The sequence below is a fragment of the Nicotiana tomentosiformis genome, chromosome 8 (genome assembly GCF_000390325.3).
Source record: "Nicotiana tomentosiformis chromosome 8, ASM39032v3, whole genome shotgun sequence".
Taxonomy (NCBI): Eukaryota; Viridiplantae; Streptophyta; class Magnoliopsida; order Solanales; family Solanaceae; genus Nicotiana; species Nicotiana tomentosiformis.
This window is the reverse complement of record NC_090819.1, coordinates 13,940,473-14,012,561: the sequence shown is the minus strand read 5'-3', so window position 1 is coordinate 14,012,561 and position 72,089 is coordinate 13,940,473. Positions and strand designations below refer to the sequence as shown.

General features: G+C 39.1%; 2 protein-coding genes and 1 long non-coding RNA gene across 3 annotated transcripts; 2 read left to right on the top strand and 1 right to left on the bottom strand.

Moving 5' to 3' along the window:
- Window positions 1-9,300: 9,300 nt before the first annotated feature.
- On the bottom strand, window positions 9,301-11,708 carry LOC138896785 (uncharacterized). Its single transcript, XR_011410209.1, has 2 exons — window positions 11,379-11,708; window positions 9,301-10,587 (listed from the first exon to the last, which is right to left on the bottom strand). It is a non-coding gene; the product is annotated as an uncharacterized lncRNA (long non-coding RNA).
- Window positions 11,709-31,535: 19,827 nt separating this feature from the next.
- LOC104100016 (GDSL esterase/lipase At5g45960-like) lies at window positions 31,536-35,565 on the top strand. Its single transcript, XM_009607171.4, has 5 exons — window positions 31,536-31,875; window positions 32,451-32,581; window positions 33,076-33,309; window positions 34,344-34,602; window positions 35,241-35,565. The coding sequence occupies exons 1-5, from the start codon at window positions 31,575-31,577 to the stop codon at window positions 35,432-35,434; spliced, it is 1,119 nt and encodes a 372-aa protein (XP_009605466.1). The 5' UTR covers window positions 31,536-31,574; the 3' UTR covers window positions 35,435-35,565.
- Window positions 35,566-71,221: 35,656 nt separating this feature from the next.
- LOC138897088 (uncharacterized) lies at window positions 71,222-71,713 on the top strand. Its single transcript, XM_070183043.1, has one exon. The coding sequence runs from the start codon at window positions 71,222-71,224 to the stop codon at window positions 71,711-71,713; it is 492 nt and encodes a 163-aa protein (XP_070039144.1).
- The last annotated feature ends 376 nt before the right edge of the window (window positions 71,714-72,089 follow it).

The following is a 72,089-nucleotide window of genomic DNA, read 5'->3' as shown; positions in this document are numbered from 1 at the left end:
CTGAAGTAGGCCTGTCAAAATTTATAGCCGATCTGTGGCCGCACTCACTTATATGCGGACCGTAGAGTTGCTTCAAGGTCCAGGTAAAGAGTGCGGTCCGCACTCGCCTTAGGTTTGGGGCGACTTGGTCAACCTATAAATAAAACCTCAAGGCACTATTCACAACTTTACCACTCTGAGTTCTTGAACCCTAAGCAAACACAGCGCACGATCAATTAGTCCACAATCTTCCTTCATTTCATCAGTGTAGATTCATACCTGCATCTTTCATAACTTGTATGTTTATCACATCTTTAGATTTTGCAATTTCTTTTAGTTTTTGTTCTTTTGTGGTAGAGTTATTATTAGACCTAAAATATCAATTGTTAGTCATGGGTGCTTAAAATCATGTGGGTAGTTTCATATATGTTCATTAGGGACTGGGTAGACCATTAATCATGTTAATTTGTGCATGTCATGTCTAAATTGTGAAAAATTGCATGAACCCTAACCTTACTGTCGTAAATGCTCAAATTGTGCAGCAGCACACAAATTTGTGCGGTCCGCAGACCACTTGAATAGGACAAATATTATTCTTGAAAAGTGCGGACCGCAGTCAAAATTGTGCGGCCGCATAAAAATTTAACTTCAGAGAGTCAGTATCTCAGGATTGGTCTTGTGCGGCTGCATTCAAAATTGTGCGGTCCGTACATCAGGATGTGCAGCCGCACTCAGAATTATACGGTCTGGACTTCAGGGGGTGCGACCACACTTCAAAATTATGCGGTTCGCACTAGACAGCCTGCGGTCGCACTCAGAATTGTGCGGTCCACAGTGTCTCCTATGATGACTGTTGTGCTACAATTGTTCTGCAAATGTTTGAATTGTTTTGAACTCAACTGACCTATATACCTTGTATTGCAGACAATGGTTAGATCACGTGGTGGAGGCGATATATCAAAAGGGAGAGGTGAATCCTCCCGAGGCAGAGGAAAAGGCACTCGCCCTCTGCAAGTACAATCGAAGCCTATTGCTAAAAAGCCGACCACCGGGAGAGGAAGGGCCATAGATCCCTCAGAATCCAGTTCTTATGCCCCATCCAGGGAAGCCTCCGAGGGTCATTCAATGGAGGTCCAACCTGAGGCCCAGACCCAACTATCCCAACCCACTGGGCATTATCAATTGCGCGACGAAGCTACATCTAGTTCTTCTGGGGGTTCTGATGCAAGAAGCCAGGGTTTCGAGCCCTCCTCTACACCTACTCCTCCGGCACCAGTAGCTATTGATGTCGATGATGATAATGTCCCGGATGATGGTAGAGGGGGGGGGGCACTCAAATGGGCAGACTTGAGAGATCGAAGAGAAAGGAAATATGGGAGGATAGGTTCTTGAGCTTGACAAACTTCAATAGGTTTCGGGAATTGTGGCCCTAGAGGTCGCTCACACTTGAGCGACAATTCTTAATGAAGGATTTGGATATTAATAATCCAAATTTCCTGAGACAGTTTCACGAGCGCAAGGGGTGGAAGTGGTTCAGCCACAGTGTCATCGATGCAAATGAGCACTTGGTCAGGGAATTCTATGCCAATATGGCTCACATCAAGAAGGGGACAAAAGTGACAAAGGTGAGAAATTTGAAAGTCCGCTTCGACGCTTGCTCTTTGAACACTTATGTGGGATTCGAAGAAGTGGAGGCAGTCCAGTACCTAGAGAAGTTGGCTCTGGGTGATGCAGCTCGCCCTTGACTAGCTGAGATTTTGGCTGCCCGAGGACCATCGCCACCATGGATTACAGCAGGAGTTCCTATCCTCCGGGCCACCCTCAATTTTGAATCTAAAGGGTGGAAAACCTTTGTGTGTAGCCGGATTGATCCGAGTTTGAATAAGAACAACCTCTCACTTCCCCGCGCAGTTCTGGTGGCTTATATTATGGTGGGATACCCGATCAATGTGGGTGCCATCATGTCAACCAAAATCATATTGGCGGTCCGAAAAAGTGAAAAGTCCTACCCTTATCCAAACACCCTCACAGAGTATTTCAATGATGCCAAGGTGGAGCCGAGGCCATATGACACAAAAGTAAAGGCCAAGAAGCCTTTTTCATGGTACCACTTGCAGGGTGCTGACAACCTAAAGTTCAAGGGTAAGGTCGCTACCACCGTTGGCCAGACTGATGAGCCATCAGTGGTGGGTTCTGAGGCTGCTGCGGAGCCATCTATAGCTCCCATGCCTTCCACAGCAGCCGGGCCTTCCACCGGGACAGCCGAAATGCCACCACATTCATCTTCTAGGCCATCAGTTGCAGTACCAGTGCTAGCCTCATCCACTTATCCTCTCGCTGCGCTGCGAGCCTCCCAAACTTTGGTGAGCCTCAACAACTGGAGGCAGACAGCCACTTATAAGCTATGTGACATATCCAGTATTGTTGCAGCACAGTCCTCTACCCCAGCAGCACCACAGGTCCCTCTTTCAGTGGAGGAAATATTGAAGAAGATTCTGGACAACCAGAAGACTACTATGGATACACTAGTGGCTCACGGGGGTGCTATTGAGGAGTTGACCAAGCAGGTGAAGAAGATTAGGAAATCCCAGGCTTCAAAGAAAGCAATGGAGAGTTTGAGAAAGGAGGTGATGAAAGCAGCAGCAGGTGATTTGCCGTTTGACCTACTGATGGAGACAGATCCATCAGTACGTGCTGGCCCAGCGGCACCATCAGTAGAGGTATCAGCTGGCTAGTCTGACGAGCCAGATCTCACTGCCCCCACTCCTGAGGAGATGCTTCAGATGCTCACCAACCCTGTTGTCCCGCAGCCCGGTGATGATGAGATACAGTTGGAGGAAACTGAGGGTGGTGATGTTGCCAGTCACCCTTAGACCACATAGGGAGTTTTCTTTACTCTCTATCCTCTTTTGTTTTGACTGTGCTAAGCATTGAGGACAATGCTTGTTCTTATTCTGGGGGGTGGTCTATTTTGGTTCATTTTGGATGACTATGATACATTTTGATGACATTTGATTACTTTTAGGCCTGTAATAACTTTAATACTCTTTTTCTTTTATTTTTTATTTTCTCCCTCATTATGTATATATTCATCCCTCATGTATATATTCTATTCCTCTCGGTTTGTATATTCATTTGCCTTACTTTCAGTAGTTTATTTCATAACTTTTTCATTTTGTTTTCTTAATAGTATAGCTTCTTAGTTACTTTATTAGCTTCTTTTTGATTTGTTAGCTTCTTTTTCTGTTTTAGTGAACAATAAGCCTTTAGTTTTCTTAATGCTACAGTTCTTTCCAAAGGTGGGTCTTGTATGAACTGGGTGACTCTTCCCAACAATGGATGGCGTGACAACCTTCTTAAGGGATCGAGTCAGTTTTTGATGATTAGGTAGAAACAAGTAGTATTAATGAATAAATAAGGGTCAAGAATGCTTCACTTGGTACCAACACACTTAACTATGCACTTATAATTAAAAATAAGTTTTTGTAAAGAAATAGCCCTAGTAGTGACCTTGTGACTCTTGTGTTGACTTAGACAATCATTGGGTGGTTTAGTTGAACCATTAGCAATTTTTAATCTTGAATGCGATTGTTGTGGGCCCTCGACTCTATTCTCTTTGACAATCTGGTTGTGTGAGAGGTGAGGTATTTTGTTACAAGTCCAAGTACCCGTGCGAGTGGTCTAGAACTTGCCCCGAATGTGTTTCTAGACGAAATTTTAAGTTAGCCTGGCTTGAGAAGTGATTGTAGGCTTTCCTTGACCCGTTTTGAAACCTTCCATGGCCCACCAATGACATCATCCTTAGTAAAACCTTTTGAGCCTAAAGCCTTTTTATTCAATAACCGCATTACAAGCCTTTACCCGTTTTATAGTGACTCTCTCTTGGCACCCGAACTTTCTTTAGCACTCATGTGATTCAGATGGCAAAAATATAATTTTGGGGGAGAGACGAGGAGTTTAAAGATGGTCTCAAGGCACAAAAAGAGAAAAAAAAAATGAAGAATAGGAAAGGCAAAGAAAAAAAAAGGAAGAACAAAATAAAAACACAAAAAGAAAGTGAATAATGTAAAAGGATTGAAAAGATGCAAAAGAAAACAAAAGTTCAGAGCATGGATATAACAAAGAAGGAAAGTATGAATAGAATGTCAAAGAAATAGTGATGTCAAGTCTCTCTAATCCCCCTAAGGGAAAAGAAAATGACTCAAAGAGTCGGCAGAGTAAGAGCCAAAAAGAGAATATGAAGTGCTAAAGGAAAGATGAACCAATTCCATTCTGATATTTCCCTCCTTAGTCCAAAAGCCTTCATTACATGCTGAAAAAGCCCTACGTGATTTCAAGCCGAGCGAGCTTACATTAGTGGTGATCTACATGAGGGGCAAGCATATGGTACTTAGAGCCGGGCTTGTGACATTCTTTTGAGAGTGATGAGTGAATCTGTCTCGAGTCATTGAATTGAATTTTTCATTCGTGAGTGAGATGAGATTCCGAAGAGTATAGGAGGAGGAGTTTGGGATCCACAGTGACCTACATGAAAGTGCGAGCTTTCTTGATGAACAAAGTCAACCTTTCATGCTCAAGTGTCATATTAGAGCCATTTGTGCTTTAACATTCAAATCATAAGCTTGATAATGATTCATGAGCGTGTGGGTAATTGTTGGTCCAATTGATTTGTGTTTGATTCAACTTAGGCCAGCTGAAATAGCCCTTTTTTCTAGTGGAGGTGGAAAATTGCCTTAATTGCTTGAGGACAAGCAAAAGCTTAAGTTTGGGGGAATTGATAAGTAGGGATTTTGACCGCTTATTTTCTCTCTTTTACTTACATTTTAGCTCAAAAATGCTTAAAGGTATTCCCGAGAACTAATAAAATGTACTTTCTTACAGGAATATTGGAAAACGAGCCAAAGAAGTGATGATCAACTCAAAAAGGAGTAAAATTGGACAAGAACAAAAATAAGGCAAAAAGGCTACAGTGCGGACCGCACAATATTGTGTGCGGCCGCAAACTCTGAAGATGCACTGATATAATTTCTTCACAGAGTGCGGAACGCACAATTATTGTGCGGCTGCAAAAGACTAGATTCAGAGACTTTGGTTTGGGATCTTAAAGATGTGCGGACTGCACTACTATTGTGCGGCCGCACTCATAAATGTGCAGTCCGCAGAATGAAGCTCAGATCCAGTCCAAGAGCAAGAGTGTGGCCATACTCAGAAATGTGTGGTCCGCACAATTAGAGGAAGTGCGACCGCATCTCACTTTTATGCGACCGCAGACAGCCAACTTGACCAGTCAATCTCAAAGTGCGGACCGCACGCATAATTGTGCGGCCACACAACCTTCGCAGGGGAAATTTTGTCAGATATTTTCAACTGGGTATAAATAGATCTTTTTGTTATTTTTAGGTTAAGTTGGGTGCACCTGAACACTTAGAGCCGTTTTTATTTACTGTATTGGGTAACGTTGTGCTAGTTTAGCATTTAAACATTAGATTTTCTTTCCTTAATCAATTATTATCCATTTTATCTTAGTTTCTTCTTTAATTTCTTCATTTTTCATGAGTAGCTAAACCCTTAGCTAGGGTTGTGACTCAATCCCAGTATGGGTACTTAATGGATGATTGATTTAGGGCTTATTTATGATTGGGTATATGATATTTAGCCTAGTTCTTGCTTGAATTTAAGAATTGATGGTTGCAAACGTTGATTCATGCCTAATTGACTTAGTTTTTACTTGAGAAAGTGAGACTAAGTCTAGGAAAACTTGGCTAACAAGAATTTGGGGTGAACTCAAGAAATTGATAGCCCTAATTAAAGGGCTGAATCTAGAGATAGTAAGAACCCGAGTTGAGCATTTATCACTTGTTTTGTGAGATACCCATTTGGACTTGAGAAAGCCAAATTGGGCAAAATCACTCAAACTACCGAGAGATATAGAGTGAGTAACTGAGTGTGATTGCTATATTGTAGCCAGATCAACCAAACATGCCCTAAAGCTCTAAATCCGTTAGGTAACCAACTAGGCGGAAGTCGCAACCCTAGATCTTTTATAACTTGAAAAATAACCAAAATCAAAAACACTGTCTCTTAGCTTTATAATTACAAGAATTAGCGTAAAAGTAGAAGTAGAAACAACAATTAAAAATGTGGAAGTGTAATCTTAGGCACATCATGCATTCACAATAGGTATATACCTAATCTCACATCAAGCTCCCTATGAAATCGACCCCAACTCGAGTTGGGTTTTTATTATTGCATCGACCGCCTCGCAACTTAAATTAGTGGTGTGAGTTTGGGCGACATCAGTCATGTTCGCGAAGTGAGGGGTCAGCAAAGCATCGCATTCGCGAGTGTTTGGACACGTTCGCTTAAAAGGGATTTTGGTCAGAAGCATTTTTGTGCTTCGCGGACGCGAGGATGCTTCCGTGTTCGCGAAGAAGGCACACCTGGACAGAATATAAGTTTCAAAAACGAGGGTTTTGAGTTCATAACACAAAATTGATTTGGGTGCTCGGTAGAAGGCGATTTTTGAAGAGATTTTCACGTGGGAGTTTGTGGTAAGTGATTCCTAACTAGTTTTGGTTAATTTCCATGATTTTGCCTTTGATTCCATCATTAAATTTGTGATTTGGGGTGAAAAATTAGGGAAAATGAAGAAGAGTTCTTAGGCTAGATTTTTGAGATTTTGAATGGGACTTTGATATCGGATTTGAATAAGTTTGGTATGGTTAGACTCGTGGTTGAATGAGCTTTCGGGTTTTGTGATTTTTGTCGGATTTCGAGACATGGGCCTAGGGGATGGCTTTGAGACGATTTTGGATTTTGATTAATAACTTCATAATTTTTAATGAAATTGATTCCTTTAGCTCGTGTGGATTTTATTACATTGTTTATGGCTAGATTCGAGGCATTTAGAGGCCGTTTCGCGAGGCAAGGGTGTGTTGGAGTAGAGATTTGCTCGTATTGAGGTAAGTAACAATTCTAACTTTGGCTCTAAGGGTACAAAACCCCGTATTGCGTGTCATGTATTTGGTTTTGAAGTGACGCACATGCTAGGTGACGGGCGTGAGGGCGTGCACTGTAGGAATTATGACTTGGTCAAATTCCGTGGAACTGTGTAGTTATATAATCTGTTGTTATCTGTACATTCTCCATGTATTAGAAAAATTTAACCACAAATCATGTTTAGACTATATGTTGGCATTGTAGGGACCCACAGGGGTCGTGTACATGTTAAATTATCTGCTAAATTATTATTTGTACTCGGTCAGAGTTCATTTGTATTTTACATCTCTGTCTCTATTGTTCATTTTTGATGCATCATATCATTGCTGTCTGGGCTGCTAATTATGAGTTCTGAGAGCCCGAGAGACTGGAGAGGTTGACGACTGAGTGAGGCCGAGGGCCTGATTGTGAGGTATTATACTATAGCATGTGAGTTATCCGTGCAGCACATGATTTGTCCGTGCGGATCTAGATATTATACTATAGCACGTGAGTTGTCCGTATAGCATGTGAGTTGTCCATGCAGCACGTGAGTTGTCCGTGCGGATCCAGATATTATACTGTAGCACGTGAGTTATCCGTGCATCATGTAAGTTGTCCGTGCAGCACGTGAGTTATCTGTACGGATCCAGTTATTATACTGTAGCACGTGAGTTGTCCGTGCATCACGTAAGTTGTCCGTGCAGCACGTGAGTTATCCATGCGGATCCAGATATTATACTGTAGCACGTGAGTTGTCCGTGCATCACATAAGTTGTCCGTGCAGCACGTAAGTTATCCGTGCAGATTATAGCTCTTGGGTTGATGGAGCCCCTTCGGAGTCTGCACACACCCCCAGTGAGCGCAGGTACCTATTGAGTGCGAGTATCGAGTGTTGAGTGCTGAGTGAATGGGAAGGTTGAGTGACTGTGGCCTTGAGAGGATGCATTTGATTTCATTATTATTGCATTAACTTCCATGTATCATTGTTTGAAATTTCTAAACGATATTACACTCTGTTTCACTTAAACTGGTCATGAAATAACTATTGACCTAATTTATAGAACTTGAGAGCATGCCTACTTCCTTATGTTGAAATCACTATAATCGAACTATAATTGTGAAGCTCGTCATTACGTTCAATTCGATATTTAGTGTTGTTACTTGCAAATTTGGTTGTACTCATACTACACCCTGCACTTCGTGTGCAGATCCAGGTGTTCACGAACACAGTGGGTGTTAATTTCCACGCACAGTTGATCTTCTGGAGATTTCGAGGTAGCTGCGGGCGTTTCGAAGACCTTGTTTCTCCTTTCCCTATCTTTCCACTTATTATATTTGGTTTCAGATTTTCATAGACAATATTTATCAGACTTGTGATGTATAGATGCTCATGTACTCAGTGACACCCCGATGTTGGAGATTTCCGCGTTGTATTTTGGATTTCTATCCTGTTTATGGGAAGTTGTTATCATTTAAACTATTTTAAATTTATTTTCTGTTAAGTGTTGGAGATATTTCATAAATGTCGGCTTGCCTAGTACCACGATAGGCGCCATCACGACAAGTTGGGATTTTGGGTCGTGACACAAACATATCTAAATTTGATAAAGCAATTCAAAGTTCCACTCAATATTCACTTTCTCTCAAAAGGAAATATACATCAATTTATATATTATTTTCTTGAAAAATATACTTATGTCATTAAAGTGTGGTCCATATTTTGACTACCTATAAATTTTAACCCATTTTGACCATCTAACAATTATGAATATTATGAAAATTCTAAAGGCCAATTTTTGTAAGTTAGTAACTCAATATTAGTCATTTTTAGAGTTTATATTGTTAATCATTAATTTATTTTTGTAGGAGTTATAGGCCAACCTCTTCATTCCTATATCTTTAAAAGACTAAAAGATTTTAAATTTCTAATTTGTTTTATTTAAAGACGTACCGTGATAAAAGTATTTTTATTTGTCTTCGGTATTAGAGTACAAAAATAGCAATTATTTTAACAAGATATCCCTATAAAACTTTGAGAATTTCCATAAGGTACGATTTATCCTTCATTGAGCTAGCTAAATAGAATCTATAAACATATTTTCAGAAAGTTACACTTTTTTATAGTTCAAATGTCACGATCCAAAACCCACTATAGGTCGTGATGGCGCCTAACGCCGCCGTCAGGTAAGCCAACAATGATCGGTCAACTTAATTACTCATTTTGATTACTTTAAAATCATATTTTCCATTAATTAACTAGTATAGAAGCTAGTACTCGTAGAAAACCCCATGATATTATTTTTTCAATTCCTGTATAAAAATATAAATCTCAAGGTGAAATGATAATAATTGCATGAACTACAATAAGGAACAATCAGTAGAAACTCCCAAAATTCGGTATCACAAGTACATGAGCATCTACTAAGGAGTACAATAATAATACAATAACCGTCTAGAATACAAGTTAGACGGGGAAAATAAATAACTCTGATGGAGACTCTGTATGCAGTGGATCGTAACAAGAAAATATAGCTCACCGAAAAGTCCCTGCAAAAGTCGCGCCTCTGCACCTAGAGGACTACCGGAAACATAAATATACCCCACAATAAGTGCAGCAAGTGTAGCATGAGTACGTAAATCAACGCGTACCCAGTAAGTATCTAGCCTAACCCCAGAGAAGTAGTGACGAGGGGTCAACATCGATACTTACTAGTGGTATAATAAGACAGATACAGTAGAAGTAACAGTTGTGAGGCAGAGTAAATAAACGAAATAAACAAGTATAAATACCATGTACAATCCTCCTCTCAACAATAAACCCAGGCTCTCAATTAGCAGTTACTTCCTAAACCGGAGTATATATATAAATACATAATGGGCCTCCCCAAATAGGTCGTCACAATTCAAATCAGGAAAAACTCACAGATACACAGGCTTCTTGTCAAATATTGCGTACGATTCCATATGAGTATTTTATAGAAATGCTGAGGCGTATGACCCGATTCCATCATACTGTGTGCACTGCCGAGGGTCGAACGACACGAACCATAGATGCATCTATTATACTGCCGAGGTGAACGACCCGCTCCCATGAGAGTGTGGTACATAATCCTGTCGAGGCGAACGGCCTGATCCCATTAGAATAAGAAACATTAACGAGTCCTTGACCCCACTCACGAATAAACGTGTGATTTATAAATTTTAAGGAAGATCTTTCGATGAAAACGCATAGCGCGGGAGAAATTTCGCAAGACGAGCACAATTAATCTGTGGCTAACCATGAAGCCCGTCAAATCTCTACAATAGCAAGTCTATCACTCTACGCAAGTCTAGTCTCAAGTCGTAATGCGAAATAAAGGAGTTAAACGAGCAAAGATAACCCTTATAGTACAATTATGGCATGGTGTGAACATAAGTCCACCTGGACAATAACATGAATTTGGCTCTGTACGGATTCTCGTCACCTCGTGCGTACGTAGCCCCCGCAACAAGTAGCACATATCAAATACATCACCTAGGGGTAGTTTCCCCTCACAGAGTTAGACAGGAGACTTACCTCGCTCCGAAATTCTATAACCGGCTCCAAAGCCTCTCTAACACCTCAAACTTATGCCCGTCGATCCAAAACTAGTCAATCAATATGCAAACCAATCAAAATATACTCTAATACCCATAATTAATAAATTTAGACAATTTTCAACTCCGCTCGAATAGTCAATAAAGTCACGTGCTAGGATTCCGAAATGTTTCGAAGATTAACTTTACCCATAACACTACGAACTCAAATATGTGATTTATTCTCAATTTTATGTCCAATTTCGTGGTCAAAATCCAAAAATACCAAATTCTAAATTTTCTACCAAAATATCAAATTTTTACTAATTTTCATATTTAAATCCATATATAAACCATGTATTAAACTTATAATAAAACTAAGACGGAGGACTACGAAAAATAATTGGAGTAAGCACAAAGATCACACATATCCACTTAAACGTCCATTTGAAACTAAGCTCAACAAAATACTATGTGGAATCAATAAAGATTAGCTTAAAAAAATAACTAAACAAAATCCAATAAAGCACATACACACTGATAATGAGCAATCAGAGACGAAGTGAGAGAAAAATCCCAAAACAATTTCATCTTCCCCTTTTTAATAATCAAAACTATCGTCCAATTTATGATCTTATTAAACTAATCAAACTCACGATGAGAAGGAATTTCAGCACATATCACTCTTACGAAATCCAAAAAAAAGAAAGAAAAAGTCAAAAATTATTATTATTTATATTCCACACAACAAGCACAAATTAAGCAAAAAAAAATAATCAAAACGTGATGAAACATAACAAATAAACCATTAATTTATGATATACGAAGTAAAAATTAAAGCAAGGTAGAAAAAAGGAAAGGACCTTTGTATTATATAATTTTGCCTTGAATGTGATTGCACTTTGAATTGGAACAAAGCACATGTTACTACGTAACGGATCTCAGCCTCAACCACTCGACATCAACTCAACCGACGAAATCGATCTCCATTACGTTGTTTTGATAGATTAATTTCAACCCAGCTGGATTTGAATAGAATATAGCCACTATTTATGTTCAAAAGGAATCTGAGGAAGAAGAGTGATTGTGAGATTTCAAGCTCTTTTTTTTTTTTTTTGCTGTTTTCGTATCTTCCATTTTTCTGTTTCTTCCTTACTTTCACGTCCTGCCCTGTTTATTGTTGCCTCCTAGTCCTTTTGTGGAAGAATCAGTCGCATTATTTTGCTTTTAGATCCTTTTACTCAAAAGTCAAATCTTAGTTAATTATTCTAACTTAAAACTTTTGAAATTAGAATTTTTTTTCCAAATCAACTCCGATTTTTTCGAAATTAAATTCCTACCACGCGCACAAATCATAATACCTGAAATGAAGTTACTCAAGGCCTCAAACCGGCGGATGACGCGCTAGAGCTCAAAACGACCGGTCGGATCGTTACATTAAATACACATTTAATACTATTTATGTAAATTTTTAAAAATTATTTATTCATGAAAAACACGCGCAAAGTGCGTACCCTAAGACTAATATAATATAATACAACAAAAACTTGATATTATGTTTTTTTGGATTGTATTATATTATATTATATCATATCGTATTGTTCTCTCAGTGACTTTAGTCTATCAAAGGAGTATGCATTTTGAGACAATTTAAATTCTTATGGGCACTTCGCCAAACTCTTAACTATATTATATTTCTTGCTACGGTGCAGATTGATCTCTCTCCTAGCTGGCTGAGGCTACGTTCATTATTTCCCATATAGTTTGACATGTAGAAATATCTTATAGTTGTCCATAGTCACCTCGTAGCGGAAAAACTGCATCAAACCGAAAAGTCAAATCAAGTCGATTAAAAAATCTGACTGAGTTTGATTTGGGTTGGGTTGGTTTGGTATTGAATAAAACAACTCAAACCAAACCGATATACAAATATATATTTTTATAACTTTATATAGAATTTTTTTTTAAAATATCTAGAAATATTTGTGATCATCTCATGGGATGTAATATTTATATAAAGTACATTCATTTTTATTCACCTTAATTAATGACTGATTTGAACTTCTATCACACTTTCTTATCAAGTATTATTGAAATGTATCAATCTATTTGTTCTTTCATATTCATATGTCAAGATCTATTAAACTCTTATATCTTTTTCGATATGTGATCAAGATCTATTAAACTCTTATGTCTTTTTCGAATTTGAAATGGTAGTTTATGGGTAATTATTAAAATAAAATAGAACATATTATTATTTAGGTTTCATATAGATTTTTGTATAAAAATTTGATTAAGCTTGAAATACATCAATGAAAAATTATTGTTCGACTAAGAAAATAACTATCATGTGTTACTAAAAAAATTCTCCAATAAGAATATTTTAATAGATCATATGCTTGTCAATTTTTTTAAAATGTATATTCACTTATCAAAACTTTATTTATAACTCTAACAAAGTAAGTTTAAAATAATATTCATGTATCAAAAAGAACCCGTCATACCCGAAAATACCAACAAATCGAATCAATCCAACCGATATAGATGGTTGGTTTAGTTTTGATAAAAATCGAACCAACACGGCTTATGTACACCCCTAGTAGCAACTTATCTCGTCCAGGAATGAGTCTCGACGCAAATAACAACTTTGTCTTTTGAAAGGTTGAAGAACATACACCAATCAATGAATCAAACATCTCTAGTATGGATGTCAAATGGGTTGGTTAAGCTTAGTCTTGACGGATAAAAATGAGTTGATTCAATAAATAGACGAGTTAATGACTCGCCCAAAAGTTATTTGGGTTGAGATTAGATGGACTAAGTTAAGATTTTTTTTCTTTATATATAATGTAGGGTTTTACATGGACCCTACCATGTATATTATAAAATTCAATAATAACAAAAGGAGGGGACGTAAGCCAAAACCTCAAGAAACATAAAGAAATACCATACAAACTTTAAACCACTTTACCCGGTTCATAAACAGGGGCGGTCCAATGGTGTTTGGGGCCTAAAACCAAACTTCAATGAGGGGCCCTAAGTTTTTCGTTATTAAAAAACTCATTTAGTAAAATTTTATTTAAAGTTTATTTTTTTAGTTTTTTGAGATGTAAAATTATTAATAATTTATTTATAATCAATTTCTTGACTAGAATTATATATGTTTCCACTTTCTAAGATTATTATTCAATTCTTTTATGATTTCCTGATTTTTTTAAAAACCTCTGACTCACCAATTTCTTCTTCTTCTTCTTGGATTCCATTGTCGTCTAGCTCAACTATATTAGTGATTTGTTCATCTACCACAAAAATTTTCCTAATTTTTTATTTAAATTTTTTATTGTTCGCTAAAAATGTATCAAGCACTCCTTTTTTGGATTGTATTAAAGTTCCAATTCTTTTATTTTTTGGCATTTTTAATACGCGAATTCATATTTTCTTGTTGACATATTAAAATTCATAATAAATAAATAAAAAGATGATACATATACTTACAAACAAAAGATATCAAAAAATAACAAATTCTAGATGCAAAGTAATAAGAAAAGTACGGAACAATTGAACCTGGTTTAATAAACAGTCATAGATAACTTGATATTACTTTTGCTGCTTCAATACTTTTGGTGTAATGCCGGAAAAGCTTGACAAAAAAGGGTTGCAATTGTCTTTTACTATTTTACTTGACAAAATATTTTATGACATAGTGGACTTGTAAAGAAATATAAAGTAATCAAAGTAATATATGACTCATGATAATGATGATAGTGTATAAAGGAGTCAAAAAACATATTCACACCTAAAGTTTAGGGCTGAATCCCAAAAGTAATTATTCATATTACCAAATTATCTCTTATTTCCTTTTTCATGAAAAATGTACTTTTTCTCTGATATACTAGATATTTTTTAAAAGTAAATTATCATACGGAGCTATTTAATATTAGAAAGTTTCGGGCACTCTATAAATATGGGGCCTCAAGCAGTTGCTTGAGTTGCCTTACCATCGGGCCGCCCCTGTTCATAAAGAGATCTAAAGGTTGTGCTAGATCTGCAACTTGTACCTAGCAGCATCACAAAATAAACTGATTTCTTCCTCTATGACAAAAACAATTCAGAGGTAAGGAAAATAAGGCCAGGTCAAGATAAGCTAAAATTTGGGTCATAGTTCAACCCTTTCAAATAATGTATGTTATTTCTTATCAATTGTATAATTATCAAATAAATTTTTTTTTCTTTTGTTATGGTTATATATAACATATCAAATAAAAAAAAATTGAAGATATTTTAGCAAAGTTACTCATGAATCAATTTGGGCTAAAAATTAGCCAAACTTTAGATGGACTAAGATAAGCTGGATCAAGATGAGTTGAGTTCAACAAATGAACGGATAAATAACCGGTCCAACCTTGACCGGATTAGGCGTGTTAAATGGCTTTTGGCTCAAATTGCCACCCTAATCCCTCGCCCTTATATATATATATATATACACACATACTTACAACAATATGTACCTTGCGTATAAACTTTAATCATTTACTACTCCAGTGGAGTACTCAAAACAGTGACACACCTACTCACTGAGGAGGGTCATTGCTGCTTAGGATAGTGACTTTACAAGAGAAATGCAGGTGCATCCTTTGGAGAGAAAGGGCTCACTCCCAATTGGCTTGCAACTACTTTCATTTATTCTACGGCTGTAATAAAATATGGGGGGAAGTTTAATTTGCTTTCTATTTCTGAAATAACAATTCACAGTATCAAGCATGAGGCGTAGGTTTGAAGGAAATGTACACTTTAATTTATACTAATACTTTATTTATTTTGAATTATAATTAATACATATGAATTTATAAATATAATTAATGTAGAATAGATGTGTATTAAACCACGTATGGAGGTCATAATATAAGTGTCTTGTCGTTAAATTATTTTGTGACAGAATGAAAAAAAGAAGAAGACATAAGTAGATACTAAGTTTATTTAATTAATTTACTAATAATCAGTCGTTAACACAAAAAACTAGTAAATCTTATACAACAATCAACAAAAATTGTGATTAAAATAACTATGCTCTAATATTAAACAAGTGTGAGATCAACTATATGAATTATACTCATTTCGTTCCATTTTTCATTTCATTAATCCAATATTAAATTCAATGGTGTTCTTTAATACCAAGAGTTCTTTAGAACTACTAGCGGCATAGACATTTTTAAATAGGGGCAGAGTCACAGCTTAAAGTTTATGGGTTCGGAATTTTAGTTCTTTTAAATTATTTGGTTCTAATTAAGTTAATAATTTATATATATTCAATAGATTTTTTAAGACAAATGTTGAATTTAGACCCAAGGTACTTGATTTGACCGAAGCTACCCGCCACTGTTTCTGAACAGACTAATTAAGAGATTGACTTCGAGCAAACACCGAACACAGAAAGTCAGTGGCGGAGGTAGAATTTTTACTGAGGGGGTTCAAAAAAGTAAAAGTTAAAAAATTAAAAAAGAATGTGACCGGTAGGTATTGAACTAGTGGCTCCCTTGACCATTGAGTAATGCTTTTAATTAGGATATGTTAATTAGTTTCAAAATATAATATATAGAGGCATAAGTCGGATTTTGTCTATATGTACGGTGTAATTTTCCGGCAAAGTGGTTTCGGGTGAACCTCCTTCCGTCCTTCCAAATCCACCCCTGCAGACAGTGATTGTGATAATTACTTTACTGAATAAATAATTAATTTATGAGATGAAATAATCTAACTTAGTCAATGCTTAAGAAAAAAATTGAAAGTCGATAATTTATAGTACTTTGTATTTCATGGTTGTTTGAGCATATCGTGTAATTGGAGATTTGAGCTTGAAAATTGGGATTTAATAAATAAAGTTAAAAATACAATTATATATTACCAGTGCAAATATTAAGAGCTGAGTTTTTTTTTTGAAGAATTAATCTCTATAGTCATGTTACTTAATCGCTTAAATTAAAAGTAACTGGCGAACATATAAAATATATATAATTCATATTATATAATCGTATATAATGTATATCGATTGAAAAAGTTAATAATAAATTCAGTCAAATATTTTTGTAAATATTTTTTTCTGAGGGACCCATTAAGAGGCTGTTAATAGCAAGGAAATTTTATGGCCGACCAAAATGAGAGGGGAGATAGGGTAAGACGTGGAAGTGTAATAGAGGGTTGCCATTGGTCTTGAAGTCCTGCTGTTTGCTGGTGAGTTGTTCTTTGCATTATTCTATAGTTGAAGGGAAGTATTGAAACTTGTAAATTAGTTTTTGAAGCTGTGTTGAAAAATAATTTTTGAAATTTGAAGTTATATTTGGACATGCGTTTTATTTGAAAAAAAGTTATAATTTTGTGAGTAGAAGAAAAAATTTACCTAAAAACCAATTTTTGAGAACTTGATTGTTTTAAAAAGAATACTGATCATATTCCATGAACAAACAACGTTTTTAATTTATTTATTTTTTAATTTTTTTTAAAAAAAAATAGCCAAAATCTATGACCAAACGAGAGCTTATGTTCAATTAGAAATAGTCTTAGATAAGGAGTTCAAGAGGAAAATCAGGACAAGTTTAGAGGGTCGTGAATGACTTCGGCCATTAATCAATCTTATAGTATGTTAAGTACTGATTCCAGACTATTGCCAGAGGGTGTGGAACCATTTCATATAGTTTAAGCCTCCTAAATTATATTTGAACCTTTTTCCTCAAATATTTGTCATGATAATTGAAGATTTTGAACAATATCAAATGTTTCTCATTACTGCATAAATGCCACTTTTCTAAATCACAATCGTTCAAATATATATATATATATATATATATATATATATATATACAAACATAAAGGATATAACTATTTATATTACATAATCGACTACTCCAAACTATTTCTTATTACATTTTATTACTTATTCCTATTCCATTTTGTCCACCATATATTCATTATTACCTTATGAACTTTAGAATAATTTATGTTTTCTTGATTCTCTCAATTATCTGATTTTCATGATTTTTGTCTAAATTCTATTTAAACACACCTCAATAATTTATGCTGACAAAATATGATAACAAAAGATTGCTTAAAGAAACATGACAATAGAAACTTATTAAGAAATCTTCTAAATTTTACCTTTGTCAATGGTATATCCAAGAAGTAATACACTTAAAATACTAGAGTAGATTTAATTTATCACTCAACGAGAATGTATCGTATTATCAATCATTTGTTTCATCTTCTGATAGTATGCAGGCATAAATATCTTTTATGTAATTTGCTGCCATGTGTGACCACTATACATGTTCTCCATACCAACCATCTGGTAGCCCCCATATATGCAACTCTTTATTGGAGTTGTCCACTGTAACACCGGTGAAGGGAGTAGAGTCACATTCGTTTGCCTCATATTGCAGGGCAACCTTGTCCATAATACATTTCAATTTGTTTAGACTGTGATGTCATTTTTTTCCAAAGGCCAAATTGATGTCACGCATCAAATGACATGGTACGTCAAATCAAATATTATGCTACATGCCAAAATAACCTAGTCAAATCAAAGACCAAAGACAATGTGTCACATATACAAGTAACATCTTCAGAATAGTCAAATATTGTTTTATCATTGCTTGATTGATTGATTGGTGATTCAAGTCAACCAATTAAGTTAAAGTAAAATAATTTGTTTTCACTTTTTCCTCCCACGACTATAAATAGATGCCCTCATAACTTACGGAAGAGACCGTAATTTATAACAAGAACCAAGAGAAAACTCGTGGATTTTTATACTATAATTTTTATATAAAATGCAAGTTTTTAAGCATTCAAAAATAAAGATGAAGATTCAAGATGTAAGAAAAATAGTAGATAATATTGACGAAGATCCAATCTTTCATGTGCGCGAAGCCACTTTATTTTACTAGCTCTTTACAAGCCCAACAAAGAGCAATTCATTATAAAGAGAAGAAAGAGACTTTTCACTACTGATGAGGGACACTTTATCTTTCACAAAAAACAAAGAAGTAAAGAAGGAAAAATCTTTAATTTTGCACTGCCAAGTATAAATAATACCAACAACTTCAAGTATTTAGATTAAAATACATCAAATTTAATGCTATTAGACTATATTGGTTCGTCGTTGACCCTAAAGTTTATGTTCTTTTAACCACCAAAAAAAAAAAAAGATAAGTACTACTCTCAATCGTGCCTCATCCCTAGGCTTTTATGTGAGGGATGATGAAGGTGATGTGGTGTATGCTAGGGCAGTAGACCTGGGAGTGACAACTAATGTGGTAGCTGAAGCTAAGGCCATTCTTCAAGGTTTGGAATACTGTGTGGAGCATGATCTTCACTCTTTCATATTGGAGACTGAATAATTGGTGATGAAGAAGGTGATAGAAGGGGAATGAGATCCTCCTTGGGTAATTGCACAGGATGTGAAGAAAATTATAGAGATGAAGGACAACTTCAATGTGATCTTTCAACATGTGTTCAGAGAAGGCAACTCAGTGGCGAATTTTATAGCTAACATTGTGTTTTCTTTTACAGGTACATCTGAGTTTCATTCATACTCTGAACTACCTAGTGCAGGGAGGAGGTTGATCAATCTAGAAAAATCTCAATCACCTAACCTTAGGATTAGGATAGCAAAGAGAAGAACCCCAGACTGATGGCTTCACAGGATTGGACTCTGCACAAACCTGCATGTTATAAGCAAGTGTGGGATGGCACAATTTATCCTACTTCTGATATGTCCAAATGCTAAGGAAAATGATGAATCCATCATATGGTATTTCTGAAGATTGTTGAATCATTTCTCAGTGGTATTAGCATGCTTTCATGCTCAATCTGAGGATGGTTTAGCAATGTTTAGAATGATGTCTACATTAAAGGTTCTAGTAGGGAAGAATCTGAGCTTATAAGATCAAAAAAATGCACAGTTTCAAAGCCTGGTATTTGCCTTGCAAAGCCTGCTTAAAGCCAGCTCATTTATGGCTATTGCCTTGCAAGACGGCCTAAAGCCAGCTCATGCTTGGCTTTTGCCTTGCAAAGCCTGCCTAAAGCCAACTCAAGCCTGATTTTTGCCTTGCAAAGCCTTCTTAAAGCCAGCCCAAGCCTGGCTTTTGCCTTGCAAAGCCTACTTAACGCCAGTTCATTTCTGGCTATTGCCTTGTAAAGCCAGCTCATGCCTGGCTTTTGCCTTGCAAAGCCTGCCTAAAGCCAGCTCAAGCCCGGCTTTTGCCTTGCAACGCCTGCTTAAAGCCAGCCCAAGCATGGCCTTTGCCTTGCAAAGTCTGCCTAAAAGCCAGGCTCCTCTTCTACATATTAATTTTGATGAGTGAGCACATGATTAATACTTGGACAAAATCAGTTCACTGCATATGGAGATCATATAGTACCTACAATTGGAAGACTATGCTGGCTTCAACTCTGTGGTGGAGATGTTTGGAATTCATTTTAGCCTATGGACAGTATACCCTGGCGCCCGGTGAGAGCTTGATACGTGCTGCTTGGTATTTTCCAATGGCAATTGGATTCACATACACTAACAGGAGAAGGAAGCATTCAGACTTATTATGTTGTAATAGCTAGTTCATTAGATTTTAGCTTGTCTATCTTTTTAATATCTAGTAACTCCATGCAACTTTTATTTTGGTTTGGATATCTTGTAAGTTTTGGACCCATTTTGAAATTTTATTTATATATTAGCCATTAAACAAGTACTGCCTAGTGGTATAGTTGCAAAAAAAAAAAAAGTCGCGCTTCATCTACTTTTTTTTTTTTTTGCCTAGACACTAATAGAGAAACACAAATTTCCGACCGATGTTCCAGTAGAAAATCCATCGAAAATTAATTTTCGACAGAAAGTCCGTTGGAATTGTTTGCAAATGAGTATAATTCCGACAGACTTCTGTCATAAATTTGCACTTTCAATTGAGTTTTAATTGTATATTGTATATAAAGATAGTATAAATTTTTTTTATACTATTAGTGTAATTAGTTATTACGTACTATATTTTCAAAATTATCAAAGCGTCTATAAACAGTTAGCCTGTATGATTACAGATAACTTAACTTAAAAGTAATAATTATATCAATGCTCTAAATTAATTTGACTTAATTATATGATATCATTGCAACAGAATTTAAAATCAATAAATTTTCTCTCTATTGTCATGCATAATTTACACTGAATCAAACAAAAGAGAGGATTTGATTCGGGGTTTCGTTGGTGGGGGGGACCCATTAAAAGGCTGTGAATAAATTAACAAAGGAAATTTTATGTGGTTCTAGTGGCCAACCAAAGTGAGAGGGAAGATAGGGTAAGACGTGGAAATGTTATATATACATGGGTTTGCCATTGGTCTTGAAGTCCTAAGATACTGCTGTTTGCTGGTGAGTTATTCTTTACATTATTCTATTGGAAGGGGGAATAATGGTAAAATTATCTCCATATAATTTATAGATCATGGATTAGATCATGGATTTGAGTTGTAAAAACAGTCATTAATACTTGCATCATGATAGGTTATCTACATCACACCCTTTGGAGTGCGATCCTTCCCCAAACTCTACGTGAACGCAAAATGCATTGTGCACCCGGACTTTCATTTTTTAATTTATGTTTAGTGACACTGCATAAAATTTATACTATTAAATCATCTAAAATACTGCACACGTAACACTGTACAATAAGTGAATTTAATAACTTGTATAATATATAAGAATTTACAATAATGATGGATGAAATCTTTCGAATCAAATCTTACGTTAGCAAATAATGGTGTTTGGCTAGTTCATGCCTTAAAAATTTTAGGAACCTAATATGGAGTTACCTAAATCAAGAAATTAATTTTTGAAGTGATGGATAGGTGGAATGATTTTGAATGACATTGTACGGCTGTCACGACCCAAGTTAGGATCATGACCGGCACTTAGAGACAAGTGCCCCCAAGTAAGTCTCATCGGTATTTTACAGAAAATCAGACAGAGTTGCCCCTATTTTTGGACTATCCCAAAAATTTTCATGTCTCAAATCAACAACCAAACACTCGAATATTAATCCAAACAACAATAACTTTATCAATTAACCCAAACAAATATCTACCATTAATAGTCCACCCACTTACAGCTAGAAATACTAATTTATCTCCAACTTTGATAATAAAGAGCGATACCCAACATAAGTCTATAATAACAAACGAATACTCATGACACTAAAAAAAATGACTATGGAGCGACTCTAAGAGTTCAAAGAAAAGACCATAATAATAAATAAAATCTCCGCCCATACGAACAAGTGCGAGTCTCACCAAGAACTATCAACATGTGCGCTCTAATTAACGTAATCCTCGCCCGCGTCAACTGTTGTCTCTGTTAAAAAAATTAACGGGGAATGAGTCGCTAGCTCAGTGAGTAATAACATTGAACCACAACCGTTTTTATTAGGGACAATTCAGAAAAAATGCCAGTTTATTAAACAATAAATAATTTTCATTCTCGTCATGTTTTTCATGTAATATAATTCAATTGACAATTCAGTAATAAGCTCGGTAGACACTGTATAATATTAATATTCATATTTGGGAGGTTTCAATGAACGAATCATATAATCGGTATAACTGTGTACTTCTTCGCAAGAAGTCAAATATAACGGTAGTTCCTACTCAAGGAAAATCAGTAATGGTATGCTCGTTCTACCTTCCCACTAGCAAAGGCTATAACGGTAATCGGTAATTACAAAGTGCACCAGATCTAACGAACTCGTCGTTAGCTACGGAATCCTTCAATGTCCACTCCCCTTTATACTTGTCTCTGTAATCCATATATACTCGTAGAAAATATTTTAAAATAATATAGGGCATTTCGGTTCTTATCACATCATGAAATTTTATTTTGATAACAGTAAATTCAAGTAACGGTAAAATAAATCTAGTGACATCGGGAATATTAAAAAAAACGGTAATCATCTCAAATTATTATTTCGGTATCATATCGAGTAAAAGACTTGTCTCGCATGCAACTCGAAATAATCGGTAACATATTCATATTAAAAATTATGTGTAAATAATGCAAGTTATGAAAACACAAATTGCGGTAAGATTACTACTCACAGTACTCGTATCGATATACCAAACACTTCACCTCGAGCAATCCGTATAACTTCCTTCAATCATTATATAACCACATCAACATCGATCTCGTGTTAATTGCCTCATTTAGGCTAAATTCATCACTAATTTAGAATACTCAATCCTCCGAGTTTTATATTTTATCATCAATTGGCTGAATTATATTTACCCATGCAATGAGTAATTTAAATTAGTCCAAAATCTTTTAAATAAAAAGGTATTTATGTAGTTTATTCCATGTACTGTTCAATTTCTTTAATCGTGTGCATAAGTTGAAACTGAAATAATATTATTGTCCATAATATTCCTTATTAATTTGTACTTATCTTTTGTACTCAATACTAGACTTACCACATTCAAAGCCAAATTCAATAATGTCCATTGCAATACAGTTAAACACCAAAACTCAATCCTTGCACCCTAACTTAATTTACACCTAACAAAAATCATATATAATGAGACTAGTTTAAGTACAAATACATCAATACCCTTCTTTTTTCAAGTGAATTTATCCTACGGTAGCATTGAGCCAACTTCCAATTGCATAATTTGCCCAGAATAACTCTTATTCGTATTAAATTTCTTATACCTTGTGAAACCCTTCAAATATATAAACTGAAATAAAAAGAATTACCAGAAGAAAAGAACCCAAATGAGAAATTCGAGTATTACCCGTAAGAGCCAGTATTTAAAATTTCTCAAGGGTTTAGTTTCAGCCTCTTTATTCTTCTTCTCCTTTGTTTCCTCCTCTTATGGTTTTTTTTCTTTCTTTCTTAGTGTTTCGCTTCTGTTGTTTAGCAGCAACTTTGCTGCGTCCCTTTTTCCTTTTTCTCGTTTCTCTTTCCAGTGGGCTTTAGCCCATTCTCCTATTATCTCTTCTTTTTTTTTAAAAAAAATCTAGTTAAAGACTTCTATGCCCTTATTAATATATAGGGTATTACATTCTCCCCACCTTATGAAATTCGGTCCCCGAATTAAATTCTAGTACGTACCTGTAGATTGAAATATATGAGGATACTTGATTCGCATAGCTTCTTCCACTTCCCGCGTAGCTTCTTGAACTGTATGGTTTCTCCATAAGATTTTCACGAATAGTATTTCTTTTGACCGTAGTTTTCTTACTTGTCTATCAACAATAGTCATCGTCTCCTCATCATAAGATAACTTCTTATCGAGTGGTATAGTCGGTGCTTCAAGCACCTCAGATGAGTCTGATATACATTTTCTTAGCATTGAGACATGAAACACTGGATGAATAAAAGATAACTCGGGAGAAAGTGCCAAACGATAAGCAACAACTCCCACTCGGTTTAGTATCTCATACGGTCCTATAAACTTGGGGATCAACTTGCCTCTTTTACCAAACCGCATCACATCTTTCATAGGGGAGATTCGTAGGAACACTTTGTCCCCAATTGTGAACACTAAATCTTTTCTTCTCTTATCTGTATAAGACTTTTGTCTGCTTTGAGATGTGAGCAATCTCTGCCTAATTAATTTGACCTTGTCAATAGCATCTTGCACTAAGTCAGGTCCCAATAAGTTAGTCTCACCAGCTTCAAACTATTCGATAGGAGAACGACATTTTCTACCATACAATGCTTCGTACGGTGCCATTTGAATACTGGACAAGAAGTTATTATTGTAAGCAAATTCATTTAAAGATAGATAAGCGTCCCAACTACCTCCATACTCAAGAATGCAAGCTCTCAACATATCCTCTAAGATCTGTATAGTACGTTCAGACTTCCTGTATGTTTGTGGGTGAATTGCAGTACTAAGATCTACTCGTGTACTCAATGCTTTTTGAAAAGATTTCCAAAAGCGTGAAGTGAACTGTGATCCTCTATCAGAGATGATGGATACTGGAACTCTGTGAAGTCGGACAATCTCATTCATAAATATTTGTGCATATCTTACTCCACTATATGTTGTCTTCACTGGTAAAAAGTGTGATGATTTTGTCAATTGATCTACAATCACCCATATGGAGTCATAACCTTTAAGGGTTCGTGGTAGACCGGTGGTAAAGTCCATAGTAATTCTTTCCCATTTCCACTCTGGAATCTCAATTTGTTGTAACAGTCCCGCGGGTCGCTGATACTCAGCCTTGACCTGCTGATAAATCAAATAGTTAGAAATAAATTTAGCAACATCTTTCTTCATACCTTCCCACCAATAAAATTGCTTCAGGTCATGGTACATTTTTGTGGATCCAGGATGCATAGTGTATTTAGAGTTGTGGGCTTCTTTAAGAATAACATGCCTCCACCCATCTACGTTTGCGACACATAGCCTGTCACTCATTCGAAGAACACCATCACTTTCAACAATCATATCCTTGTTTTTACCAGCTAAGGCCTAATCTCTGTATTTGCATAATCATTCATCCTCATATTGGGTAGCCTTAATGCGCTCAACTAATGAAGACTTAGCCTGAGCACAAGCCAACAATGCCTATGAATTTCCGACACTAAATCTGATACCTGTATCTTCTAGTCTTTGAATAACATTGGCCAAAAGTCTCTTTGCAGGAGCTATATGTGCCAAACTCCCCATTGATTTCTGCTCAATGCATTAGCCACCACATTGGCTTTTCCAAGATGATACAAAATAGAACAGTCATAGTCTTTGAGTAGTTCCATCCACCGACGCTGCCGAAGATTCAAATCTCTCTGCTGAAAGATATACTTTAGACTTTTATGGTCAGTATAAATCTCACAAGTTTTGTCGTATAAGTAATGCCTCTAAATTTTTAGAGCAAATACAACTGCAGCCATCTCTAAATCATGTGTAGGATAGTTTTGCTCGTGCTTTTTCAATTGTCTCGAAACATAAGTTATAACGCGTCTATTTTGCATGAGAACACATCCTAATCCCACCCTCGAGGCATCACAAAATACTGTAAATCCTCTAGAACATGATGGTAAGGATAATATTGGTGCAATTGTCAAACATGTTTTGAGTTTCTGAAAGCTCTGCTCACATTTCTCCATCCACTGAAACTTTGTATTTTTCTGTGTTAGCTTAGTCAGTGGCGCTGCTATTCTGGAGAAATATTGCACAAAATGCCTGTAATAACCTGCTAAGCCTAAAAAGCTATGAATCTCTGTAGGAGAAGTAGGTTCGAGCCATTTCTGCACTGCTTCAATCTTCTTAGGATCTACCATAATTCCATCTCTAGTTACAACATGCCCCAAAAATGCTACTAAGTCTAGCTAAAATTCACACTTTGAGAACTTAGTATAAAGCCGATGTTCTCGGAATGTTTGCAATACAGTCCTCAGATGATTCTCGTGTTCACCTTGACTACGAGAATATATCAGGATATCATCAATAAATAATATTACAAATCTATCTAGAAATGGCTTGAAGACCCTATTCATTAAATCCATGAATGCAGCTGGAGCATTAGTCAGTCCGAAAGGCATCACAAGAAACTCATAATGCCTGTATCGAGTTCTGAAAGCAGTCTTAGAAATATCTTCATCTTTCATTCTAAGTTGATGATAACCAGACCGAAGGTCTATTTTTGAAAAGTGGGCAGCTCATTTAACTAATCAAACATGGCATATATACGGGGCAAAGTATATTTATTGCGTATTGTTATCTTGTTCAACTGCCTGTAGTCAATGCATATTCTTAGAGATCTGTCTTTCTTCTTTACAAACAATACTGGTGCACCCCATGGTGATACACTAGGTCTGATAAAACCCTTATCTAATAAATCCTGCAACTGTTGCTTTAGCTCCCTCAACTCTACTGGTGCCATCCGATATGGGGGTATCGATATGGGATGTGTATCAGGTGGCAAATAAATACCAAAGTTTATTTTTCTTACTCGAGGCAATCTTGGTAAATCCTCAGGAAATACATCAGAAAATTCTCTCACTACTGGTATATTTTCTATACTAATTTTTTCCTTTATTGTGTCATTTACAATAGCTAAGAGACACAAGCAACCTTTCTTCAGAATTCGTTGAGACTTCATAAAATATACAACTTTGCAAGTCTTTGGAACTTGATCCCCTTTTAGAATAAAACTGGGCTCGTTTGGTATCTTAAACTTAACTATCTTTGCATGAAAATCGAAGATAGCATAGCAAGAAGACAACCAATCCATTCCCATCATCATGTCAAACTCAATCATATCAAGTACAATAAGGTCAGCTAGAGTATCTCTACCCTCAACCCGAATCTGACAAGCACGATACATGTACTCATCTAATAGAGACTCTCCAACAGGAGTGGCAACTAGAAAAGGATCATTCAATAGCTCGGGCTGTCTACTAAACCTCAAAGCAAAGTACGAGGACACATAGGAGTGAGTAGATCACGGATCAATCAACGCAAGTGCATCAAATGAACAGACATAAAGAATACATGTAACCACAATATTCGAGGCCTGATCATCCTGTCTAGTAAATGCAAAAACTCTCGCCTGACCTCTACCAGCATTCCCTTGCCCTTGATTCACAATAGCACGATCTCCAGCACCTCGACCTCTATTTCTTGTACCTGTAGCACCTGAAATATTACTAGTAGTCTGAGTAGGTACAACTGGCTGGATAGAAGCTTGGCTGAAATTCCTCGGAGGCTGAGGGCAATCCCTTAAGTGATGTCCTAACTGACCACACCGAAAACACTCTCTAGTCATAACACGACACTGGCCCAAATGTGATCTACCACAGGTCTGGCAGACTGGAGTAGTGGCATATATCTGCCCAGAATTATGATGTCCGGATGATGATGGTCCCCTAGTACCCTATTAGTAATGTGGTCTGTGAAGACAAGTGTGTACCTATATGAGAACCCTATTGGTGATGTCCCTGACTTCCTACTCTACGATTTTCACTAAAACCGCCATTGAAAGATCCTCTTGTCTTGGCCTTCTTACGTAATTCACTAGCTACACGCTCATCACGTCCCTTATTTTAAATCTTTCTAGCAAGATCGACTGCATCAGTGTAGGACAAAGTCTTTATCTGTGGGGCTACTGCAGTGTATAGATGACCAACCAACCCATCAACAAACCTCTGAAGTCAAGCTTCATGGGTAGGCACTAAGTAAGGAGCATATCTGGCCAGATTACAAAACTTCATGTTGTAGGTTGACGCATCCATATCTGGAGTCTGAACCAATATCTCAAAGTCTCTAGCATATTTTTGCCTCGGGCTATCTGGAAGAAAATGATCCATAAACAACTTACTGAACCCGTCCCATGTTAGTGGGGCTGCTCCTACTCGCCTTCCTAGCAATATAATTTCATACTATGTGTTAGTCATATCCTCTAGTTTATATGTTGCGAGCTCCACGACCCTCTCACTAGAACATCCTAGAGCATGCAATGCCTTGAGTGTCCCATCTAAGAAACTTTGAGGATCTACTGAATTGTCAGAACCTGTGAATTTTGGTGATTTTAATTTTAGGAACTCTTGTAGGGATACTTCCTTACTCCCGAAAGTTTGAGTCTGTGCAGGTGCTTGTGTATGTAAAGTAGCCTGAGGAGCTGAACTTCCACCCTGAGTAGGCACCAATGCCTCTAACACATTCAATAACCTTGCCATTGCGTCTGCATGTCAGGCAACAGTAAGTACAACAGTTGGCACTGGTGATGGAGCATCATGAACCCCTGTTCTTGCACTTGATGTGGCATAGTAGCTTGGGGTTGACTCATGTTCCCAACTTCAGGTTCAGGAGCATCCTGTCTTCTAGTTTTATGAACCCCAACTTGACCGCCACCTCGGGTAGTACCACGTCCAGCACCACGTCCAACAGATGAGGGTATGAGTGTCCTAACCATCAGCGAAAGAAATACTCCAAATTCAATCACAAGTTATCTCAACGCATGATCAAAGAATGAAAGAAAGGAAAACATTCCTAGATGGTCAGTAGCCTCAAGATCATAAGTATGGGCGCCTACATAACCATGAACAAGACTCTACTAAATATTGCTCCATGACTCGGAACTTAAAGCCTAAACTCTGATACCAACTTTGTCACGACCCAATTTAGGATCATGACCGGCACTAAGGAGCAACTGCCCCCAAGTAAGCCTCATCGATATTTTACAAAAAATCGGACAGAGTTTCCCCTATTTTTAGACTATCCCAAAAACTTTTCTATGCCAAATCAACAACCAAACACCCTAATATCAATCCAAACAACAATAAATTTATCAATTAACCCGAACAAATATTTACCATTAATAGTCCACCCACTTACAGCTAGAAATACTAATTTATCTCCAACTTTGATAATAAAGAGCGATACCCAACATAAGTCTATAATAATAAACGAATACTCATGACACTAAAAGAATTACTATGGAGCGACTCTAAGAGTTCAAAGAAAAGACCATAACAATAAATAAAATCTTCGCCCACGGGAACAAGTACGAGGCTCACCAAGAACTATCAACCTGTGCGCTCTAATTAACGAAATTCTCGCCCGCATCAACTGTTGCCTCTGTAAAAATAATTAGTGGGGAATGAGTCGCTAGCTCAGTGAGTAATAACACTTAACCACAATCATTTTTATTAGGGGCATATCAGAAAACATGCTAGTATATTAAACAAAAATATCATAAGAATGCCCTTTCAGAAACAATAAATAATTTTCATTCTCCTCATATTTTTCATGTAATATAATTCAATTGACAATTCAGTAATAAGCTTGGTAGACACTGTATAATATCAATATTCATATTTGGAAGGTTTCAATGAACGAATCATGTAATCGGTATAAATTTGTACTTCTTCGCAAGAAGTCAAATATAACGGTAGTCCCTACTCGAGGGAAATCAGTAACGGTATGCTAGTTCTACCTTTCCACTAGCGAGGGCTATAACGGTAATCGGTAATTACAAAGTGCACCAGGTCTAACGAACCCGCCTTTAGCTACGGGATCCTTCAATGTCTACTCCCATTTATACTTGTCTCTGTAATCCATATAAATTAGTAGAAAATATGTTAAAACAATATAGGGCATTTCGGTTATTATCAAATCATAAAATTTTATTTCGATAACAGTAAATTCAAGTAACGGTAAAACAGATCTAGTGACATCAGGAATATTAAAAATAACGAAAATCATCTCAAATTACTATTTCGGTATCATATCGAGTAAAAGACTTGTCCCGCATGCAATTCAAAATAATCGGTAACATATTCATATTAAAAATCATGTGTAAATAATGCAAGTTATGAAAATATAAATTGCGGTAAGATTACTACTCACAATACTCCTATCGAGATACCAAACACTTCACCTCGAGCAATTCGTACACCTTCCTTCAATTAATCTTTAACCACATCAACATCGATCTCGTGTTAATTGCCTCATTTAGGCTAAATTCATTACGAATTTAGAATACTCAATCCTCTGAGTCTTATATTTTATCATCAATTCGCCGAATTATATTTACCCATGCTATAAGTAATTTAAATTAGTCCAAAATCTTTTAAATAAAAAGGTATTTATGTAGTTTATTCCCTGTACTGTTCAATTTCCTTAATTGTGTGCATAAGTTGAAACTGAAATAATATTATTGTCCATAATATTCCTTCTTAATTGGTACTTATCTTTTGTACTCAATACTAGACTTACCACATTCAAAGTCAAATTCAATATTGTCCATTGCAATACAGTTAAACACCAAAACTCAATCCTTGTACCTTAACTTAATTTACATCTAACAAAGTATATATAATGAGATTAATTTAAGTACAAATATATCAATACCCTTCTTTTTCCAAGTGAATTTATCCTATCGTAGCATTGAGCCAATTTCCAATTGCACAATTTTTCCAGAATAACTCTTATTGGTATTAAATTTTTTATACCTTGTGAAACCCTTCAAATATATAAACTGAGATAAAAAGAATTATCAGAAGAAAAGAACCCAAATGAAAAATTCGAGTATTACCCGTAAGAGCCAGAATATATTTAAAATTTCTCAAAGGTTTGGTTCCAGCCTCTTTCTTCTTCTTCTCCTTTGTTTCCTCCTCTTATGGTTTTTTTTTTCTTTCTTTCTTAGTGTTTAGCTTATGTTGTTTAGCAGCAGCTTTGCTGCGTCCCTTTTTTCCTTTTCTCGTTTCTCTTTCCGGTGAGCTTTAGACCATTCTCCTATTATCTCTCTGTTTTTTTTTAAATTCTAGTTAAAGACTCATATGCCCTTATTAATATATAGGGTATTACAAATGCCTATTATATTTCAATCATTTTTGGAATCTTCTACGAAAGAATTTTCTTCCAACCATATATATATACACACCACGTATAAGGACACAATTATATTTTTACTATATATATGGACGAAGTTAGAGGGGCAGAAAGGGTTATCCTGATTTCCGTCGCCAAATATTCACAATGTATATATATAATAATTTTTGTATGTATATTTAATAGATGTTACGTACACCCTCTTAATGAAAATTTTGCTTCTGGCTGCCAATGATCATGAGTTCTCAAAGATCAGATGTTGTACTCTTAATTCGCATTATATAAATTCTATGTCCCAATTTACATAAAAAGATTAAGCAGGTTGACCCTAGTACTTCGAAAATGTTCACGTAAACTAGAACGGTAGGAATAATTGGAAAAGGTTGCCTAATATATCTTCCATGTTGCCAAAAGATCACCTCTATATACAAAGTACGACTACAAAGTAAAGCATTCCTACATATTCTAATGTTCTTTAGGCATGGTTAAAATAAGTGTGGGCTTAGACCAGAATTTGCTGGACTGCATATTGCACAGCTCGATCTTACTTCTGCCATTAAATTTGTTTCTGTCGCCAACTGCAATAAGGTCCACTGCTATTATTACACAACATATTTTTTCCCATTATATGTACATAAATGGCTCAAAGCTCATGAATATCTCAACTGTTTTTCCAAATATTTAGCCACAATGAGTTCTGTTTGCAACTTTGTCCAGCCTGTTATTCTCTTCTTGCCCATTCTTCTTATTATCATTTCCGAAAGTAGAGCTCAAGCTCAAACATTGACTGATAATAAAATTTTACAAAAATGGCCATTCAACAATTCAGTTTCAGTTGTTTTGGTGTTCGGAGACTCTACAGTTGATTCCGGCAATAACAACTACATAAGCACGATTTCTAAGTGCGATTTCTCACCCTATGGAATGGATTTTCTGAACCACATTCCCACAGGAAGGTTCTCCAATGGCCGCCTCGTCACAGATTATATTGGTAAGACTATTAGTGTATATAACTTAAATCCTTATGTTATGTATGCAGATAGTGTACCAGTTTTTTATATTATCAGTATAGTTTAACATGTTATCCCTAGTAGTAGTTATTATTTTTACCAAGTCACTGTTAAGTGATATAATTACTTAAATATTTACTGTCTACGCATAGAATTAATCTCTTTTTTTAGTTTAACTTCTACAAAACTAATAGTGTACTATTGGGTTATTTAAAAGTAAATACTGATCACTACTATAATAAATGCAAGTGGAAGAGTTTAAGTTCTATATATGTATTGACCTAAGTAATATTCATACTTTTAGGTCACTTGAAAATTTATTGCACGTAATAACTCTATTTAACAGCATTTGTTGGTGATAAGTAACCTATTATAATAGGTAAGTAATGATGTAAAATAATTGTTACACTATCAATATATATAACTTCAATCCTAAAGAATTAGTAATTTGAAAAATATAGCAAGTTAAATTATACGAATAATGTAAAATTTTCTCTTTCAAGTGAATATGTAAATCTTTTTTTTTATTTATATTTTGCTGTCTATTTTGTAACAGTCTCGTACATGGGAATCAAAGATTTCGTGCCAGCCTATTTGGACCCGAGTCTTAGCTTGGACGAGCTCATGACCGGAGTTAGTTTCGCCTCCGGTGGCTCTGGCTTCGACCCTCTCACTGCTCAACTTAGCGTGCGTCTTTCTCTCTCTTATTGAAAATTGTCCACTGTTAGCAGTGGGAAGCCAGTATATATATATATATATATATATATATATATATATATATATATATATATATATATATAAAAGAAATTTGATATATTTTACACAATATAATTTTTCAGCAAAGGAATGTTAATTGACCCCCTTGTATAATAGTAGCTCCGCCACTGATTTGTTAGACTTGTAATAGGTATATATTGTGGTTAAATTGAGTTCTATAATTTCTATGGCTCAGGTTAATAATTGCCGATATCAAAAGAAGAAGAAGAAGACTAAGGGTTTCATAACATTTTCCGATCTCACTAGACCTAATTTAGTCGGAACAGAAATTTTTTAAGAAAAAACAGACGTATTATAAACGCTGAAAAAGATAATGTTTTCCTATTTCAACTTGTTGTAACAGGTTATTAGCGTTATTTTTCATCTCACGAAATATTAATAAGATTGTGATTTGACAATGGCAGGGCGTAATTCCATTACAAAAGCAGCTGGATTATTTCAAAGAATATAAAAGGAGACTTGAAAATGCAATAGGGAAAGAAAAGACAAATTTGCTAATAAGCAAAGCAACATTTATTATAAGTGCAGGGACAAATGACTTCGTTGTAAACTATTTTAATACCCCATTTCGAAGACAAAACTATAAGGTCTCTGCCTACCAGCAATTCTTGGTGCAATTGGTGCAACAATTTGTCCAGGTACGTCTTTTTCACATATATTAATGCCATGTGATTGTTCTAAGTTTGAAAAAGTTATTAATATTTTTATACTTACACAAGTCATTTTTAAAATACTTTTTATAAAAATTATGCAAAAAACAATTCACGGGGATATTGTACTTTGAATCAGTCTTAGCTTTTTGGCACAGATAATAATTTGGAGACCAAATATTTATAATGATAATTTATGAAGTGAGGAAGGATTGTGTCAGGTGTAAGGTGTTGCTACTTAATTAAATGTTATTGGAGACATCGACACGACCCTTTGCACTAGGCTTTTCCTTTTTTGCTTCTTTTTTCCCATAACATCCTTTAAAACACTTGAGAATGGTCAACTTTGTGTTTTTTTTACATTGGATCTGCAATTACATTAAAGTTTTTTTTATCGGTCACGAAAAATTAATACAAGTCGATAAATTGTCATTCAATTATTGAGTTCACTATCGACCTCAAATTTGGCACAATTTAAATAAAAAAATAACGTCTAATAAAGTTATTTTCCTAAAACGCTAAATTTGTCTGCCCTGGTCGCCTTGATTGTTTTCAAACAAATCTAATGTTAGACCAAGTCTTGTCTGCCGATAATAGTTGAAAGCCAAACGGGTAACAGGGAGAGGAGATTAACATATGGTAACTTTACTTGACCTTTAAATAGTGCATCTATGCCGTGAGGTTGACAAGAGAGAGTTGCTTATGTGCTAATTAAGCACCATCCACTTCTAACTCTAAGATTACGGGTTTGAGTTTATAAGGGAGCAAAGTGAAAAGCTCTTGGAGTGGAGTTTGAGATCAAAACGTGGGTTTGCGAGTGGGGCAGTGCCCATTCTCCCTCTTGATCTTAAGTTTTAAACTGGTTTGTATTCCATAAAGTGTCACTAGTCCAAGCAGTGGCGAATACAATCTTGTGCTGCTGATTTAACCGAATCTAGTATTTTCATTAGAAAATTCAAACGGTTTCAATTTAATGTATTTGATATATAAGTTGTATTAATAAACTTTATGTTAATTGCTAGGGTTTGATGAACGAGGGAGCTCGAACAATCGGCGTCGTCGGAGTTCCGCCATTCGGGTGCTTGCCGGTGGTCATCACGCTGAATTCCGGCGGTGCACTTCAACCCCGCCAATGTGTTGAGTCGTACTCTGCCGTTGGTAGAGAGTACAATTTGCTTCTTCAACATTTGCTAAAGACTATGCAAATTCATGACACAAAACTATTCTACTTCGATATCTACAATCCTTTAAACGACATGATACGAAATCCAACTAAATATGGTGAGCGCCAAAAACTTTTGCATTTTCGATTTACTAACTAATTAAATACACTGATAGTATAAAGATTGTTTATACGCACTAACAATGTATCAATTTAACTACTCGCAGTTCTTAATCATCAAGTTACTACTTTCACTTATTATAAATAGCTATATATGGGGTGGATATAAAGTATAAGCTTCAGGTTCATCTAAACTCATTAGACATTATGTAGATGTGATTCGGGACATGTATATGTGTTAAAAAACATTAAGTAAATGCAATATAATTAATTTTGCACATAGTAGATCGAATGGGTTGGTGGTATATAAAATCCTGAACCAACAACAACATATCCAGTATAATCACACAAATGAAGTTTGGAGAGGATAGTGTGTACGTAGACTTAACCCTACCTTGTGAAGGTAGAAAAGCTATTTCCGACAGACCCTCGGTTCAGTAAAATCCTGAACGGAACACATAAAATTCAAATCTTGAATCTGCCTTCAATTACATAAAATTTGACCTTATAGTGTAAAAAATCTTTTATATGTCGACTCTTCCTTTTTTTCCCTTTTTTTTCAAGTATATTTCATTTGTTTCATTTTGGTCCATCCAACTTTTCCTAATTAAGAACATGGATGCTAACATTTTTGTAGGTTTTACTGAAGTTACAACGGGCTGTTGTGGAAGTGGATTTATTGAGGCTTCAATCCTCTGCAATCCAAAGTCAATTGTTTGCAATAATCCTTCACAACATATGTTTTGGGATTCAGTCCACCCAAGTCAAGTTACTTATCACAGTTTGTTCCAGTCCTTGCGTCCTACACTTGATTTTGCAATCAAGCAATAAATAATATTTTTGTGAAGAATTAGAAAAGAGAAAACAAGTGATTGGAATTTTTTCTGAAACATGTATTTCCAATTTTGGATGATTATGGTTGACATACTAATTTCTGATTCTTCTCTCTTTTGTTTCCTTTATTTATTTCCTCCTTTGTAATTTTATGGAATTTATTGCTCAAAATGAAATCCTGAAGTAGATAAGTAATAAATACTTGCTCCGCAACTTTAAAGTTTTTGATCTCCTCATTGAAGTTAGGTCCCATATAAGATGGCAAAAATTGGATAATATATGGTTTAGAGGTCAGACAACTAAATTTTACACGAAGGTGAAATTTGTATATCATTGAATATGAAGAAGTATCTTTAAAAATTATCTTTACCCTAAGTTATATCAAACATTAACATATCATAGTTATAAAAGAAATTAACGGGGGTAAAACTTAATCTCTCATATTTCCAAATTAAAGAAAAAAAATCCAAAAATAGTGTAACGACCCGGCCGGTCGTTTTGAGTATTATAACCCCGTTTTCCCATTTACTGCTCAATTTATGTTTTACAATTATTTTATGACTTACCGGGTTAGTTGGTTCGGGTCCGGGAGAATTTCGGAGTGAAATGAGACACTTAGCCTCTTAATTGAAAACTTAAATTGAAAAAATTGGCAAGATATTGACTTATGTGTAAACGACCTCGGAATTTAATTCTGACGATTCCAACAGCTCCGTATGGTGATTTTGGACTTAGGAGCGTGTCCGAAAAATTATTTGGAGGTCCGTAGTGGAATTAGGATTGAAATGGCGAAAGTCTATTTTTTGGAAAGTTTGACCGGGGGATTGAATTTTTGATATCGGGTTCGAAATCCGATTCTGAAAATTTTAATAGGTTTGTTATGTCATTTATGACCTGTGTGCAAAATTTGACATCAATCGGATTTGGTTTGATAGGTTCCGGCATCGTTTGTGAAAACTTAAAATTTCAAAGTTCATTAGGCTTGAATTGGGGTATGATTCTGGGTTTAGCGTTGTTTTAGGTAATTTGAAGGTTCGACTAAGTTCGTATGATGTTTTAGGACTAGTTGGTATATTTGGTTGGGGCCCCGAGGGGCTCGGGTGTGTTTCGGATGGTATTTGAATTATTTTCCTTCATTTTGGCACTACTGGTAGCTATTGTTTGCTGGTGTTTCAGACCTTCTTCGCGATCGCGAAGATTAGGACGCGAAGGCTTAGTTGAGGCAGTGTTGATTTTGTTCTTCGCAATCGCGTGAGGTCAATTGCGATCGCGTAGGTTGGGCTAGTATGTGCTACGCGAACGCGTGGAAGAGGCCGCGATCGCGTAGGGGAAACTTGAGAGGAAGCAGGGCGACGCGTTTGCTCTATGCGATCGGATGAAGAGGGATGCGATCATGTAGAGCTGGAATCTTGTGCATCACGATCGTGTGTGATTGTTCGCGATCGCGTAGGGTTAAACCTGGGCAGTGGAAAACTGTTCTTCGCGATCGCGTGTGATTGTTCGCGATCGTGTAGAGCAAATGACGGAGCAGAGAGTTTAACTTCTGAAAATGGGACTTCATTTTTGACGGATTAGAGGTCGAGAAGAGGCGATTTTTGGGAGATGTTCAGAGGAAATAACAGGGTAAGTGTTCTTAACTCAATATTGGTTAAATTACTCGAATCCATGGTTGTTTTTAACATTTAATTGGTGAGTTTAGTTGGAAAATTGTGAAAACCCTCTTGGTTTAATTTGAAGATTTAAGGGTAGAGTTGATGTCGGATTTGAGTAAAATTTGTGTGGTCGGACTCGTGGTTGAATGGGCGTTCATATTTTATAACTTTGTCGGGGTCCGAGAAGTGGGTCCCACGGCGACTTTTGAGCTAAATTTCGTATTTTGTTAAAAAATTAGTATTTTCTTATGGAATTAATTCCAATAAATTTTATTGACTGAATCGAATTATTTGTGGCTAGATTCGAGGTGTTTGGAGGCCAATTCACGAGGAAAAGACATTGCATAATAAAGAATTATACGGCTTGAAGTAAGTAACAGTTTTAAATTTGTTCCCGAGGATATAAAACCCCGAAATATCTATTGTGTGATTGGTTTTGAGGTGACGCACCTGCTAGGTGACGGGTGTGTGGGCGTGCACCGTAGGAATTATAACTTGGTCAAATTCCATGTGACTGTGTAGTTAAATTATCTATTTATATCCGTACATTCTCTACGTGTTAGGGAAAAATGGAGCTGAGACTCGTATTAAAAATTATGCTTAGACATATGCTGTTATTATTGGTATCCATTGGGGTTATTTCTATGGTTGAATTATCTGTTTCAATTGTAATTTCACACTCAGTCATGTTTATTCATTTCACATCATATCTCAGTCTCGGTTACTATTTATTGATGCATCATATTATCATTTGGGGATGATTTTCATGACATCTTGAGCTTGAGAGACTAGAGAGGTTGATGACTGAGTGAAGCCGAGGGCCTAATTTTGAGGATATTTATGGATCGGGCTACACGCCGCAATATATTTTTATTGATTTATGCCATGATTGGATTGATATAGCACTTGGGTTAAAGGATCCCCTCCAGAGTTTGTACACACCTCAATGAGCGCCGGTACCTATAGAGTACGAGTGTCGAGTGAGAGTGATGAGTGACTGTAACGAATGAGCGACTGCGAAGAAAGAGTGACTGTGAGGTTGGAGTGAATGGGAGGACTGAGTGACTGTTACTCTGAGAGGATGCATTGATTTCATTATTTGCTGCATTTCAGCTGTCATATATCACTATTTTGGAAATTTCGGAAAAATATTATTTTTTGTTTCGGTCAAACTTGATATGAATTTTCAGTGAAATCTTAAATATTGAACTTGAGAGCATGCCTACTCTTTTATATTGGAAAGTACTGTATTTGGACTTAGCTGAGAAACTCGTCACTACTTTCAGTTATTTATTTATTATTGTTAGTTATTAAGTTAGTTGTACTCATACTACACTATGCATTTCGTGTGCAGATCCAAGTGATCTCGAATAAAGTGGGTGTTGATTCTTGCACACAGTTGAATTTTCAGAGATTCAGAGGTAGCTGTTATGTTTCGTAGACCTTGTTTCTCCTTCCCTATACTTTTGTTTATTGTATTTGGTCTCAGATTATTGTAGACCATGTTTTTCAGACTTGTAATGTATAGATACTCATGTACTCAGTTACACCATGGTTTTGGGTGTGTGTGTGTATCGGTATTTGCGAGACTTGTGGTTAAATATTATATTTTCAAACTTAAAAGAAATTGTGGTTTATTAAGGTTGTTGTCTTGCCTAGTATCAAGATAGGCGCCATCACAACATGTTAGGATTTTGGGTCGTGATAAGTTGGTATCAAAGCCTAGGTTACATAGGTCTCACGATTCATGATCAGGTTTAGTAGAGTCTTGCGGATTGGTACAGAGATGTATGTACTTATCTTCGAGAGGCTGCCGAACCCTTAGGAAAATTTAAATTTCTTGTACTCTGTCTTGCGAATTTGTTGATTCCGAAAACTAAATTTTTGTTATTCTATTCTCTCACAGATGGTGAGAACATATACTACTAGATCGGACAGTCAGTCACCAGTGCCACCGACTAGGGTCGCTAGAGGCCGGGGTCGAGATAGAGGTCGAGGTGTAGCTCGTACCACAGTTGGACCTGCACCTGTAGTACCACCAGTTGATCCAGCTCAGGAGAAGATTCCAGATATAGCTGAGCCGACAGGACTAGCTCAGGCACCAGTTGTGCCCATCGAGATTCTAGGCGTTCAAGAGATTTTGGCCCAGATATTGACAGTTTGCACTGGTCTTGATTAAGTGGTTTCGGCTCAGGCCACACCAACCACTTCTCAGGACGGGGGAGGTATTCATACCCATATTGCCCGTACTCCAAATCAGGTAGTGCAGGGACTTCAGATACCGGGGGCAATACTAGCCTAGCTAGTTGCAGTTGCTCAGGCCCCGGTAGTCCCTGCAAAGGTAGATGATGAATAGAGGAGACTTGAGAGATTTGGAAGGCTTCGACCCCTATCATTTAGCGGTGCTGGGTCAGAGGATGTGAAGGGTTTTCTGGATAAGTGCCAGCGGATGATTCGGACAACGAGTATTCTGGAGACCAGTGGGGTCTCGTTTACTACTTTTCAGTTTTCTGGAGCTGCCTTCAGATGGTGGGAGACTTATGAGAGGCGCAGGCCGGTCGGTGCTGTACCACTTAGCAGGAATTCTCCGTTCTCTTTTTGGAGAAGTTTGTGCTGCAGTTTCGCAGAGAGGTGTTGCGCAGATAGTTTGAGAAGTTACGTTAGGATGGTATGTATGTAATGTAGTACGAGATGAGATTTTCTAAGTTGGCTCGTCACACAGTTTGGTTGGTTCCCACTGATAGGGAGAGGATTAGGAGGTTCATTGATGGCCTCAGTTATCAGCTATAATTACTTATGACTCGGGAGAGAGTATCTAGTGCTACTATTGATTAGGTAGTTGACATTGCTCAGTAGATAGAGATAGTCCGTAGCCAAGAGCGTGGAGAGAGGGAGGCTAAGAGGCCTCGTGGTCCAGGTGATTTTAGCGATGTTCCTTCCAGGGGTTAGTTTTACTGCGGTAGGGGTCGTCCTTACAAACACTCTCAAACGGGTCATCCAGTTCACCATGGTGCATCATCCAACCATGGTTCATATAGTTCTCATTAGGGTCAGTCATCTCTCAGTGCCCTGCCAGCCTAGAGTTCCTCCCGTGCTCCTTCAGTTCAGGGTTCATTTGCACCAGGTGCTTCTAGCAGATATTCTGGTTCTCAGGGCCCAATTCAGTCAGCACCACCACCAGTACCGGGAAGCTGCTTTGAGTGTGGGGAATTTGGGAATATGTGGAGACAATGTCGTCGTCGCTCGGGCGGTCCAGTGCAGTAGAAAAGTCAGACTACGACTTCAGCACCAGTCACTTCACCACCTGCCCAGCCAGCTCGTGGTGGGGGTCAGTCAGCTAGGGGTCGCCAAAGAGGGGGAGGCCGATCAGGTGGCGGTCAGGCCCGATTCTATGCTTTTCCTGCCAGGCCAGACGTCATTGCCCCAGATGCAGTGATCACATGTATTGTCTCAGTGTGCCACATGGAAGCTTTTATATTATTTAACCCTGGTTCCACTTATTCATATGTATCATTGTATTTTGCTCATTATTTGGAGATGCCCCATGAGTCCTTATTTTCACCTGTTCGTGTATCTACACTGGTGGGTGATGAAATATCTATGGACCGTGTGTATCGGTCGTGTGTGGTAACTGTTGAGGAACTGGAGACTAGAGTTGTTCGTTTATTACTCGGTATGGTTGATTTCGATATAATTCTGGGTATAGATTGGTTGCCTCCATGTCATGCTATTCTGGACTGTCACGCAAAAACCGTAACATTGGCGATGCCGGGTTTGCCGAAAGTCGAATGGAGGGGGTCTCTAGATCATGTTCCCAACAGGGTAATTTCTTATTTGAAAGCCCAACGTATGGTTGGGAAGGGGTGTTTGTCATATTTCGCTTTTATGAGATATGTTGATGCAGATACTCCTACTATTGATTCAGTACCGGTAGTGAGAGATTTTTCGGATATATTTCCTGCAGACTTGCCGGGTATGCCGCCCGACATGGATATTGATTTCGGTATTGACTTGGTGCAGGGCACTGAGCCTATTTCTATTCCTCTGTACCGTATGGCACCAGCTGAGTTAAAATAATTGAAAGAGGAACTTCAGGAACTTCTTGATAAATGGTTCATTAGGCCTAGTGTGTCTCTTTGGGGTGCACCGATTCTGTTTGTGAAAAATAAAGACGGTACTATGCGGATGTGCACTGATTACAGGCAATTGAACAAAGTTACAATCAAGAATAAATATTCTTTGCCGCGTATTGCTGACTTATTTGACCAACTTCAGGGAGAAAGGGTATTCTCCAAAATTGATTTGAGATCGGGGTATCACCAATAAAAAATTCGGGATTCAGATATTTTAAAGACGACATTCAGGACTCATTATGGCCATTATAAATTTCTTGTTATGTCTTTTGGGTTAACCAATGCTCCAACAATATTTATGCACTTGATGAATAATGTATTACAGTCGTATCTTGACTCATTTGTCATGGTATATATTGATGATATCCTGGTGTACTCACGTAGCGAAGAGGAGCATGCACAACACTTGGGTATTGTATTGCAGAGGCTGAGAGAGGAGAAACTTTATGCCAAATTCCCTAAGTGTGAGATCTGGCTTAGTTCGGTGGCATTCTTGGAATACATAGTGTCTAGTGAAGGGATTAAAGTGGATCCAATGAAGTTAGAGGCAGTTCAGAGTTGGCCTAGGCCATCTTCAGATACTGAAATTCGGAGTTTTCTCGGCTAGGCCGGTTATTATCATCGCTTTATGGAGGGATTTTTGTCTATTGCATCGCCTATGACTAAATTGACCCAGAAAGGTGCTCTGTTCAGGTGGTCGAATGAATGTGAAGAAAGCTTTTAGAAGCTCAGACAGCTTTGACTATAACTCCAGTATTGGTATTGCCTACAGGTTCAGGGTCTTATATTGTGTATTGTGACGCGTCGCGTATTGGTCTCGGCGCGGTGTTTATGCAAGACGGTAGGGTGATTGCCTATGCGTCCAGACAGTTAAAGGTACATGAAAAGAATTATCCGCTCCACGACCTTGAGTTAGCAGCTATTGTTCACGCCTTGAAATTTTGGCGGTATTACTTGTACGGTGTCCATGGTAAGGTTTATACCAATCACCGGAGTCTACAACATCTGTTTAAACAAAAGGATCTGAATTTGCGGCAGCGAAGGTGGTTAGAGTTGCTTAAGGATTATGATATCACTATTCTCTATCATCCCAGAAAGGCCAATGTGGTGGCCGATGCCTTGAGCCATAAGGCGGAGAGTTTGGGCAGCTTAACATACTTACCGGTAACATAGAGGCCTTTAGCCTTGGATGTTCAGGCCTTGACCAACGATTGGATGTTTCCAAGCCAAATCAAGTTCTTGCTTGCGTTGTTTCTCGGTCTTCTTTATATGATCGCATCATAGAGCGCCAATATGATGATCCACATGTGCTTGTACTTAAAGACATGGTTCAGTACGGTGATGCCAAGGAAGTCATTATTGGGGATGACAGAGTATAACGGATGTAGGGCAGGCTATGTATGCCTAATGTAGATGGTTTGCGTGAGTTGATTCTGTAGGAAGCTCACAGTTCACAGTACTCCGTTCATCCAGATGCCGCGAATATGTATCAGGATTTGAGGAAACACTATTGGTGGAGGCGAATGAAAAAGGATATAGTTGGGTTTGTAGCTCGGTGTTTAAATTGTCAACAGGTAAAGTACGAGCCTCAGAGATTGGGAGGATTACTTTACAGACTTGAAATTCCGGAGTGGAAATGGGAGCGTATCACCATGGATTTTGTAGTTAGACTTCCACGGACTTTGAGGAAGTTTGATGTTGTTTGGGTGATTGTGGATCGATTGACTAAGTACGCGCACTTTATTCCAGTAGGTACTACTTATTCTTCAGAACGGTTGGCTGAAATTTTTATCTGCGAGATTATTTGCCTACACGGTGTGCCAGTGTCCATCATATCAGATTGGGGCACGTAATTTACATCTCAGGTTTGGAGAGCAGTGCAACGAGAATTGGGCACACAGGTTCAGTTGAGTACATCATTTCACCCTCAGACGGACGGACAGTCCGAGCGCACTATTCAGATATTGGGGGATAGGCTACGCGCTTGTGTCATTGATTTTGGAGGTTCTTGGGACCAATTTTTGCCACTGGCAGAGTTTGCTTAAAATAACAACTACCAATCGAGCATTCAGATGGCTCCGTATGAAGCTTTGTATTCGAGATGGTTTCGGTCTCTGGTGGGTTGGCTTGAGCCGGGTGAGGCTAGGCTATTGGGTACTAATTTGGTTCAGGATGCTTTGGAGAAGGTTAAATTGATTCAGGAGTGGCTTCACACATCGTTGTCTAGACAGAAGAGTTATGATGACCGAAAGGTCCGTGATGTTGCTTACATGGTTGGGGAGAAGTTTATGCTCAAGATTTCACCCATGAAGGGTGTGTTGAAGTCCGAGAAGAAGGGAAAGTTGAGCTCTCGATATATTGGGCCTTTTGAGATACTTAAGAAAATTGGAGATGTGGCTTATGAACTCGCTTTGCCACCTAGTCCATCAGGTGTTCATCCAGTATTCCATGTATCCATGCTCCGAAAGTATGTCGGGGATCTGTCTCATATTCTGGATTTCAGTACAGTGCAACTGGACGGTAATTTGACCTATGATGTGGAGTCGGTGGCTATTTTAGACCGGCAGGTTTGAAAGTTTAGGTCAAAGAATATAACATTAATGAAGGTACAATAGAGAAGCCATCCAGTCGGAGAAGCCACTTGGGAGATTGAGCAAGAGTTGCGGAGCAAATATCCACACCTATTTGAGACTCTAGGTATGATTCTAAACTCGTTCGAGGATGAACGTTTGTTTAAGAGGGGGAGAATGTAACGACCCGACCGGTCGTTTTGAGTATTATAACCCCGTTCTTCTATTTACTGCACAATTTATTCTTTATAGTTATTTTATAACTTACTGGGTTAGTTGGTTCGGGTCCGGAAGGATTTCGGAGTGAAATGAGACACTTAGCCTCTTAATTTAAAACTTAAGTTAGAAATATTGGCCGGATATTGACTTATGTATAAACAACCTCGGAATTTAATTCTGAGGATTCCAATAGCTTCGTATGGTGATTTTGAACTTAGGAGCATGTCCGAAAAATTATTTGGAGGTCCGTAGTGGAATTAGGTTTGAAATGGCGAAAGTTAGATTTTTAGGATGTTTGACCGGGGAGTTGACTTTTTGATATCAGGGTCGAAATCCGATTCTAATAATTTTAATAGGTCTGTTATGTCATTTATGACTTGTGTGTAAAATTTGAGGTCAATCGGACTTGATTTGATAGGCTTTGGCATCGTTTGCGGAAACTTAAAATTTCAAAGTTCATTAGGCTTGAATTGTGGATATGATTCAGGGTTTTAGCATTGTTTGAGGTAATTTGAGGGTTTGACTAAGTTTGTATGATGTTTTAGGACTTGTTGGTATATTTGGCTAGGGTCCCGAGCGGCTCGGGCGTGTTTCAGATGGTATTCAGATTATTTCCCTTTATTTTGGCACTATTGGTAGCTGCTGTTTGCTGGTGTTTCAGACCTTCTTCGCAGATAGGAGTTGCGCAGACAGTTTGAGAAGTTATGTTAGGATGGTATGTATGTAATGTAGTACGAGATGAGATTTTCTAAGTTGGCTTGTCACACAGTTTGGTTGGTTCCCACTGATAGGGAGAGGATTTGGAGGTTCATTGATGGCCTCAGTTATCAGCTATAATTACTTATGACTCGGGAGAGAGTATCTAGTGCTACTATTGATTAGGTAGTTGACATTGCTCGGTAGATAGAGATAGTTCGTAGCCAAGAGCGTGGAGAGAGGTAGGCTAAGAGGCCTCGTGGTCCAGGTGATTTTAGCGGTGTTCCTTCCGGGGGTTAGTTTTACTGCGGTAGGGGTCGTCCTTACAAACACTCTCAGACGGGTCGTCCAGTTCACCATGGTGCATCATCCAACCATGGTTCATATAGTTCTTATTAGGGTCACTCATCTCTCAGTGCCCTGCCAGCCTAGAGTTCCTCCCGTGCTCCTTCAATTCAGGGTTCATTTGCACTGGGTGCTTCTAGTAGTTATTCTGGTTCTCGGGGCCCAATTCAGTCAGCACCACCACCAGTACCGGGGAGCTGCTTTGAGTGTGGGGAATTTGGGAATATGTGGAGACAATGTCGTCGTCGCTCGGGCGGTCCAGTGCAGTAGAAAATTCAGACTACGACTTCAGCACCAGTCACTTCACCACCTACCCAGCCAGCTCGTGGTGGGGGTCAGTCAGCTAGGGGGAGGCCGATCAGGTGGCGGTCAGGCCCGATTCTATGTTTTTCCTGCCAGGCCAAACGTCGTGTTACACCCTATATTTTCGTACATTAAAATGCTTCGTAAGCAAACTAATGTAGGACCAAAAATGAGATAATATTTAAAAGTATATAAAGTAAGTTAATAATGTTACCTCTGAGATTACAAATATTGAAGATCATGAACAACAAGTACAAAGAGGGTTAGATAGTTCAGAAGCTAAAGCAATTGAATAAAACAATGTTTCGTCGAAAGTCGACAAGTTGGGAATATTATAACATGTACCTTTGGGGTGAGACTAGGGTGATTAACATGATAAGGAGATTATGTTATGATTTATATTAGTCGTATGACATCCGTTTGTTATGTTTTGAAGTCAAGAGAGTTGTGGAACAAAAGTCGATGAAAGTCATCACAAGTTACATTCATAAGTTTTACTGAAACTTTGGGTCAAATGTAACTGCGATTTTCTCCCAATATACTTAGGGTTATGTCGTGTTCCACCAATAAAATTAAAGATATATGAGTCTATTTTCCAACGTATTAAACCGTTTGTCAATACGACATCGGAGTAGAGAGATATGGGCATTTTTGCAATACTGCGCAAGCTGCTAGGTGACAAGTAGGTGTGTCACCTACTTGCTTAAATGAAAGCCCAAAAATGGGCCATTTCGGGTCGTCCAAAGAGGCCTTTTAAGGGCCTATTTTCTTCATATATTAGACTTAAAATAGAGCATAATAACCAGACATAAGCTCTGCAAAGAATCCTCCCAAAAATTTCCTACAAACCCTAATTGATTTTCTCTCCCTTTCAAGTTCCAATTGGAGGTAAAACTTAGAGTTTGAAGAACCAAGATAGGAGCTGAGTTATCCAACAAATAAGGTGAGTTTAATGCTCTATTTCATCCATTTTTTCTGCTGTAAATTCATGGTAAGTCGTTCTATACTTGTAAGAACTCACGGGACGGTGATCGGAAGCCGTGAGTTCGAGTTATTCACTTGTAGCGGACTGTTTTGTGGACTGTTTTGTGTTGCTGTTGGGCTGCGTGTTTTACTACTATTTTGTGGAGTTTTGGAGGAGGAAGGGGGTTTATAAACACCATATAAATGTAGGGTGGTTGTCTGGTCGTTCGTCATAACATTTTCGGGTCGTTTGACACTACTACGGTGGTCGTTTTGTGTACGAAGAGATTGGGGTGTGTTGGGCTGTTTTGTAGTATTTGATGGTGTATATAGGGCTGGAAAATGATGTATATATGTTGTTATTGTTCTGTTCTTGTATTGTTGGTGTTATCTTGAATTTGGAGGAAGGGCATATTATAGGGGAGATGCTGCCCGTTTTAATACAAAATAGGTTTGTCGTTCGTTGTGCGATAGTTGTACCTTTCGTAACTTAACGATAGTATTATTATCATTCTTGTAGATTAAGGTGTGAAGAGGTGAGTTCAACTTGGTGATTGGAAAGATTGTGATAAGGTATGTTAAGGCTAAGCCTTCCTTCATTTTGGCATGATCTCGTAGCTACATGTGTTAATAATGAGACAAAAAGAGAAGTTCATATTCATGAATTTATTCACACTATTCTAGTCTCATAAGTTACAATATTATTCCTTATCGAGATTCTATATTCAATTTAGTATTGTCTTCTTCCAGTCAAGAGAGCAACAAGCCTATATATACAGTATTACAGTATTTTCATTACCATCGAGCTATAATCGATGGGCAGGCCCCTATTGGGCAACCTCTGATCAGATGGAAAGTTATATACCGAGCCTACTGTGGCCGAGCGCCTATGAGCGAGCCCAGCATGGTCGAGATACATAGCCTAGTATGGCCGAGCGCCTATGAGCGAGCCTACTATGGCAGAGCAGTTATATATACCGAGCCTTATAAGGCCGTACAATTATTTTACTTACTATATTGAAGGAGTTGAGTCAGTATCAGCAGGTAAGTATATCTCCAGATCATCTTTGACTCCCAGTTAATTTCAGTTATCATATTATCAGTTCAGTTTCAGATTTCAGTTATTTTATTGCCTTACATACTCGGTACATTATTTCGTACTGACGTCCCTTTTTTGGGGGCGCTGCATTTCATGCGTGCAGGTTCAGACAGACAGACGGGTAGACCTCCTCAGTAGGTGTTTCCCGAGTTCCGCCTGATCGGTAAGCTCCACGTCTTTCGGAGTTGCCAGGTCTAGAGTTTTGTGTACATCTTATGTATATCTGTATATATGTTATGGGTAGGTCGGGGCCCTGTTCCGATCACAGTACATCTATCAGTAGAGGCTTGTAGGCATATCCTGTTGGTTAGTGCAGTATGTTGGGTTTGTATAAATTGGTGGTTTGTCAGCTGTAGTAGCTATGACGGCCTTGTCGGCCTAGCTTTATATTGATATTTAGTTAGCGCTAGTTTCCATTCAGTTTTATATTTTGCTTCGCAAATTGTCTTGCAAGGTGGCCCCATGGCCAAAGTATGACATTATGTGTTCAGAGTCCCTTAGTCGCAATTTGGTACGCCAGGTTAAGTGAGGCACCGGGTGCTTGTCTCGCTCCTAGGTTCGGGGCGTGACAAACTTGGTATCAGAGCAGTTCTGTCCTAGGGAGTCTACAAGCCGTGTCTAGTAGGGTCTTGTTTATAGATGTGTTGTGCACCACATTATATAAGCAAGGAACTACAGGGCATTTAGGAGTTGGTTACACTTCTTTGAAATCTAAATCGTGCTATAGAACTGAGTTATAGGAAATTTGAATTAAACTTATGTGTTGGTGTTTGCATGCACAGATGACGGTGACTAGGAAGACTACGGCTAGCCAGAGGAGAGATACAGTAGTAGGTGAGGGGACCAGCAGGGTACCCCCAGTAGATGGGGCCCAGTCTGAGGCTCAAGGTGAGACCCCTACTCAGCCATTACCGGCTCCTCCACCAACTACGGAGATTCCTAGGGAAACCGCACATCCAGTTCCCCCTCCACTTTCCATCAGATCAGGACTTAAGGAGTGCGGTGCATTTGTTGACACAGTTGGTAGCTACCCAGCAACATGCTAGGGCATCAGCTAGTGCAGGAACTTCTGAGGGGTCTGGGAGTTCAAGGGTCCGAGAGTTTATTGCTTTGAGTCCCCCAGAGTTCACGGGGACAGATCAGAGGGAGGACCCGCAGGATTTCATAGATCAGCTTCACAGGATCTTTCGTGTTATGCATGCCACGGAGAAAGAGGCAGTTGAGCTAGCAGCTTTTCGACTCCGAGATATAGCCATCCTTTGGTATGAGGGATGGGAGAGGTCCAGGGGACGTGATACACCTCCAGCTATTTGGGAGAATTTTTCAGATGCTTTCCTTGACCAGTACTTACCGCGGGAGATCCGACAGGCTCGAGTCGATCAGTTTCTAGCCCTCAAGCAGGGTAATATGAGTGTTCGAGAGTATAGTCTCCGTTTTGACTCATTGGCCAGATATGCACCATCCATAGTTTCTACTATGCGGGACAGGATTCACAGGTTTATAGCAGGGTTAGCCCCAGAGTTAACCGAGGCATGTGCCACCGCTGCATTGCAGGATAGTATGGATATCTCCCGGATTCAGGCATTCGCCCAGAATATAGAAAGGGGTAGGCGTCGGCAGCAGGGTACAGAGAGGGCTGAGCAAGGGCAACGTAAGAGGATGAGATTTCCTAGGTCTCAGGAGCAATCTCAGGGTAGTTATAGGACCCAGTACTTCGGACGGCCACCTAGGCCTCCGCCACCTCGGTTACAGGGTTACAGGTATGACCGCTATACTCAGTCAGGACCAGGTGAGAGCTCACGGGTATCGGGTTTGCAGCGACAGCGAGGATCTGCACAGACATGGTCATTTCCTCCACGGTGTGACATCTGTGGTAGAGGACACTTGGGCCAATGCCGAGTAGGTTCTGATGCTTGTTATATATGTGGGCGTCCGGGGCATATGATGCGAGATTGCCCAAATAGAGATTCGGGGGGAATGGCACAACCAGCGAGTTCAGCAACAGGATCATCTATGTCCGTGCATCCTTCAAGGCGCGAGTCTCAGTCTTCAGCTGGTAGAGGTCGAGGTAGAGGTAGAGGTTCCAGTTCAGGTGGTAATCAGAACCGTATCTATGCTTTAGCGGGTCGACAGGACCAGGAGTCTTCACCAGACGTTGTGACAGGTATATTAACCATTTGCTCTCACGATGCTTATGCTTTGATAGACCCAGGATCTACTTTATCGTATATTACCCCATTTGTCGCGAGGAAGTTTGGTATAGTGCCTGAAATACTAAGTGATCCTTTTGCGGTATCTACACCGGTCGGAGAATCGATTATTGCTAGACGGGTTTACCGAGGTTGTACGGTGACAATTTGTAGTCGTCAGACCTCAGCTGACCTAGTTGAGCTAGAGATGATGGATTTTGATGCTATCATGGGCATGGACTGGTTGGCAGCTTGCTATGCCACAGTTGATTGCCGAGCAAAGGCAGCCAAATTTCATTTTCCGGGTGAGCCAGTCCTTGAATGGGTAGGTAATACACCAACACCCAGAGGTAGGTTTATTTCCTATCTGAAGGCGAGGAAAATGATCGCAAAAGGGTGCATTTATCATATTGTGCGAGTTAGAGATGCAGATGCTGAGATACCTACACTTCAGTCTATTCCCATAGTCAAAGAGTATGCAGATGTGTTTCCAGATGAGCTTCCAGGTATTCCTCCAGAGCGAGAGATTGATTTTAGCATCGATTTGCTTCCAGGAACTCAACCAATATCCGTCCCTCCGTATAGAATGGCACCTGCCGAATTGAAGGAGTTGAAGGAGCAGTTAAAAGATTTGCTGGAGAAAGGTTACATTAGGCCCAGTACCTCACCTTAGGGTGCACCAGTACTATTTGTGCGGAAGAAAGACGGCTCGCTGAGGATGTGTATCGATTATAGGCAGCTGAACAAGGTAACTATTAAGAATAAGTATTCACTTCCAAGGATCGATGACTTGTTTGATCAGTTGCAGGGGCTAGATGCTTTTCAAAGATAGATTTGAGGTCGGGGTACCACCAAGTCAGAGTTCGGGAAAAATATATTCCTAAGACAGCCTTCAGGACCCGATATGGCCACTTCGAGTTCCTTATCATGTCCTTCGGGTTGACTAATGCACCCGCTGTATTTATGGACTTGATGAATAGCCTATTCCGACCATTTTTAGATCTGTTCGTGATAGTATTTATTGATGATATTCTGGTTTATTCCCGTTCAGAGGATGAGCATGCGGACCACCTGCGAGCGGTACTCCAAACCCTCCGTGATCATAAGTTGTATGCTAAGTTTTCTAAATGTGAGTTCTGGTTGAAGTCTGTAGCATTCTTGGGGCATATTGTATCAGATGAAGGGATAAAGGTGGACACTCAGAAGATTGAGGCCGTGAAATCTTGGCCTAGACCTACCACTCCGACAGAGGTTCGTAGCTTTCTAGGCTTAGCAGGATACTATCGGAGGTTCGTAGAGGGTTTTTCTTCCCTTTCGGCACCATTGACGAAGTTGACACAGAAAGAAACTAAGTTTCAATGGACAGAGGCTTGTGAGCGGAGTTTCCAAGAGCTTAAGAACAGGTTGACCTCAGCTCCAGTTCTAACACTTCCAGAGGGTCTAGAGGGTTATGCCGTGTATTGTGATGCATCAGGTGTCGGGTTAGGATGTGTCCTGATGCAACATGGGAAGGTAATTGCGTATGCTTCAAGGCAGTTGAGGAAGCACGAGAGGAATTATCCGACCCACGACCTCGAGTTAGCTGCGGTTGTCCATGCACTTAAGATATGGTGGCATTATTTATATGGTGTTCATGTTGATGTATTTACTGATCATAAAAGCCTACAATATATTTTCAAGCAGAAAGAGTTAAATTTGCGACAGAGGCGATGGCTTGAGTTATTGAAAGATTACGATGTTAACATTCTCTACCATCCAGGGAAAGCTAATGTTGTAGCAGATGCCTTAAGTCGCCGATCTATGGGTAGCTTAGCACATGTAGAGCCCGAGAAAAGACAATTAGCTAGAGAGATTCATCAATTGGCTTCGTTGGGGGTTCGGTTAGTAGATTCTGAGGATGGTGGAGTTGTAATCCAAAACACTGCAAAATCATCCCTCATAGCTGAAGTCAAGGAAAGGCAGTACGAGGACCCAGAGTTGGTCGAGTTGAGAGAGCGAGTTCCGCAACAGAAGAAGCCATTGTTAGAGCTCAAGGGAGATGGGGTTCTCAGATACAGGGGTCGTTTGTGTGTTCCAGATGTAGCAGGGCTACGAGACAAGATTATGTCAGAGGCACATTATTCATGGTATTCCATCCATCCTGGATCGACGAAGATGTATCATGACATTAAGGATGTGTACTGGTGGAATGATATGAAGAAGAACATTGCTGAGTTTGTCGCCCAATGTACTAGTTGCCAGCAAGTGAAGATAGAGCACCAGAAGCCTGGAGGGCTAATGCAGACTATAGAGATCCCGACATGGAAATGGGAGGCGATAAACATGGACTTTATCACGGGTTTACCTCGTTCTAATCGTAAGTTCGATTCCATATGGGTGATAGTCGATAGGCTCACGAAATCAGCTCACTTCCTACCGGTCAGATCTACATATACAGCAAAAGATTATGCAAAGTTATATATTAAGGAGATAGTGCGGCTACACGGAGTACCAGTTTTCTATTATATCTGACCGTGGGGCTCAGTTTACAGCACATTTTTGGAGGTCATTTCAGAGAGGTCTAGGGACTCAGGTGAATCTCAGCACAACTTTTCATCCACAGACTGATGGACAAGCCGAGCGCACAATTCAGACGCTCGAGGATATGTTACGAGTATGTGTGTTGGATTTTAAAAGAAGTTGGGATGAACATCTATCTCTTATCGAGTTTGCATATAATAACAGTTACCACTCCAGTATCCAGATGGCTCCGTACGAGGCTTTGTATGGGCGTAAGTACAGATCTCCTATAGGGTGGTTTGATGTTGGAGAATCTGGGTTACATGGGCCAGACCTGGTTCAGCAGGCCATAGAGAAAGTAAAGGTTATCCGGGAGCGACTGTTGACAGCTCAGAGTCGTCAGAAGTCATATTCTGACGTGTGGCGACGAGACTTAGAGTTCAGGATTAATGACTGGGTATTCTTAAAGGTATCACCTATGAAGGGCGTGATGAGGTTTGGCAAGAAAGGAAAGCTTAGCCCACGGTATATTGGGCCTTATAGGATCATTCAGAGAGTGGGCCAAGTAACTTATGAGTTGGAGTTGCCCTCAGAATTGGTGTCTGTCCATCCGATTTTTCACGTATCTATGCTACGGAAGTGCATTGGCGATCCTACCCGAGTGGTGCCCACGGATGATGTACAGATTACAGAGGACTTGTCATACGAGGAAATTCCAGTTGCCATCCTAGACCGACAAATCCGCAATCTACGAAATAAGGAGGTAGCTTCCGTAAAGGTTTTATGGAGGAGCAAGAATGTAGAAGAGATGACGTGGGAATCGGAGGAAGAAATGAAGTCTAAATACCCCCACCTATTTCAAACTGAAGATATGGTTCGAGATGGGACGCTACAACATAGCTCTATGTAGGCTAGCAGGTCATCAGGTAAGCTTTTATTTTTCACTTTCAATATTTATGATTTACGGTCGGTGAGGCAAATTGCTGCTATTTATAAAGATTGGCCATGTATGGCATGCATAGTATGTTTCTGGCTACGTGCAGGTTGGTTTTAACCTAGTGTACGAAGGATACTCTGGCAAAAAGTTTCCAAAGTCTCTAAGAGTAAACATTCGAGGACGAATGTTTCCAAGGGGGGAATGATGTTACACCCTATATTTTCGTACATTAAAATGCTTCGTAAGCAAACTAATGTAGGACCAAAAATGAGATAATATTTAAAAGTATATAAAGTAAGTTAATAATGTTACCTCTGAGGTTACAAATATTGAAGATCATGAACAACAAGTACAAAGAGGGTTGGACAGTTCAGAAGCTAAAGCAATTGAATAAAACAATGTTTCGTCGAAAGTCGACAAGTTGGGAATGTTATAACATGTACCTTTGGGGTGAGACTAGGGTGATTAACATGATAAGGAGATTATGTTATGATTTATATTAGTCGTATGACATCCGTTTGTTATGTTTTGAAGTCAAGAGAGTTGTGGAACAAAAGTCGATGAAAGTCATCACAAGTTACATTCATAAGTTTTACTGAAACTTTGGGTCAAATGTAACTGCGATTTTCGCCCAATATACTTAGGGTTATGGGATGTTCCACCAATTAAATTAAAGATCTATGAGTCTATTTTCCAACGTATTAAACCATTTGTCAATACGACATTGGAGTAGAGAGATATGGGCATTTTTGCAATACTGCGCAAGCTGCTAGGTGACAAGTAGGTGTGTCACCTACTTGCTTAAATGAAAGCCCAAAAATGGGCCATTTCGGGTCGTCCAAAGAGGCCTTTTAAGGGCCTATTTTCTTCATATATTAGACTTAAAATAGAGCATAATAACCAGACATAAGCTCTGCAAAGAATCCTCCCAAAAATTTCCCACAAACCCTAATTGATTTTCTCTCCCTTTCAAGTTCCAATTGGAGGTAAAACTTAGAGTTTGAAGAACCAAGATAGGAGCTGAGTTATCCAAAAAATAAGGTGAGTTTACTGCTCTCTTTCATCCATTTTTTCTGCTGTAAATTCATGGTAAGTCGTTCTATACTTGTAAGAATTCACGGGACGGTGATCGGAAGCCGTGAGTTCGAGTTATTCACTTGTAGCGGACTGTTTTGTGTTGCTGTTGGGCTGCGTGTTTTACTACTATTTTGTGGAGTTTTGGAGGAGGAAGGGGGTTTATAAACACCATATAAATGTAGGGTGGTTGTCTGGTCGTTCGTCATAACATTTTCGGGTCGTTTGACACTACTACGGTGGTCGTTTTGTGTACGAAGAGATTGGGGTGTGTTGGGCTGTTTTGTAGTATTTGATGGTGTATATAGGGCTGGAAAATGATGTATATATGTTGTTATTGTTCTGTTATTGTATTGTTGGTGTTATCTTGAATTTGGAGGAAGGGCATATTATAGGGGAGATGCTGCCCGTTTTAATACAAAATAGGTTTGTCGTTCGTTGTGCGATAGTTGTACCTTTCGTAACTTAACGATAGTATTATTATCATTCTTGTAGATTAAGGTGTGAAGAGGTGAGTTCAACTTGGTGATTGGAAATATTGTGATAAGGTATGTTAAGGCTAAGCCTTCCTTCATTTTGGCATGATCTCGTAGCTACATGTGTTAATAATGAGACAAAAAGAGAAGTTCATATTCATGAATTTATTCACACTATTCTAGTCTCATAAGTTACAATATTATTCCTTATCGAGATTCTATATTTAATTTAGTATTGTCTTCTTCCAGTCAAGAGAGTAACAAGCCTATATATACAGTATTACAGTATTTTCATTACCATCGAGCTATAATCGATGGGCAGGCCCCTATTGGGCAACCTCTGATCAGATGGAAAGTTATATACCGAGCCTACTGTGGCCGAGCGCCTATGAGCGAGCCCAGCATGGTCGAGATACATAGCCTAGTATGGCCGAGCGCCTATGAGCGAGCCTACTATGGCAGAGCAGTTATATATACCGAGCCTTATAAGGCCGTACAATTATTTTACTTACTATATTGAAGGAGTTGAGTCAGTATCAGCAGGTAAGTATATCTCCAGATCATCTTTGACTCCCAGTTAATTTCAGTTATCATATTATCAGTTCAGTTTCAGATTTCAGTTATTTTATTGCCTTACATACTCGGTACATTATTTCGTACTGACGTCCCTTTTTTGGGGGCGCTGCATTTCATGCGTGCAGGTTCAGACAGACAGACGGGTAGACCTCCTCAGTAGGTGTTTCCCGAGTTCCGCCTGATCGGTAAGCTCCACGTCTTTCGGAGTTGCCAGGTCTAGAGTTTTGTGTACATCTTATGTATATCTGTATATATGTTATGGGTAGGTCGGGGCCCTGTTCCGATCACAGTACATCTATCAGTAGAGGCTTGTAGGCATATCCTGTTGGTTAGTGCAGTATGTTGGGTTTGTATAAATTGGTGGTTTGTCAGCTGTAGTAGCTATGACGGCCTTGTCGGCCTAGCTTTATATTGATATTTAGTTAGCGCTAGTTTCCATTCAGTTTTATATTTTGCTTCGCAAATTGTCTTGCAAGGTGGCCCCATGGCCAAAGTATGACATTATGTGTTCAGAGTCCCTTAGTCGCAATTTGGTACGCCAGGTTAAGTGAGGCACCGGGTGCTTGTCTCGCTCCTAGGTTCGGGGCGTGACACGTCGTTGCCCCAGATGCAGTGATCACATGTATTGTCTCAGTGTGCCACATGGAAGCTTCTATATTATTTAACCCTGGTTCCACTTATTCATATGTATCATCGTATTTTGCTCATTATTTGGAGATGCCCCATGAGTCCTTATTTTCACCTGTTCGTGTATCTACACTAGTGGGTGATGAAATATCTATGGACCGTGTGTATCGGTCGTGTGTGGTAACTATTGAGGAACTGGAGACTAGAGTTGTTTGTTTATTACTCGGTATGGTTGATTTCGATATAATTCTGGGTATAGATTGGTTGTCTCCATGTCATTCTATTCTGGACTGTCACGCAAAAACCGTAACATTGGTGATGCCGGGTTTGCCGAAAGTCGAATGGAGGGGGTCTCTAGATCATATTCCCAACAGGGTAATTTCTTATTTGAAAGCCCAACGTATGGTTGGGAAGGGGTATTTGTCATATTTGGCTTTTCTGAGATATGTTGATGCAGATACTCCTACTATTGATTCAGTACCGGTAGTGAGAGACTTTTCGGATATATTTCCTGCAGACTTGCCGGGTATGCCGCCCGACATGGATATTGATTTCAGTATTGACTTGGTGCAGGGCACTGAGCCTATTTCTATTCCTCTGTACCGTATGGCACCAGCTGAGTTAAAATAATTGAAAGAGGAACTTCAGGAACTTCTTGATAAATGGTTCATTAGGCCTAGTGTGTTTCCTTGGGGTGCACCGGTTCTGTTTGTGAAAAATAAAGATGGTACTATTCGGATGTGCACTGATTACAGGCAATTGAACAAAGTTACAATCAAGAATAAATATTCTTTGCCGCGTATTGCTGACTTATTTGACCAACTTCAGGGAGAAAGGGTATTCTCCAAAATTGATTTGAGATCGGGGTATCACTAATTGAAAATTCGGGATTCAGATATTTTAAAGACGGCATTCAGGACTCATTATGGCCATTATGAATTTCTTGTTATGTCTTTTGGGTTAACCAATGCTCCAACAACATTTATGCACTTGATGAATAATGTATTACAGTCGTATCTTGACTCATTTGTCATGGTATATATTGATGATATCCTGGTGTACCCACGTAGCGAGGAGGAGCATGCACAACACTTGGGTATTGTATTGCAGAGGCTGAGAGAGGAGAAACTTTATGCCAAATTCCCTAAGTGTGAGATCTGGCTTAGTTCGGTGGCATTCTTGGAATACATAGTGTCTAGTGAAGGGATTAAAGTGGATTCAATGAAGTTAGAGGCAGTTCAGAGTTGGCCCAGGCCATCTTCAGATACTGAAATTCGGAGTTTTCTCGGCTTGGCCGGTTATTATCATCGCTTTGTGGAGGGATTTTTGTCTATTGCATCGCCTATGACTAAATTGACCCAGAAAGGTGCTCTGTTCAGGTGGTCGAATGAATGTGAAGAAAACTTTTAGAAGCTCAGACAGCTTTGACTATAACTCCAGTATTGGTATTGCCTACAGGTTCAGGGTCTTATATTGTGTATTGTGACGCGTCGCGTATTGGTCTCGGCGCGGTGTTTATGCAAGACGGTAGGGTGATTGCCTATGCGTCCAGACAGTTAAAGGTACATGAAAAGAATTATCCGCTCCACGACCTTGAGTTAGTAGCTATTGTTCACGCCTTGAAATTTTGGCGGTATTACTTGTACGGTGTCCATGGTAAGGTTTATACCAATCACCGGAGTCTACAACATCTGTTTAAACAAAAGGATCTGAATTTGCGACAGCGAAGGTGGTTAGGGTTGCTTAAGGATTATGATATCACCATTCTCTATCATCCCAGAAAGGCCAATGTGTTGGCCGATGCCTTGAGCCGTAAGGCGGAGAGTTTGGGCAGCTTAACATACTTACCGGTAACATAGAGGCCTTTAGCCTTGGATGTTCAGGCCTTGACCAACGATTGGATGTTTCCAACCCAAATCAAGTTCTTGCTTGCGTTGTTTCTCGGTCTTCTTTATATGATCGCATCAGAGAGCGCCAATATAATGATCCACATGTGCTTGTACTTAAAGATATGGTTCAGTACGGTGATGCCAAGGAAGTCATTATTGGGGATGACAGAGTATAACAGATGTAGGGCAGGCTATGTGTGCCTAATGTAGATAGTTTGCGTGAGTTGATTCTGTAGGAAGCTCACTGTTCACGGTACTCCGTTCATCCAGATGCCGCGAATATGTATCAGGATTTGAGGCAACACTATTGGTGGAGGAGAATGAAAAAGGATATAGTTGGGTTTGTAGCTCGGTGTTTAAATTGTCAACAGGTAAAGTACGAGCCTCAGAGATTGGGAGGATTACTTTACAGACTTGAAATTCCGGAGTGGAAATGGGAGCATATCACCATGGATTTTGTAGTTGGACTTCCACGGACTTTGAGGAAGTTTGATGTTGTTTGGGTAATTGTGGATCGATTGACTAAGTACGCGCACTTTATTCCAGTAGGTACTACTTATTCTTCTGAACGGTTGGCTGAAATTTATATCTGCGCAATTGTTCGCCTACACGGTGTGCCAGTGTCCATTATATCAGATCGGGGCACGCAATTTACATCTCAGGTTTGGAGAGCAGTGCAACGAGAATTGGGCACACAGGTTCAGTTGAGTACATCATTTCACCCTCAGACAGACGGACAGTCCGAGCGCACTATTCAGATATTGGGGGATAGGCTACGCGCTTGTGTCATTGATTTTGGAGGTTCTTGGGACCAATTTTTGCCACTGGCAGAGTTTGCTTAAAATAACAACTACCAATCGAGCATTCAGATGGCTCCGTATGAAGCTTTGTATTCGAGATGGTTTCGGTCTCTGGTGGGTTGGCTTGAGCCGGGTGAGGCTAGGCTATTGGGTACTAATTTGGTTCAGGATGCTTTGGAGAAGGTTAAATTGATTCAGGAGTGGCTTCACACATCGTTGTCTAGACATAAGAGTTATGATGACTGGAAGGTCCGTGATGTTGCTTACATGGTTGGGGAGAAGGTTATGCTCAAGATTTCACCCATGAAGGGTGTGTTGAAGTTCGAGAAGAAGGGAAAGTTGAGCTCTCGATATATTGGGCCTTTTGAGATACTTAAGAAAATTGGAGATGTGGCTTATGAACTCGCTTTGCCACCTAGTCCATCAGGTGTTCATCCAGTATTCCATATATCCATGCTCCGAAAGTATGTCGGGGATCTGTCTCATATTCTGGATTTCAGTACAGTGCAACTGGACGGTAATTTGACCTATGATGTGGAGCCGGTGGCTATTTTAGACCGACAGGTTTGAAAGTTGAGGTCAAAGAATATAACATTAATGAAGGTACAATGGAGAGGCCATCCAGTCGGAGAAGCCACTTGGGAGATTGAGCAAGAGTTGCGGAGCAAATATCCACACCTATTTGAGACTCTAGGTATGATTCTAAACTCGTTCGAGGATGAACGTTTGTTTAAGAGGGGGAGAATGTAACGACCCGACCGGTCGTTTTGAGTATTATAACCCCGTTATTCTATTTACTGCACAATTTATTCTTTATAGTTATTTTATAACTTACTGGGTTAGTTGGTTCGGGTCCGGAAGGATTTCGGAGTGAAATGAGACACTTAGCCTCTTAATTGAAAATTTAAGTTAGAAATATTGGCCGGATATTGACTTATGTATAAACAACCTCGGAATTTAATTCTGACAATTCCAATAGCTCCGTATGGTGATTTTGAACTTAGGAACATGTTCGAAAAATTATTTGGAGGTCCGTAGTGGAATTAGGTTTGAAATGGCGAAAGTTAGATTTTTAGGATGTTTGACCGGGGAGTTGACTTTTTGATATCAGGGTCGAAATCTGATTCTGATAATTTTAATAGGTATGTTATGTCATTTATGACTTGTGTGTAAAATTTGAGGTCAATCGGACTTGATTTGATAGGTTCTTGCATCGTTTGCGGAAACTTAAAATTTCAAAGTTCATTAGGCTTGAATTGTGGATATGATTCAGTGTTTTAGCATTGTTTGAGGTAATTTGAGGGTTTGACTAAGTTCGTATGATGTTTTAGGACTTGTTGGTATATTTGGCTAGGGTCCCGAAGGGCTCGGGCGTGTTTCAGATGGTATTCAGATTATTTCCCTTCATTTTGGCACTGTTGGTAGCTGCTGTTTGCTGGTGTTTCAGACCTTCTTCACAGAGAGGAGTTGCGCAGACAGGCCTTCTTCGCAATCGCGAAGATTGGGACGCGATCGTGAAGGCTTAGTTGAGGCAGTGTAGATTATTTTCTTCGCGATCGCGTGAGGTCAACCGCGACCTCGTAGGTAGGGCCAGTCTGTGTTATGCGAACGCGTGGAAGAGTCCGTGATCGCGTATGGGAAACTTGAAAGGAAGTTGGGACACGCGTTTTCTCTATGTGATCGCGTGTAGAAGGATGTGATCTCATAGTGTTGGAATCTTGTGCATCGCGATTGCGTGTGATTGTTCGCGATCTGTTCTTCACGATCGCGTAGAGCTCGGGAAGAGGTGAGATTTTGGAGATTTTCCGAGAAAATAACGGGGTAAGTATTCTTAACTCAATATTGGTTAAATTACTCGAATCCATGGTTGTTTTTAATATTTAATTGGTGAATTTAGTTGGAAAATTGTGAAAATCCTCTTCGTTTAATTTGAAGATTTGAGGGTCGAGTTGATGTCAGATTTGAGTAAAATTTGTATGGTCGGACTCGTGATTGAATGAGCGCTCATATTTTGTAACTTTTGTCGGATTCCAAAATGTGGGACCCACGACGACGTTTGAGCTAAATTTCGGATTCTTTTGAAAAAATAGTATTTTCTTATGAAATTAATTCCAATAAAGTTTATTGACTGAATCGAATTATTTGTGGCTAGATTTGAGGTGTTTGGAGGCCAATTCACGAGGAAAAGACATTGCAGAATAAAGAATTATACGGCTTGAATTAAGTAACAGTTTTAAATTTGATCATAAGGGTATGAAACCCCGAAATAGGTATTGTGTGATTGGTTTTGAGGTGAGGCACATGCTAGGTGACGGGCGTGTGGGCGTGCACCATAGAAATTGTGACTTGTTCAAATTCCATGGGACTGCGTAGTTGAATTATCTGTTGATATCCGTACATTTTCTACGTGTAAGGAAAAAATGTAGCTGAGACTCGTATTAAAAATTATGCTTAGACATATACTGTTATTATTGGTACCCATTGGGGTCATTTCTGTGGTTGAATTATATGTTCAAATTGTAATTTAATACTCAGTCATGTTTATTCATTTCACATCATATCTCAGTTTCTGTTGCTATTTATTGATGCATCATATTATCATTTGGGGATGATTTTCATGACATCTTGAGCCCGAGAGACTGGAGAGGTTGATGACTGAGTGAGGCCGAGGGCCTAATTATGAGGATATTTATGGATCGGGCTGCACGCCGTAACATATTTTTATTTATTTATGCCATGATTGGATTGATATAGCGTTTGGGCTGAAAGAGCTCCTCCAGAATCTATACACACCCCCAGTGAGGGCCGGTATCTACTGAGTGCGAGTGTCGAGTGCCGATTGATGAGTGACTGTGAGGAATGAGCGACTGTGAGGAATGAGTGACTGTGAGGTTGGAGTGAATGGGAGGACTGAGTGACTGTTACTCTGAGAGGATGAATTGATTTCATTATTTTTTGTTTTGGTCAAACTTGATATGAAATTTTAGTGAAATCTTAAATGTTGAACTTGAGAGCATGCCTACCTTTTTATATTAGTGGGATTATACTGGGTTGTTGTTGTTGTTGTTGTTGTTGTTGTTGTTGTTGTTGTTGTATTTGGACTTACCTGAGAAGCTCGTCACTACTTTCAGTTCTTTATTTATTATTGTTATTTACTGAGTTGGTTGTACTCATACTACACCATGCATTTCGTGTGTAGATCCAGGTTATCCCGGATACAGTGGGTGTTGATTTTTGCACACAGTTGATTTTTCGGAGATTCATAAGTAGTTGCTATATTTCGCAGACCTTGTCTCTCCTTCCCTATCCTTTTGTTTATTGTATTTGGTCTCAGATTATTGTAGACCACGTTTTCCATACTTGTAATGTATAGATGCTCATGTACTTAGTGACACCATGATTTTGGGTGTGTGTGTATCGGTATTTGCGAGACTTGTGGATTGTGGTTAAATATTATATTTTCAAACTTAAAAGAAATTGTGGTTTATTAAAGTTGTCGACTTGCCTAGTATCGAAATAGGCGTCATCACGACAGGTTAGGATTTTAGGTCGTGACAACTCTTAAATATGCATTGGAGCAATAATAGTCCTCCTAATTTTCGAAAGTGGTGCAATTTTAGATTTGGTGTATAGAATCTGTTAAAAATTAATGGAATACTTGCACTGAATTGCACATGCACCTAATTTAAAAAATAGAAGAAAAAAGTGAAAACGTATGATCATTTATATCTAACCATGAAAGTAGCAAAAACTTATATAAATTTTATTTCATAAATTTTAATGATTATATATTTGAATTTATGATCAAAATTAAGAAATTTGCTTCTCAAAATTCAAACAGTTACATAAATTAGGATAAAGGGAATAACATATCTTATTCTGGAATCAAAAGTGCACCAATTTCGATAACTACAAGGCCTATTAATGCTCCAATGCATATTTAACGGATGATTTTGAATTTAAAACCAAAGATAAGGGACTGTTTTGGACCTTTCTCTTTTGAAATTCACTAACAATATTTCCAATCACCTTTCTCTATACATGAAATAAGCATATATATCCAAAACCTTATCATGGTTAAAAATCTTTAATAACTGGATATAAAATATAGGAAGATCGGCACAAATAGGATCATTAAGACCGTTATTTAATTTTATCCTCGTATAAGAAATTTGTGCAAAAATAACTAACGGGTCATAACTTTTTCACAAGTTATATATGTCTGGGTGGAAAAATAAAAAGTTATGCATTGATACAAATTTTTCTATCTATACTATATTAAAAGCACGAAGGCTCATAGCAAAATGCCATTCGTCGTTTTTATCCTTTAAAAATAGAACAAAACTTAACACAGAATAGGGCAGATCCAACCCAAATACAAATAAAACAGGGCAGATCCAACCCAAATGCAAATAAACAAGGCAGATGCAGCCCAAATTTCATAACTGCTAATATTGAACCCAATGTGGGTGTGCAGACTCCGGAGGGGTCAATCCAGCCCAAGTGCTATAATAAGCCAAATCCTTGCATCAATCAATAAATCTTGTTGCGGCCTGCTGCCCGATCCCATAAATATAACTCACAATAAAACCCTCAGCATCACTCAGTCACTAATCTCTTCAGTCTCTCAGCTCACCAGAATTACATTATTCATCTCACACAATAATGATATGACGTAGCAAATAATGACAATAGAGACCGAGACATATTATGCATATAATAGCTGTGACTGAGTATAAAATGGCAAGTTAAGCAAATAGTTCAACATGTATAAAGGGCAGCTCAGTACAGTAAGTTCCCGTTATACGCGGGGATGGGGAAGGGCTGGACCACAAGGGTCTATTGTACGCAGCCTTACAATATGTATCTTGACCGGAATATCTAACATGATTGACAACTCAATTGTTCTATCACTTGGTAAAAAATACTGGTAACAATAAGCTTAATCAATTATTCAATTCGCTGGAAATTGACCAAGCAACAATTCGTATGGTGCACGCCTACAGGCTCGTCACCTGGCACATGCGTCACCTCAACATCAATCACATAACATGAAATTCAGGGTTTCACACTCACATAACCAAGTTTAGAAGTGTTACTAACCTCAAACTGTGCGAAACTCTACTCCAACAAGCCATTGCAGCGCGAAACGACCTCCAAATGCCTCGAATCCTATCACAAATAGTTTGATACAATCAACACGAGCTAAAGAATTAATTCCATATGAAATTACTAAGCTTTTAATTAAAAGTAAAAAAGTCCACTCAAAATCTGGTTCTTGGGCCCACGTCTCAGAATCTAATAAAAGTCACAAAATATGGAAGCCTATTTTTCCACGAGTCCGACCATATTAAATTTACCAAAATCCAACACAAAATCGACACCCAAATCCCTAATTTAAACTCTACAAATCCCTAGCCTCAAACCCCCAAATTTCACCTTTAAAACACACAAACTAGGTGGTAAATTCAATGAAAAAACAAGATTATTGAATAAAAGTTTTCACAAGTGACTAACCTCAAGAAACCCCTCGAAAATCCTCTCAAAAATCGCCTTAGAACGAGTTTGCAAAGTCCAAAATGAGAGAAATCACGATACCCTTTGGATTTAAACACTACCTAGTTATCCCGCTTTTGCGGTACCACTTTTGCGGTCAATCATCCGCATATGCAGAGCTCACTTAAGCTCCCAGACTCTGCACCTGCGCACCAAAATCTGCACCTGCAGAAGCGCTTTTGCGCTCACACGTCCGCTTTTGCGATCAACCTCGCGCAGATGTGCATCCGCATATGCGGAACTTCTTTCGGGCCTGCGATCCCTACACAGTCCTTCCCATGGCTGCACCTGCGCTCCCTTGCTCGCAGCTGCGACCAAAGCTCCGCAGGTGCGATTGCACTAGAAGACTCACAGCGTCAACAATCTTTCAAACTCCAAATTCGATCTGTTAACCATCCGAACTCCACCCGAGACCCTCGGGAGCTCAACTAATTATACCAACAACTCCTAAAATACAATACAATCTTAGTCGAGCACTCAAATCACATCAACCAACATCAAAAACACTAATCACACCCCAATTCAAGCCTATGAAAACTAAGGAATTCCAACTTCTTCAAATGATGCCGAAACCTATCAAATCACTTCCAATTGACCTCAAATTTTGCACACAAATGACACCACGTACCTACTCCAACTCCAACTCCTGTAACCCCAACCCGATCCCAGTAACCACAATGTCCACTCTCGGTTAAACTTCCAAATTTCCAACTTCCGCCTTTTCAGGCCTAATTCAACTACAAACCTCCAAATCACAATCGGGACACACTCCTAAGTCCAAAACTACCCAACAGAGCTAAAGGAACCATCAAAACTCTAATCCAGCGATGTTTACACATAAGTCAACATCTGTTCAACCATTTCAACTTAAGCTTTCAACCTTGAAACTAAGTGTCTCAATTCATTTCGAAACTATCTCTGGACCTAAACCAACTACCCCGACAAGTCACATAGAAACTATACAACATAAAATTAGCAGTAAATGGGAGAACTGGGGCTACAACTCTCAAAATGACCGGTCGGGTCGTTACATCCCCCCCTCTTAAACAAATGTTCGTTCTAGAACGAGTCTAGAAACGTACCTGAGTCTCAAATATGCATAGATATTCTCTATGCATCTCCCGCTTGGTCGCACAAGTAGCTTCCTCAACTGGCTAGCCTCTCTACAACACCCTCATTGAAGTTATGTCATTTGACATCCACTTTCGAACCTGCCGATCTAAAATGGACATCGGCTCTACATAATAAGTCAAATTACCATCCAACTGAACCGTGCTGAAATACAAAACATGAGACGGATCACCGACACACCTCCGGGTCATAGAAACATGAAATACCGGATGCACACTCCACAAACTAGGTGGCAAGGCAAGCTTGTAAGCCACCTCTCTAATCCTCTGAAGTACCTCAAATGGCCCAATATACCGAGGGCTCAACTTACCCTTGTTCCTGGATCTCATAACACCTTTCTTGGGTAAAACCTTGAGCAATACCTTCTCCCCAACCATTAAAGCAACATCACGAACCTTCCTATTGGTGTAACACTTCTGTTTAGATTGCGTTGTGTGAAGCCGATCCTGAATCAATTTGACCTTGTCCATAGCATCCAGAACCAAGTCAGTACCCAATATCCTAACCTCCTATACCAAGCCTCATACGAAGCCATCTGAATGCTCGACTGGTAGAAAATGTTGTAGGAAAACTCCGTGAGCGGCAGAAACATATCCCAAGAACCCCCAAAATCAATGATACAAGCGCATAGCATATCCTCCAATATCTGAATAGTGCACTCAAACTGCCCATCCATCTGAGGTGAAATGTTGTACTCAACTCAACCTGGGTGCCCAACTTTCGCTGCACGGCTCTCCAAAACTGTGATGTAAACTACGTGCCCCAATCTAAAATGATGGACACCGACACATTTTGAAAGTAAACAATCTAGCAGATGTAAATCTCATCCAACCACTCCGAAGAATAAGTAGTCCCAACTGGAATGAAGTGCACGGACTTAGTCAGCCGATCCACAATCACCCAAATAGCATCTAACTTCATCAAAGTCTGTGGGAGCCCAACTACAAAATCCATGGTGATACGCTCCCATTTGCACTTTGGAATCTCTAGACTCTGAAGCAATCCACCCATTTTGTGATGCTCATACTTCACCTGCTGATAGTTAAGGCACCGAGCTACAAACCTCACTTTATCCTTCTTCATTCTCCTCTACCAATAGTGTTGCCTCAAGTGCTGATATATCTTTGTGGCACCCGGATGAATGGAATACCGCGAATCGTGGGCCACCTCAAGAATCAGCTCACATAGCTCATCTACATTGAGCACACAAATATGTCCCTGCATCCTCAACACCCCAGCATCCCCAATAGTAAAATCCTTAGCATCACCATGCTCAACCATGTCCTTAAGGAAAAGTAAATGAGGATCATCATACTGGTGCTCTCTAATGCGATCATATAAGGTAGACCGAGAAACCACACAACATATAACTCGGTCGGGCTCCGAAATATCTTATCTCATGAACTGGTTGGCCAAGGCCTGAACATCAACTGCAAGTGGTCTCTCCCTAACAGGAATGAATGCAAGGCTACCCATACTCACCGCCTTTCTGCGCAAGGCATCGGCTGCCATATTGGCCTTCCCAAGATGATACAAAATAGTAATATCATAGTCCTTTAGTAGCTCCAAACATCTCCGCTGCCTTGAATTTAGTTCCTTTTATTTGAACAAGTGCTAGAGACTCTAAGAATCCTAAATACCTCATAAGACTTATCGTAGAGATAATCCCCCCAAATCTTCAATGCATGATAGATGGCAGTAAACTCCAAATCATGGACGGGGTATTTTTTCTCATGAGGCTTCAACTGACGCGAAGAATAAGAAATCACTCTACCCTTGTACATCAAGGCACACCCAATACCAATCCGAGAAGTATCACAATACACTATATAAGAGCCTAAAGGTGAAGGCAAAACTAGAACCAGAGTTATGCTCAAGGTGGTCTTGAGCTTCTGAAATCTCCCTTCACACTCATATGACCACCTGGATGTAGCACCCTTCTAGGATAATTTGGTCAAAGGCGATGCAATAGACGAGAAACCCTCCACGAAGCGACGATAATATCCAGCCAAGCCGAGAAAGCTCCGAATCTCCATAGCTGAGGACGGTCTGGGCTAACTCTGAACTGCCTCAATATTCTTCGAAACCACCCGAATCCCCTCACTGGACACCACGTTCCCCAAGAACGCCACCGAACTAAGAAAAAACTAACACTTGGAGAACTTGGCATAAAGCTTCTCCTCCCTCAACCGCTGCAACACAATCCTCAAATGCTGGGCATGCTCCTTTTGGCGATGAGAGTACATCAGGATATCATCAATGAATACTATGACAAATGAGTCAAGATAAGGCTGAAATACATTGTTCATCAGATGCATGAATGTTGCTTGGGTGTTGGTATGATAGTGCCATACGATACAGATGGATAGAAATGGGTTGAGTGCCTGGCACTAGGTCAATATCAAAATCAATATCCCTATCGGGTGGCATGCCCAGTAGGTCTGCAGGAAACACATCCGGAAAATATTGCACCACCGGAATAGAGTCAATAGTAGGAGTATCAGCACCCACATCACTCATAAAGGCCAAATAAGACAGACACCCCTTCTCAACTATCCGTTGGGTCTTCAAATATTAAATCACTATGCTGGGGACATAGTGTAGGGAACCTCTCCACTCGATCCTTGGCAAACCCGGCATCGCCGACGTTACGGCCTTTGTATGACAATCTAGAATAGCATGATATGGAGACAACCAATCCATACCCAAGATCACGTCAACATCAAGCAATAAGAGATCAACTCTCGTCTCTAATCCTCCAATAATCACAACACATGACTGATATACACGGTCCACAATAATCATATCACCCACTGGCATAGATAATGAACAGATGGAACTAAGGACTCACGGGGCATATCCAGATAATGAGCAAAATACGATGATGCATACAAATAAGTGGAACCAGGGTCAAATAATACAGAAGCATCCCTGTGGCACACTGAGATAATACTTGTGATCACTACGTCTGAAGAAATGGCGGTTGGCCTGGCAGGAATAGCATAGAATCGGTCCTGACCACTACCTAATCGACCTCCCACTCTTAGGCGACCCCTAGCTACATGATCTCCACCCGAGCTGGTAGGGCGGGTGGTGAAATAAATAGTGTTGAAGTTGTGGCCTGACAACTTTACTGAACTAGACCTCCCGGAAGGCGGGGACAGAACCTCATCACATGAACCAACCCTCTACACTCAAAACTTCCCATCTCGCAAAATGGTGGTAAATACTGAGGCGGACCACGAGAACCAGAATAACTTCCAAAAGAACTTGATGTAGACGAACTCTGAGGGATGAGTGTCCCTGTCTAGCACTTTATGAAACATGGCTGGATGATGCACCATGATGAATTGGATGAGCCATCTGAGTGGGCCTATAAAGGCTACCCCTGCCATGGTAGAACTGACCCCGAGAAGGAACACCGCTGAAACCACCCGATCCATGAGTCCTCTTGGCCTCCTTCTCCTCACACTCTTGACTACGAACTATCTCTAGTTGCCGATCAATATCAACCACCTCATTGAACAGAGCACCATATACACTCTCTCGAGTCCTAGCAAAACGCAACTCATAGGTGAGCCCATCAATGAACCTCCTAATCCTCTCCCTATCAGTGGGAACCAACCAAACTGCGTGATGAGCCAACTCTGAAAATATCTTCTCACACTGGGTCACAGACAGGACATCCTTATGTAGCTGCTCGAACTGCCTTCTCATCTCCTCCCTACGGGTCGATGGCACAAACTTCTCTATGAAGAGAATGGAGAACTCATGCCATGAAAGTGGTGTAGCACTGACTTGGCAGCTAATCTCATAGGCCTCCCACCATCTAAAGCCATCCCTAGTAAATTGGAAAGTAGTGAATGAGACCTCACTGGTCTCCATAATACCTGTTGTGCGAAGAATCCGCTAGTACCTATCTATGATGTCTTGGGCATCCTTAGACTCAGCCCCACTGAATGATAGAGAATGGAGTCTCCCAAACCTCTCAAGTCTCTTCTGCTTATCCTCACTCATAACAGGACCCGCTTGGGCCTGAGCAGCTGCAACCGATTGGGCTGGCAATACCCCCGGCATCAGAAGTCCCTGTATCACCTGCTCTGGAGTACGGGCAGTGGGGGTCTGTGTACCTCCCCCTGCCTGAGAAGTGGTTGGCGCGGTCTGAAAAGAAACTGCCAGAGCAAGGCTAGTGCACATAACCAAAATCTGAGCCAAATCCTCCTGAAGGCCTGGAATCACAATGGGCACGGGTGGTGCCTGAGCTGGCCCAACTGGCTCAACCACATCTGGAACTTGCTCCTGAGTTGGAGCAACTGGTGGATTTCAAAGTGTTGCTCTAGCTTATGTACAAGCTGCACCTATGCCCCTACCACGACATCAGCCTTTCGTGACCCTAGCTGGTGGTACTAGTAGTTGTCTGTCCTGTCCGATAGCACGTGTCCTCACCATCTATGAGAGAATAGAACAATAGAAGTTTAGTTTGCGGAATCAAAAAATACGCACGATGAGAATACAAGAATGTGAAGTTTCCTAAGGGTTCAACAGTCTCTCGAAGATAATTACAGACGTATCCGTACCGATCCGCAAGACTCTACTAAACCTGATCATGATTCGTGAGACCTATGTAACCTAAGGTCTGATACCAACTTGTCACGACCCAAAACCAATTCATCATGATGGCGCCTCTCGTGGTACTCGGTCTGATAGAATAGAATTGGAAATCATAACTTAATACATAAATTCCTCCCAAAACCAGGGTGTCACTGAGTACATAAGCATCTACGAAAAAAATAAAGTCTGATACACGGTCTAATATTCAATACTGAATAAATAAACTACAAGATATGGGAGGAGAGTCAAGGTCTGCGAACGCCATGCATATACCTCGATGATCTCCGAAGGTTTGGACTCTGCAAGTCAGCAACTGCCTTGACCAGAAGCACATGGATCTAAACAAGATGTGCAGCGTGTAGCGTGAGTACAACCAACTCAATAATTAACAAATCTAACCTTTGACTAAAAGTAGTGACAAGTCCAATTATTACGGTCGACTTTCAACATTTAATAGTACGGAAAGTTACAGAAAATATGACAATGATATCTCAGATATTTATATTCTACAAGTGAAGGTACAAGAATTTAGACATGCTTCCAACAAGAACTTAGACATGATTTTCGATTTCATAACAAAACGTAACACATAACAGGGCAGATCCATCCCACATGCAAATAAAACAGGGCAGATCTAGCCTAAATGCAAATAAATAGGGTAGATCTAGCCCAAATGTCATAACTGCTAGCATTGAGCCCATTGTGGGTGTGCAGACTCCGGAGGGGCCGATCCAGCTCAAGCGTTGTAATAATCCAAATCCTGGCATCAATCAATAAAATATATTGCGGTGTGCAACCCAATTCCAAAAATATCACTCACAATAAAACCCTTAGCATCACTCAACCACTAATCTCTTCAGTCTCTCGGCTCACCAGAATCATGTTATTCAGCCCACACAATAATGATATGACGTAGCAAATAAGGAAAGTACATAAAAGTTTCTAACTTTGAAGCCATTCCTGAAAGCTCTCGCTTCTCTCTACTTTCTCTCTCTAGAGCACAATAGTGAATTTACCGTGCTCAGCCGTCGGAAATGGCCAGAGTAAGGCCGAAGAAGAAGCAAAATAACAAGACGACAGTGGCCATTTAGGCTATAGCTAAAAGGATTGGTATAACAGATGCATGCAAGAAGGGCAAAGGAAACGAAGAGAAATCAGACTGGCCAACCTTGCCAAATCGGAGGAGTGGACCTAATACACCACTCTCCGGTGCAATTATCACTGGAATTATGCAAACGGGCAGTAATTAGAACAAAGGAACTCCGCAATCAATGGTTTCAGCACATGCATGTGGTGAACTTCCACATAAGGACCATAAGGCACAAGGAAATGACTAGGTAACGGAAATACAGAAGGTACCGGAGGAACCACAAGCGAACGTACCTGAGAATAATACATGGGCAAATCTATTGGATAATAACTGTTTCAGATTGAGAGGCATGAATCTCAGCTTTGTGGCTCCAATAATGCAAAATGGGGAAACTATAGTGGAATTATTGAAAAATGGGGCGGAGAAGGAAACAGAGAAATGGAGGAATGCTATAATACTATATGTAGTAGGAACCACACCTACTACCAAAGCTCTGGAAATGTTTGTTGCTAGCCAATGGAATTTTGTGTCAAAACCTATAATATTCTACCATAATGAAGGATATTTTGTTATAAAATTCACTAATATGGATGATAGAGATGTGATTCTGTATTCTGGACCTCATACTATTGGTAATAAACCTATAATAACAAAAGGCTGGACACCTGAATTTAATTTCAAGGATGAAATTTTGAAAACTATTCCATTGTGGGTCACTTTGCCAAATCTCCCATTGAATTGTTGGAGTGCTGATTCTCTGAGTAGTATTGGGAGTGGGCTAGGGTTACCTTTGTACGCAGATGAGTGTACATCTAAAATGGAAAGGATATCATATGCTTGAATACTTTTAGAAATGGATGTAACAGTGCCACTTCCTATAGTTGTCAAGGTGCAGGACCCAAATGGAAGGAAATTTAGTCAAAAAGGGTGGATTATATGTGGAAACCAGAATACTGTGAAACATGTTTGATGATTGGCCATTGCTGTAAAGAGATAAGGCAACAGGAAAATTAAAAAACTGTGAGGATCAATGTGTAGAAGAAAGTGTGGCAAGTCAAAGAGGCAACATGTCAAATACAGGGAAAAGAGAAAGATATAGAGAAAGCAAACACTAAAAAGGGAAAGCAAGCAGAAATAGATAGCAATGAAGGATGGCAGGAAGTTAAAGGAAAATCAACATAAAAACAATACATGTAATTGATGATGGAAGGATGAGC

Bases quoted from the DNA above. Each gene is read 5' to 3' on its own strand.
- LOC104100016 (XM_009607171.4), top strand. From the start codon at position 31,575: ATGAGTTCTGTTTGCAACTTTGTCCAGCCTGTTATTCTCTTCTTGCCC. The intron at 32,582-33,075 runs GTGCGTCTTTCT...TGACAATGGCAG, and splicing joins CTCTCACTGCTCAACTTAGC to GGCGTAATTCCATTACAAAA. The intron at 33,310-34,343 runs GTACGTCTTTTT...GTTAATTGCTAG, and splicing joins TGGTGCAACAATTTGTCCAG to GGTTTGATGAACGAGGGAGC.
- LOC138897088 (XM_070183043.1), top strand. From the start codon at position 71,222: ATGAATCTCAGCTTTGTGGCTCCAATAATGCAAAATGGGGAAACTATA.